The sequence below is a fragment of the Lepidochelys olivacea genome (genome assembly GCF_965140295.1).
Source record: "Lepidochelys olivacea isolate rLepOli2 genome assembly, chromosome: 3".
NCBI classification, from domain to species: domain Eukaryota; kingdom Metazoa; phylum Chordata; order Testudines; family Cheloniidae; genus Lepidochelys; species Lepidochelys olivacea.
In genome coordinates this window covers 173133496-173205584 of record NC_140413.1, presented here as the reverse complement: position 1 = coordinate 173205584, position 72089 = coordinate 173133496, and positions in this window count along the sequence as shown.

Here is a 72089-nt window from a genome sequence, read left to right as displayed (position 1 = left end):
TGACTTAAAAAAATAAACAAACCACCTTTCTGCTGCTTTTTTGGATGTATAAAGAACCCCCAAAGGGCAAAGCCTAGTTTTTAAAAAATAATCCTTTGCAAGTCACCTGTGAAGTATCAGCATGCATCTACCGCCCCATGGCCACTTTGAATGAGTAGTAGCCTGGAATACCACTCCCAGTCTGTGCAGAGCAGGTTGTGTGTGCAGAATGACGGGCAGACCAGCGCTCCCCCTGTTTTCAGAATGTGAGCGCACACACTGAAATTACTCAACATACTCACACCCTCTTTAACAGTCTCAATGATATTACTATTTATTATTACTCCTTTTTTGCTGTCTCATATCTTTCACACACATGTGCCAGCTGATATGGGAACTGTGACAGACCACACCCCACAGGCAAGGAAGAGGGTCACATGACATGCTCCCATTGAGAGCACTTTAAAGAAGCCGATAAGCTCTATCTCTCATTTAACTTGGCGTTTGGAAGATGTTTGTGGAAATTTCTGCAAAGGGGGTGACATCAGTTGTTGTCACAGCTGCTGAGAAAGTCTGCGAGACCATGCCTGTTGAGGGAGTGTGTGTAAACATATATTGTTAATAGATAAAATTTAAAACAAAAGGCAGTCCATATGCTGAAGGCTGGTATGTTTCACTGCTCAGGACGGATGCGTATCAATATAATCAAAACCTAATACAACACTACAGTAAGTTAATTTGAAAAAAAAAAAAAGAAAAAGATACTAGCTTTGGAGTGCTTAAATTTAATATGAAACAAGACTTCTCCCAGGGGAATTCCAAGCGTTTAGCATGTGGGGCATACTCCAGATGCTAGCTGTACATACCTAAAATAAACTATGCAAAATTCCATATTCAGAGCCAGACTCTGCCAACTCCGAAAGTAAACCCAGCTAGCTATCACAATCTTTTCACTTTGTCCCCCTCTCCCCTCCACCTGGACTAGGAAGGCAATAAATAATTCTGTTTGAAAGAGAATCTCAAAGCTCAGTATTTTTCCAATGTGAGATCTAAAGCATTTGTGTGTGTAACTCTCAAGAGCCTCTAAAGTGATAAGAAAAGGAGGACTTGTGGCACCTTAGAGACTAACCAATTTATTAGAGCATAAGCTTTCGTGAGCTACAGCTCACTTCATCAGATGCATATCGTGGAAACTGCAGCAGACTTTATATATACACAGAGAATATGAACCAATACCTCCTCCCACCCCACTGTCCTGCTGGTAATAGCTTATCTAGATATCTAGATATCTAGATAAGCTATTACCAGCAGGACAGTGGGGTGGGAGGAGGTATTGGTTCATATTCTCTGTGTATATATAAAGTCTGCTGCAGTTTCCACGATATGCATCTGATGAAGTGAGCTGTAGCTCACGAAAGCTTATGCTCTAATAAATTGGTTAGTCTCTAAGGTGCCACAAGTCCTCCTTTTCTTTTTGCGAATACAGACTAACACGGCTGTTACTCTGAAATCTAAAGTGATACACACTTTTGCATATACAGTAGTTACAAAGAATTCAGTAGGGAATTGGTCGTCTGCCTGTTGTAGGCATAGACAGGTTCCGACAAAAGGAATTAAAATGTAAAGAGTAGAGACAACAAAGGGTTAAAAAGATTAGTTCTAATATTTCAACCCTAGGTGACAATATCTCCGTACCCATAGCACCATTGTAATCTGCTGATTTGCTCTGACAATCCAGCTACTTCTAAATTGTAGGATGAGACTATGTTGATGAGAGAATATGTCCTTTATTAAACCACAAACTTCAGAGGGACTCTGTTAAAACTGAAGAGAACCCTTTGGGATTGCTGTTGAACTGGAAACATTTTAGATTGTGAATTTTTTCTTGACACCTTATGTATAATTTGAAGCTACCAAATCTGCTATACCAAGAATCCAGAAACATGACAATTGGAAGATGCACAAGTGTCAGTCTGACAACTAAACGGAGAATTACTTTGGGAAGGTCTTAACAAGTAGACAATAATGTTTGCCTTGTCTTGGGTTTTAGAGTCCGAATTAAAACTGTTTGGCTCACTAATAATTTTGTGAAAGTAATCTACTGGGGATGGGGGTGGGGGCAGGCAGAGGGAGAGGGGGGTTGGGGGGAGGGTTAATGCAACCTATGTGAATCATTCCTGAATCTTTCTGGGCTTTCCTATGTGAAAGTTTATTCATCCAGACTTCAGAATTTCTCTGCAATAAAACTTGCTGAACGACATACCACACAATGTTTAGGAATTTATTTAATACTAGTATTACTGTCAAAGCATAGAAGCCAAACTATACATACAGTCAGCTTGAAGAATGTGTAAGTAACGACACTACCCCAAGCAAATATATCAGGGTAGACTCTGCCCCACGATGGTTAGTTCTACACAATGCCTGAGATTACACTTCTGAACATATCCTGAATGCTGTGACAGAAGTATTTGTCACTCAAAGTATTTATAGTTCTAATGCTTTGGAAGACAGATAAATGCTTATTTTTACATGAAACAACAGCTTTGAGAGGGAGAGAGAGAGAGAGAGAGAGAATAATGGACCTGACAAACCACAGTTACTGTTGCCTAAATCACTCATTTCACCACGATGACTGTATCATATTTAGCCAATGACCATTTTGATTGTGACACTGCGTCCTGTATGTAGTCAAAACTCTCGTTGTATTGTCAAGGTTGTATAAGAAATTCCAGTTTATATTATATTATATCATATTTTATTATTCAGCAAGTAAAACAAAGATATAGAAAGAGATAACTTAAGGAATACACAAAAGGGGGCAGAGTTAGGGGTAAGCACTCAACCTTAACTTTTCAAATTTCCTGACTGTTGAGGATTTAATAAATCAACCTGAACATTGTAGAACACTATTTTGGCATGGAATTTCCTTTAAAAATTAAATTTAAAGAAAACCACTCGCAACACCAGCTTTTAGGATCCCAGGAATTTACTGAATCTGGAGTTTTTCAGCTTGACACATCTGGAATGCAATCATCCTTAATGGAGCCCTGAATACTACATTGATTGGAACTATATGAATACCAGAAAGAAAAAGAGCTTTCCAGGTCTTAACCATCTGAAACCTTAGCTGTCTCAAAATCTTCAATCATCTCAAACCTAAATGGTTCAGCAGCCCCAGTGTTCTAAGCTTTTAAGGTTGATTTAAAAATAAAAGTGGATAGTGCACTTGTTTGGGAAATCTCCCCATTTTGAATGCTCGTAACTTGACATGCTTATTTTCTCAATAAGGTCTACAAATCAAGCCAGCGCTGATGATTCTGCCATTGTGGAGTTACCATGTGCAAAAATGTTTGTTTGGAACATATGGGAGAGAATGGGGTGTTCTTCTGGCACACCTAACTGGCAAATAGTTGGAACGGATTGCACTCAAACTTTCAAGAACAATCACCGCAAGAATCACCTCTGGGTTGAGATAAAACACAAACATTTTCTCCCTAAAAATTAATTTAACACATTTTTGTGTAACTGAAACAGGGAGTTTAAACTGAAGTTGGAACTCTAACTACCAAGCATCTTTCTCCTCCTCTCACTAATGGGGCCAGACTGTCCCTGACCCATGCATGAGCGTGCAGGGGTCCAAAGATTTAGACAGGCACAAGATATTTACTTTGTGTTTGTTCAGGGCCTATTGTACAAAACTGTGGACAATAACAGTTCATGTGCTTGGGGAAGTGCAGCCAGTGGCCCCACAGGTAATGGGGAGCAGGCGCGGAGGTGGCCCTAATTCTTCCACAACAGTATGTAGAGGGCAGGGGAGTGGAATACACCATTTTAAAGGAGGGAGCAGTCTGCACACCTGGGACCTCTCAGGCCACAAACTTTCCCAGGTGCAGCTTGAACGCAGGACTGTGTGTAAATGATTTCATTTCTAGGCCACAATGATTCCTGTAGTTTAACCTCCATGTTAATGCCTGAATTCGTAATGGAAAGTCTTGGAAGATTATAAACTAATGTTTCACAAGTTGTATTCATGACTGAGTTTGCTTGAGATAGCAGTACCTCCACAAATACAGTGCTTGCAAAAATGTAACCACCCGCCAAAACACATCTTTTATCAGGAAGCTAGAATTGTAGACTAGGAACAGCCATAGCTTCACCCAGAGTTCATGTATGCCAGTATCTCTTGCTGAGTCAGTAATACACATATCGCTTCTTTAGTGTGCCTCATTCTGTCTTTCTCTCCTTCTCTGCCGTTAGTATTTCATTATAAAACAATCCAAGAACCTAATAATTGCAAAAGTAGGATCAGTCACTCAGTTGAGACAAGATGTTTGGGCTCCAGGCCTGGTGGTGTGAAGGGGTCTGTGCATTAATAGGAACTCTGCATTTTATCCATGGAGAAGGATAGTGACTGGGAGGGAGAGTATTGGTGGCTGGGATTGGAGGATAAAATGTTGGGAGTTTGAAATTTTGGGGTGGCTCTGCTATCCATTTGCATTTAATCTACTTTTGCAGTGTTGATTAGCTTTGCATTAAGGTCAAACTTAGAAAGAGGCACAATTAATGGTGAAAGAATGGAACTATGTTAGATAGACTGTATATTGATGTTAAGTCTGAACCTGGGGAACACCTATCTTCTTGTAGCTAAGACCAGATCTACACTACAAAGTTTTGTTGGCATAGCTGTGTCGGTCAAGATGTGCATAGACCATACCCCTGAGCTGACATGGTAAAACAGCCAGGGTAGACGGAGCAAGGCTGAGAGAAGAGTGCTTATGTCAACATGGCTAATATTGCCCAGGGAGGTGGTGTTAACATGCTGGCAGAAAAACTCCTTCTGTTGGCTTATGCTGCGTCTATACTAGGGAGCACTGCCATGGTAGCTGTACTGGCAAAGCAGCTGTAGAGTAGACAAGGTCTGAGGCACAAGCTTTCCTTGGGCCTAGTCTACATTGAAGATTTAGGTCAACATAGCCAGAGCACTCAGTGGCGTGAAAAATCCACCCCCCTGAGTGCTGTAGCCATGCTGATGTAACCCCTGGTTAGGGTAGATCAACAGAATAATGCTTCTGTCAACCTAGCTACCATTGCTTAGGGAGGTTCTGTTCCTATGGTGATGGAGAAACCCTTTCCATCGCTGTAGGCTGCGTCTGCACTAGGGGTTATGCTGGCCCAGCTATGACGCTGTAGATATGCCACTATGGTCCCCATAGTGTAGACATGGTCTGACCTAAAGATTTAAGCAGCAGGAGGTGGTTGGAGGACTGGAATATTTTTGAACGATGTTTCCAAGCTGTCGTGGTTGAATATTAATGATGATGAACAATAATACGTTGTGCATTTATAGCACCTTCCAACTGAGATCCCAATGTTTTGCAGACATGAATGAATGCAGTGCCTCATGATACCTTTGTGATGAGGCAGTATTGTTATTCTCATTTTACAGCAGGGAAAACTGATGCAGAGAGGTTAAGTGGGTTAAGCCCAAGGTCAACTGGGTTTATTGTAATTATTTTCTCCTCACTTGTTAATTTCTATTGTACTGTGCCACTGAGTGCTTCCCTATATTTCTTGACTCATTAGCATCATTATGAATATTACAAATTCAGTTAAGCTGAACTGATGGGAGAATACTGTATTGCAGTGACCCAATAATACTGGAAGGTGACTCATTATTCAGAGAGGAGCTCTGTACTGCAGAGAACTGATAAATGTAAGATCCCCTGTTTCTCTGTTCCTTTTGTAGTATCAGTAGCAACAGGCTGAGTAGATACCTGCCCTGATAACCCAGTCTTGCAGAAAACTGTCAACAATGGCCCCATCCTGCGCACTCCAGCTTCCCTGACATGGAGCATAAGAACAGCCATACGGGGTCAGACCAAAGGTCCATCTAGCCCAGTATCCTGTCTTCTGACAGTGGCCAATGCCAGGTGCTTCAGAGGGAATGATCAGAACAGGCAATCATTGAGTGATCTATCCCCTGTTGCTCATTCCCAGATTCTGGCAAACAGAGGCTAGGGACACTCAGAGTGTGGGATTGCATCTCTGATCATAGAGCCTGAGGCTCCTGGGGCTATTCCTACTGGTGAGTAAGAAAGATGCATTCATCTAAAGACAGCTGAATACAGTTTATAGCCACCCAATTCCTCCATCTTCCCACAAGCACAGCCTGGGGCTCTTCCCCAGCTGACCTGGCAGGTACAGTGCCTCTCTGATGCTGCAGTGGGGCACTGGCCTCTCTTTAGGGGACCACATCGCCTTACCACATCATCTTGGCAGTAGAGCTGATTGGAAATTTTTCCTCTAAATGTTTTTTGGATGAAAAATATCTTTTTGTTTAACTGGACACACTTTGAAAAAACATTGATTTTGGTAAAAATTCCCACAGAAACAAATATTTTGAAACAAAAAATGTTAACAAAGAATTGAGTGTTTGAGGATGCCACATTATTTACACTTTTTGGATTCAGAGTAACAGCCGTGTTAGTCTGTATTCGCAAAAAGAAAAGGAGTACTTGTGGCACCTTAGAGACTAACCAATTTATTTGAGCATAAGCTTTCGTGAGCTACAGCTCACTTCATCACTCACGAAAGCTTATGCTCAAATAAATTGGTTAGTCTCTAAGGTGCCACAAGTACTCCTTTACTTTTTGGATTATCATCAACTGAAATCCAGGGTAAGCCATTTTGACTAACATTGTATGAGAGGGAATGCTGGGAAAGATTGGCCTCCACAGCAAAGGGGGAAAGGGGACAATAAGAATTGGAGGCCTCAGCAAGACTGCCACATAGAGGCCTCTGAGGGTCTGCAGAGTGTAAAGAAATAAGAGGATGACATCAGCGTTGGTTCCTTGTGGGCAGTGGAGGACGCTTCTCATCAGAATCAGCTGGGAAAATGTAGAGCTCCAGCAGGAGGAAAAAATAGAGAAGCCTCCTTTAGAAATCTCGATCCTGCTATAAATGTTAAACCACAGGAGTTCCTAAAGAAACACAGCTTTTTTAGCCACTGTGTGTTTAACTCTTTCCTTCCTGGGTGACAGGTTTGCTCTCCCTTTCCTTGTTTAAGCCAGGGATGAGTGCATTTCTGGTACAGACGAGCGCTCATCATTGTCAATATAACATAAAAGGTGTTGAAATGTTTTAAAAATAGTTTTTAAACAAGTGTCCTCTAAACCAATTGAGAGCAAATCATAGAGACAGAAGAAGTTACAATCATGATTCATAGTTTTGTATGAAGAGAAGAAGGGTTATCCAGTGGTTGGGTTATTAACCTAGGATTTGGGAGACATGGATTCAGTTTCCTTCTCTGCCACAGACTTCCTGTGTGACTGTGGGCAAGTCACTTAGCCTTTCTGTGCCTCAGTTCCCCATTGGTAAAATGTTTGTTTTTAGCTAAAAGTTTCTATTTGCTACCCTTGTGCTGTATGACTTGTTCCTTGGGTGCATTACTCAGGACACTCTTCTGGTGCTATTTTCTTCATAATCTGGCCCAATGTGTGTGTGGCTGCCTTTCAAAGCAGACTGTACACTTTTGATAAAAGATGCAGCTGAAAAGAAAAACAATCATTACTTCTTGTATTTACAGAAAACTGCCAGCAGGATCTAAACTCATTAAAATAAGTCTGAAATTTCTTGGTGCACATGGCTCAGGGAGGGAAAATGATAACTGGTGTTAGAAAATGCTGTAGCTACAGTACGGCATGATACAAAATCATTTCCAAGTGTATCATAGATTAAATAGAATGGATTCCTTAGTACTGAACTGTAAAATTTTCCATTACCTTCTTCCTGCTCTCTTCTGAGACCTGCAATCCACTAGTTAAGAAATGAAATGGAGTTATGTTTACTTTGTGCAACACAAGTCAAGGCTAAATTTCATAGAATGATTTAATTTTAGTATTGAGATAAGAGAGGCTGACTCAGATTCTCTGAGGGACAATTTTATCAGTACAGTCAGTCATGCAACTCTTGTTACAGTGACACACAGGAGCAAAAGAAGCCTTATGTGCTAGCTGAGATGAGCATAATACATCCCAGCTGAGTCTGGGATTGCTTGCTGTGTCTGAACTGAACCCTTGGCTTATTGGCTACATTAACAAGACCTCCATATAGAGTTTGATCTTGTGTGCTTCTGAAGTCAGTGGCAGTGTGAGATGCTCAGCGCCTCTCAGGACTGGGCCCATGGGGGAAGGCCTTCACTTTGAATGATTCCACTCTAAATTAAATCAGATTTTGGCCCAGTGATTATTCCCTTTCTTTCTGAAGGGCTTATGTTTCACTGAGAGAAAGTAAATGCACGTTTGGAGAAACCCTGAGCTTTCGTAACGGGCAGCACATTTCTATCGATAGCAGATTAGCATCTTGCTGAAATTTGAGGATGTGTTGAAAATTCTATTCCAATGTCCCAAAGTTATTTTCCTGACTATTCCTTTCAGCATTATAATTTCTCACTTTGCATGCGCTTATCATATTTAATCATAGTTACAAATGTGTGAGCTGGTTCAGAGTGCAGAGTGTATGTCTTGGGCACCAGATCGAGTCAGAACTTGTTGTGAGTACGTGAGTATTCTCCTACTTCTTTTGCCTGTGGTGCTGACATGGTGAGTCATAAACCAAATGATAATATAAGCCAGCAGTTACTTAAATATAAGGGTGCCGGTTGAGTTGTACCAATGCACAGGAGTCTACCTATGCAGTAAAAAGAGAAGGAGTACTTGTGGCACCTTAGAGACTAACCAATTTATTTGAGCATAAGCTTCCGTGAGCTACAGCTCACTTCATTGGAAACAACTCACGAAAGCTTATGCTCAAATAAAGTTGTTAGTCTCTAAGGTGCCACAAGTCCTCCTTTTCTTTTTGCGGATACAGACTAACACGGCTGCTACTCTGAAATCTACCTATACAGTGTAGTTCTATCTGTGTTGGTCCCAGGATGTTATGGAGACACTGTGGGTGAGATAAGATCTTTAATTGGAACAACTTCTGTTGGGAGACAAGCTTTTGAGCCACACCGAGCTCTTCTTCAGGTCTGGGAAAGGTACTCCCAGAGTCACACCAAAATGCAAGGTAGATCAGATTGTTTAGCATAAGTAGTTAGCACATATTGTAAGGGACCATTCAAGGTAGAGTGGCCCATTAACACCTCTGCCCTCATAGGACAAAAAGAGGGGGTCAGTGGGTTACAGTTTGCTGTAATAAGCCATAAATACTGTGTCTCAGAGTGAATCGCTCTCAGTGAAGTCACATGGGATAATGATAAAAGGCAAAAGCACCCTATCACCTATGGGTGAATACTTTTCACAAAGCGATCACTCTATATGTGACCTATTGGTCCTCATCCTCAAAGGAAACCTGCACAACACTTTCAAAAGATGAGCCTGGGAACTTGACTTCATTACTCTGCTAACAAATTTATTTGAGCATAAGCTACGTATGAAGTGAACTGTAGCTCATGAAAGCTTATGCTCAAATAAATTGGTTAGTCTCTAAGGCACCACAAGTACTCCTTTTCTTTTTGCGAATACAGACTGACACGGTTGCTACTCTGAAACCTGTCATTACTCTGCTAGACACTAACAATCATGGACTGAACAGAGACACTGTACGTTAATTGAAAAAGCCATTAAAATCCTAGTCTTCTCTTTACAGAATAAAAACAAACATGTAGGTACTGGAAAGGTTCAGCTCAGGAAGTTTCTTCCTTCTCACTCCATGGGGGAGAAGAAGAGGGAATTCCCCCACTGGGCAGTGAATTTGTCTCCTTATACCAGAGCTACTGATGCCTAGTGTTTTCACACAGCTCCCCAAGATGTATAGCTCCTGAAGGAGCCATGGTGCGATTGGATACCTTACCCCACAACTACAGAAGCAGCTGAGTTGGGATAGACTTTGGATCAAATAGCCAAATGGATACCATAGGGCCTGGAGATAGGCATGCTCTGCAGAGCAGTGGCTCCCTGTTTATACCCCTAAATCCATGTGAAAACCAGTCCGTTGGTGTATCCATCAAAACGGGTTCTGTGAAATTGCCATTGGGAGAAGCACACTGTGAAGCTGGCACTGCCTTCCTTCCATGGCCTCCATCAGGATTCAATTGATCTAGTTCCCTTTTAATGTTTAATCAGCACTCAGGAGTCTGCTAGGTTGGGGAGAAGATGCAGAACTTTTAATGTTCTGAGCACTCTCTTTGAACTGAATATACACAGGCATCTGGAAACATCTCGTTTGCACTGAGCATCTTCAGAAACTTAACATAGGCTTTAGCATAGTCGTTAACATTTTGTCATCTCAGGGCTTGCCTACACTTAAAATGCTACTTTGGTGCAGCTGCACTTCAGTGAAGACCCTACCTTTGCCGGTGGGAGGGCTTCTCCGATGAGTGTAGGTACTCCACCTCCCCAGTAGGCAGTAGCTATGTCGATATGAGAAGTCCTTCTGTTCACATGGTGTGGTCTACACTGGGAGTTAGGGTGGTATAACTGGATTTTCCACACCCCTGAGTGACGTAGTTACACTGACATAATTTGCTAATAGAACGAGGAGTACTTGTGGCACCTTAGAGATTACATTAATTTGCTAATGTAGACCAAGCTTCACTAGCACAGCTACTTCCATACTACTGATGTGATACTTATCCCTATGTAAACTCCAGAGCTAGGAAGCTTTCTGGGAGCAGTTTAAGAAAGTACAGTGGAGCATATATATGCATGTACGGTATTGAAAATAAACCCGGCAGCAGGTAGGAACTCTCTCAATTTCCCCTTTTTACTTACAGGAGGAGCCAGAGAGCTCAATGTGTAACTTAAACTTGGCAGGAGGTGAGAACACCTCCTTAATTTTCCACTTTCACATGTAGGGGAAGCCAGAGAGCTTCCATACCCAGCAAATCTCCTCGTTCTGGAACTTACACTGACGCAGGAAGCATAGGAGAGAATATAACCCTAAGATATTTTTAAAAGCTATGTCAAGATTTGTTAGCCTAAAAATGGGCTTACTTTCGTTTGACGCTGGTGCCATCTGGGAAGTTTTTACCCTGCGGTGTCCAAATAATTTTTTCTGGAACACTATCTACAATGCTGCTCTGAGTAATAATACTAGTTTAAGAATGAAAAAAACAGAGCTGGGATTTGCAGCGAGCTTCACATTAAACAGACTAGTAGTTTTGTGACATGTGAGAGAGGGAATGAATGTATCAGTGTTTTTATTACTAGTCTGATTTCAAGTCTTGAATTTGGTTTTAAAAACAGCTGGATAGAAGCATAGCCAGTTTTTAAAAAATGAATGGTTATAGTATACGGGGACAACTGTCAAGGGAGGTCAATTTTTCAGCCCATTGCCTTGACAGAGTTTCTTCAAGCAGGGAATTGCACTGAATTGTTTCCTCATGCAACAGGTTGGAGAACCTGTATATTACATCTGCATGTATTACTTTTAGGCCTGGTCTTTGCTGGAGAAATAAAACCAATTAAAGCACCTAGGACATCTGTGAAACATTCTGCAAGCAACACTAAAATACCCTAAACAGCATATGAAGGGTCTGATCACTGATTAGAGCAGACTGCCTTTCAGCAGGTTTAATAACTGGTTAAACCTGAACCATTTCAGACTGAATCCGTTCAGTGCCAGTGTAACACAGACACTAAAATGATTCAACTAATCCTCCCACTATTTGCCCACTGTGCACTAATCCTGTGGACTCTTGCAGAATGCACGACTGCTGGGAATTGTGACACAAGTACTGAGAAGGCATTGCAAATGAAATGGTGTAGATGAGTACTAGTGTGGATGTAGGGTAAAACAAACCAACCAGCATGTATTGATGAATCGTGTTCATACAAGTTCAGTACGACAGATTCAGTTACAAACTGTGTCTCCTGTGTAGGCAAGATTCAGAGCGAGTGATAATGTATCTGGATCATTTATCTGAAAGCCCTCCCCCCCCCGCCCCCGTGGCTGTGGCTTTGCATCTTCCAATGTCGTTTTGCAGAACCATAAATAAAAATCAGGCAGATGTTTCCCACCTCTAGTTGCTGGTAATTACCTAACAAATAACTTTATGAAGGGGTGCATCATTCTTTATAGAGCTGGATTAATTTTGTGAATTCTCTGTCATACAATGTTTTGCATTATATTCACAGAAGTTAGTGCAGTGGGGATGGGTAAACTGGTTTGAATAAAATAGAACTGACCTGAAGTTGAAATTTCCTGAGATTTGTAAAGATTGTTATATTTTTCTATTATTGCATAGCTGCCCTACATTTCCAGGTTTCATACAGAAGTGAATTGAAAGAGCTAAGATGCTGTGGGAGGGGTTGTTCACAGGGTATTTCTGGTTTGACAGGAGACAGCTTGTTCCTATAAAATTTCTAATCTGATTTCCAAGTCAAAGGAGACTACATGCATTCAAGTAAACACCTTAACGTTTATAAGGCATTTATCAATGCCCTGTTTGTTTGCTTACTGCACAGCTGTCTCCACACCTTCTCCCAAGGGAAACCGCTGTTGTGTGTTCACACTGTCAGCTGCCTGCACAGTAGCGTGTTCATACTTGTGGCACTTGCAGCGGTATTCGGAGCGGTGCACTCTGGGCAGCTATCCCACAGAGCATCTCCTCCTCTTCTGCCGCTAAGAGTTGTGGGAAGGCGGAAGGGATCGTGGGGCATCCTGGGTCCTGTCCCAATGCCCCGTGATGCACTGCTTTGTATCTCAGCAGTCCCTGTGCTTCCATCCACATTTGGTGCCATCTTTCAACAGTCTGTGTACTACGTACTCTGCCTCTTCGGTCTGCAGGAACGGATCCCGCACTGTTGACCAGTGTGCTGCTCACGCTCACTAACACGTCATGAATGGAGGTGGAGTTATTCCTTAAACTACAAAGGCAAGAGGAGCGTGACATTGATCTCGCCACGCATAGTAGCTACAGCACGAGATTGCTTGTGGCATTCTTGGAGGTGCTGACCACAGGGGAATGATGTTTTTGGGCTCGGGAAATAAGCACTGAGTGGTGGGATCACATCGTCATGCACGTTTGGGATGACGAGCAGTGGCTGCAGATCTTTCGGATGAGGAAAGCCACATCATGGGTGTGACGTTGCACCCCACAAGACTTTAGGGAAATATGCTTATGAATGTATATATGACACAACTGGAATATATTTTATGCTACATACGCCATGTAACATATCTATGTAAAGGTTAGGATCGACTGAATATATTCATCCTATTTGTATGAATGTGTCATTTTTGTATTCAAAATTATGAATATTGACTGTATACTTGTTTGATTTTAAATAGCTTTAGTAAGGCATTTGGTCAGCTTCTTGAGAAAGGAATGTGCAAGTTAAGTGCCCAGTCAAGAAGCACTTAACGGACAATGGATCTTGGAAGGCTCCAATCCACATAAGAAATCTACATGAGGACTTTCAAGGTAGCATGTGAACCATGGCTACTACCTGTAAGTTCTGAGTCATGCATGGACATGTGACTTGCCCATGTGACTTCAAAACTCCATCTTATAGGTGGAATTCTACACAGGGGGAAGAAGGGGTATCCACCCACAAGATAAAGTCTATTTAAACCCCTGGGAGACCCCTCCATTTGGTCTTCAGCTGGCTCAAGAGATAGTCTCCCCATCCCAAAAGGATACCTGAAAAGAACTGGAACAAAGGACAGTAAACACAGGGGGTGTGAGAGATTGCTGGACCCAGACTAAGAGGAGACTAGTCTGTAAAAGGAAGCTTACTGAACTCCTCTGAGGGTGAGGTTTTATCTGTATTCAGTTTTCTTACCGTATTAGGTATAGACTTGCGGGTTTTATTTTATTTTACTTGGTAATTCACTTTGTTCTGTCTGTTACTACTTGGAACCACTTAAATCCTACTTTCTGTATTTAATAAAATCACTTTTTATTTATTATTTAACCCAGAGTATGTATTAATGGGGGGGGGGGGAAACAGCTGTGCATATCTCTCTATCAGTGTTATAGAGGGTGAACAATTTATGAGTTTACCCTGTATAAACTTTATAAACGGATTTATTTGGGGTTTGGACCCCATTGGGAGTTGGGCATCTGAGTGTTATAGACAGGAACACTTCTTAAGCTGTTTTCAATTAAGGCTACAGCTGTTAGGGAACGTGGTTCAGACCTGGATCTGGGTTTCCAGCAGGCTAGCGGGTCTGGCTCAAACCAGGCAGGGCACTGGAGTCCCAAGCAGCCAGGGCAGGAAAGCAGGGGCAGAAGTAGTCTTGGCACATCAGTTGGCAGGCCCAAGGGGATTTCTGTGATCCAACCCATCACAATGGAACTGTGCGATGAGCTCCCCCAGCCTTGTGGTGCAAGAACATGAGAATAAGAGCTGCCCTGCCATTGCAGAAGCGCATGGCGATTGCACTGTGGAAGCTGGCCATTCCAGACTGCTACCGATCGGTCACTAACCAGCATCATGTATCAGAGGGGTAGCCGTGTTAGTCTGGATCTGTAAAAGCAAAGCAGTCCTGTGGCACCGTACAGACTAACAGATGTATTGGAGCATAAGCTTTCATGGGTGAATACCCACTTCGTTGGATGCATAACCAGCATCATGACATGACACAGAAAGTCCTCCTTAGTTCTTCGTGGCTGCTTTCTAATTCTGCACAGCCGTTCAGCCAGCGATAACAAAGAGGGATGCTGGGCTCCCAAGGTCATCTCTGTGAAGCCAAAACGCAACATTTTACAGAAGCAGTATTGTTTGCAACACACAGAACACTGATTCAGTGATTTAAAACAGAGCCAGTATTCACATACCTGTCACTAACTGGCTGACCCCAGGCAAGCACACATGAGCCACAAGACCCCCAAAATGGTGAGCAGCTGCAGGGGCAGGGTAAATCAGTCTAAATCCCGGAGCCTCACTGTATACTGGGCACATGTCTCTTGGGGAAAGCCAGCGCTGTAGGGGGACCTGATAATCATTCCTGTCCCCACATTTTCCATAGGCTGTGTTCATTATGGAAGATATCTCGCTGCTGAGGGTGAGCAGGGAATCAAGGGAGGGTGTTCTCCAAGACTGTGGCTTCCACCCTGGCACTTATGTGGCTTGCTTGTGTGCAGCAATGGTCCTGCCCCATGATGGCAGAATGGCATGGGAAGGTTATCGTTAATTGGGCAAGAAACAAAGCAGCTCTGCCAAAGAAACTGAGGCAGCGGATTGCCCAGTATCTCCATGAGAGTTTCCTGGAGATCTCTGAGGCAGATTCCCATAAAATGAGGGAGTCAATCAACAGCCTGTTCCGCCACACAGACTAGGCATGTGGTGGTAAGTGCATCATACAGACACAAGCCTGCTTTCTGCAACCCTTCTGCCCCCAACAACTTGCTTCAGCGATTTCCCAAATCAAATCCACTTACCATGGACCTCCTCTCCTGTTTGTGCTTCACCAAGATCCAACAGCTGTGACTTGCTAGCTTCCTCCAGGATAGAAAAGAGCTCCTGGCTGCATGCATCTCTGACCTCTGAGTCATCCTCTGCCTCTAGGTCCCCTGCCCCTCCCCATCCTCGTACAAGATTTCCTCCTCCTGGCTCAGTCCACTCTTGACTGGCATGCGAGCCACAGAAGTATTCACAGTGACCTTCGCAGTGGAGGTGAGGTCGCCACCAAATATTGCGTCCAGCTCTTTGTAGAACTGGCAGCTCGTGGGCGCAGCACCGGAGCGGTGGTTTTGCCTCCTGTGCCTTGCGGTAGGCGTTCTGCAGCTCCTTCACTTTGACCCTGCACTGCAGTGTGTCCTGGTCATGGCCCCTTTCTGTCATGCGTCATGAATTCTGTCCATAGGTATCATAATTCCTATGGCTGGAGCGCAGCTGGGACTGGACAGCCTCCTCTCCCCAAATGCTGATGAGATCCAGCAGCTCGGCATTGATCCAAGCGGGGGATCACCTGGTGCATGGAGCAGGCGTGGCCACCTGGAAGGATGCACTGAGACCACTGCACGCGTGACCGAGCAAACAGGAAGGGGACTTTCAAAATTCCAAAGGAATTTACAGGGTGGGGAATGACGGTTGGTCACCTGAGGGCAGGGCAGTAGAGTTTAAACTGATGACCAGAGAGGCAAAAACAGGCATTGTGGGAAATCTTCCAGAGGCCAATCGCAGTGCTGTAATCGACCACGGTGTCTACACTGGCACCATGGCACTGTACCCCCAGCGCACAAAGCTGTAGGCCTCTCGTTGGGGTGGGTTTTTTTACAGCACTGCAACTGTGCAGTTTCTGCGCACTAAGTGGCTTGGCAGTGTGTACCCCTCGGGAGTTACAAGGCAGAAAGCTGCTTTACTTGCCAGTGTAGACAGGGCCATAGTTTAAAAGAGCTCAGAAGGGCAGCCAAGTGGATGAGAAAGATTTGAATGAAAGTTGATCTGGTTATTGATTACAGTATATATGGATGGTACCAGATAAACCAGAACACCACACAAAGTATGGAGTCCTCTCCTGTGAATATAAATGACATGAGAAAGAATGAGTCTTTATTAATATAATAGGATTGTGTTGTGTTTAACAGGTGTCTCCTGCAGTATTCTATCACACCTCTGGCAAGATTAGCTACCAACATATATCCTGGGGAGAGATAAAAGGATGCTGCCTTAGGTCTCAATTCCACTTATAAATATTCTTTTTTTGTAAAGTAGCAGTAGTAATTATTATTGATTTGTTTATATAGTGCCAAAGGTGTAGTAGGTGTCTTGCAGACAAAGGTCTAAATTCAGCCTTGAGTCTAAGGGATAATAAAATGGTGTACTTATGACTTGCTCTGGCTCCTCAGTGTATGCCAGTATAGACTTGCTTAAGGCTTAACCAGCATCCACTGAGTCATTGGAAAGACTTCCATTGACTTTAGTGAAATCTGGATCGGAAACCTTTGCCCATACTCTGCTCTCAGTCATAGGCAGGGGGTAGCTAGCGCTAGAAGGGGTTCAGCATCTCCAAATCAATCCCTGCCAGGTAAAGCCACTTCCCTGCTGGCACATCAGCTCCCGCTCCCAATCCCAGATTCCCTGTGGCTGAGCCTGTATGGGGAGCAGAATGGAAGCAGTGACTAGGAGAAGCAGGACCTCGTGTGCCAGGTTGCAATGCACTCAAATGTGGCCTGGCTGCCTCTTTGTTACTTCAGCAGTGAAGGGGCTCTGCCATAATGACACCCAGCTCTGGTTACTGCCTTCCCATTAGCGGAGGTGTACCCTGACTCACCCATGGCCAGGGCGGGGGTGGCAGGCTGGTCACAATCTGTTGGCTGTGAGCTAGGAGCCAATGGGAAGACAGTAATGAGAGCTGGGTGGCATGAGGCGGAGCCCTCTCCCCTGTGATGGAGGGGTGGCTGGGCCAAAGAGTGGCATTGAGAGCTGGTGCATGGAAAGTCCTCATTCTAGCTCTGTCACATGCCACCCAGATCTGATGACTTTCTCTGCATTGATGGGGGTGTGCCCTGCCTCCACCCACTGCTGGGGGGTCCCAGCCAGAACCTGATTGTTTCTTTGGAATTGAGAGCCAATTAGTCAACGGGGAGCAGTAACTGGAGGTGGGTAGTGTCAGAGAGGGTCTGAGCCTGTATTATTGGGGAAGCAGAGCCCCATGGAGTGTATGAAGCAGCAGCAGCTTTACTAAAAGATTGCACCCCTCAGCGACTTGGCTAAACCTTTAAAAAAAAATATTTTTTTGGCCGGGGGAGGGGGAGGGGCTGTGATCCTCGTCACTTTAAGGATTGTGGCTGGTGCTCAGATTTGGGTGGGACATGGCCCAACTATGGCAATGCCCCAGCTCCCCAGCTGAGCCCAGTTGCCTATGCGCTCAGTAACACCATTTTTAATACTGAAGTAAACCCAGAGTTTCAGCAGGGTTGTTTTGGATTTACACTAATACATGGGAGTGGAATCTAGGCCCCTTACACTAAATTCTAGTATATTTTTTTCAGCAAATAGTAATTTTTCAAAAAAAAAAATGCATTTTTCAGGGCACAAAATTCAAGCTGAATTTGGTGAATAGTTTTGGGGGGAAAAGATCCTGGAAAAATATTTTGGAATGTCAAAATATTTTGTTTCAACAGTTTAGAAATGAACTGTTTTGACATTTTGTTGTGAAACAACATTTTGTACATTAAATATGTATTCAAATCAATATTTTGTTTTAAAAAATTCAGTTTGAACTGGAAAATGAAACAGTTTGTTTAAGCTCACTGAAATTTGTTCAGTGTTTTGTTTTGGTAAGAAACTGAAAAAAATAAATAAATCAGTTTTGATTTGAAACTAACCAGTTGGGTTTTTTTTAGGATCTATCCAAACTGAAAAATCAATTATTTGCTCAGCTCTAATTTACATCCACTTACAAAAGTATAATGTGCACTACCTTTTGTGTCACAGCTAAATTTGTCCCGTGGTCCCTACCATTAAGACCTAGAGTAGCAAACAGTGAATATTATATAGGTCTTGCCATACGCTCCCTTAGGTTATGTATTCATTAGGGCTGTCAAGCGATTAAAAAAATTAATCATGATTAATCGCACTGTTAAACAATAATAGAATACCATTTATTTAAGTATTTTTGGATGTTTTCTACATTTTCAAATATATTGATTTCAATTACATCACAGAATACAAAGTGTACAGTGCTCACTTTATATTTATTTTTGATTACAAATATTTGCACTGTAAAAACCAGAAGAAATAGTATATTTTAATTCACCTAATGCAAGTACTGTAGTACAATCTCTTTATAATGAAAGTTAAACTTACTAATGTAGCATTCTGTACAAAAAATAACTGCATTCAAAAATAAAACAATGTAAAACTTTAGAACCTACAAGTCCACTCAGTCCTATTTCAGCTAATTGCTCAGACAAACAAGTTTGGTTACAATTTGCAGGAGATAATGCTGTCCACGTCTTATTTACAATGTCACCTGAAAGTGAGAACAGGAGTTCGCATGGCACTGTTGTAGCTGACATCACAAGATATTTATGTGCCAGATGCGCTAAATATTCATATGTCCCTTCATGCTTCAACCACCATTCAAGAAGACATGTGTCCATGCTAATGACTGGTTCTGCTTCATAACGATCCAAAGCAGAGCTGACTGACGCATGTTCATTTTCATCATCTGAGTCAGAAGGTTGCTTTTCTAGTTTGGTGGTTCAGGTTCTGTAGTTTCCTCATCAGAGTGTTGCTCTTTTAAGACATCTGGAAGCATTTTCCACACCTCATCCCTCTCAGATTTTGGAAGGCACTTCAGATTCTTAAACCTTGGGTCGAGTGCTGTATCTATCCTTAGAAATCTCACATTGGTACTTTCTTTGTGTTTTGTCAAATCTGCAGTGAAAGTGTTCTTAAAATGAACATGTTCTGGGTCATCATCTGAGACTGCTATAACATGAAATATATGGCTGAATGCAGGTAAAACAGAATAGGGGACATACAATTCTCCCCCAAGGAGTTCAGTTCCAAATTTAATTAATGCATTATTTTTTTAACAAGCATCATCAGCATGGAAGCACGTCCTCTGGAATGGTGGGTGAAGGGGCATATGAATGTTTTGTATATCTGGCACATAAATACCTTGCAATGCTGGCTACAAAAGTGCCATGTTCTCACTTTGAGGTGGCATTGTAAATAAGAAGCAGTCAGCAGTATCTCCCGTAAATGTAAACAAACTTGTTTGTTTTAGCAATTGGCTGACCAAGAAGTAGGACTGAGTGGACTTGTAGGCTCTAAAGTTTTACATTGTTTTGTTTTTGAGTGCAGTTATGTAACAAAAAAATCTACATTTGTAAGTTAAGTTTTCATGATAAAGAGATTGCACTACAGTATTTGTATGAGATGAACTGAAAAATACTATTTCTTTTGTTTATCATTTTTACAGTGCAAATATTTGTAATACAAAATAATAATATAAAGTGAGCACTGTACACTTTGTATTCTGTGTTGTAATAGAAATCAATATATTTGAAAATGTAGAAAAACATCCAAAATATTTAATACATTTCAATTGGTATTCTATTAACAGTGTGATTAATTGCAATTAATTTTTGTAATCACAGTTAATTTTTTTGAGTTAATTGGGTGAGTTAACTGTGATTAATGGACAGCCCTAGTATTCATATTAGTGTTCCTAGACTATGCAACAAGCTGTTTGGATGTGAGCCCCTGTGAGAGCTATTATAGCTGAGAAACTGAGCTGATTAAACTATTTAGCAGGGTAGGTTTGCCTGGAAAACATGCTAACAAGTTTAAGGAGCTGATGCACAAAAAAGCTACTCTTGTGAGTAAAGTTATTCTTGTACAGAATTGTTTATAAAATCAGGCCCTAAATTACTAGCTTCATGTCTTTGTAGATTGAAGGAATTATATAAACTGCTGGGAATTTCTTCTAACAATACTTCTTGCAGTCCACTCCAAATAAACTCTTCAGCCTACATGTATTTCATTCCACCCTTGGGATGACAGCTCAGTGTGCAATGATCCAGATTAATGTTCTACAACCAGCTAAACTAGTAAGAAGGCAAATCTGTGTCTGCATATTCCAGAAAATTCTGTATGGAGTTACAATTTGGCAGATTACACATACACTACAGGCACTGCCATTGGGTTTTGTACAGTTTTAAAATATAAAATTGCTTGTGGGCTAAAGCATTCTCAGACTCAAGAAACCCCGCAAATGTCATCTCATTTTACAAGGGACCCTGAGTTAGTGCTCACACTGTTACAAGACTCAACGTAGGCATGGCCATTTATTTATTTATTTTTCCAGACTGAAGTATCTGTTGACCGCTTTCACGGCTCCCTTGCTGGACCCTGATCTTCTGTCAAAGGTTTTATATGGCCCCCATTACGATAATATGTACATGCCTCACAAACATTTAATGTATTTGTCCTCTCAGCACCCCTCTGAGGTGGGGATATACTATTATCCCAATCTAAAAAAATACACAGTTGAGGCAGAGAGAAACTGTGACTGGCCCACACAGGGAGTCAGGGTCCATGTGAGGACTTGAGTCTCCTAAGGCCTAGGCTAGTGCTGGACCATCCCTTTTCTCTTACAAAGTAGTTCCAGGTGCACATGAAAGAGGCTCATTGCAGGATCAGGGTCTATAGTCTATAGGGTCTATATCTATAATGTTCAATGCATTGCTCATGTTCTTTGATTTTATGCTGTATTCTAAAACTTTTGGAAAATGGAGTTTCATTGTGAAGATGCTGTGAAGCAGTTCTGTGTGTCTGTTTACAGATCTGAATTCAGCTGTGAACAGAAAGCTGCTGCTGTTTAAACATTTTTGAGGAGGATTCTACAAAGAAAATCCCTTTTAATTTATGGTTGTTACCTTTAGTCAGCATTCAGCTTCCCTAAAATGGCAGCATAAGAAAGTTTGTTGATTATTCCTTCTGCTAAACTGTGTAAACATAATGCTTCAAGAGCAGTTTGTTTGTCCAGATATTATTGGGATGTATATATTTTTATTACAAAGATTCTTGGATACTTACTAGTAACCTACATTTTCCCATCTGCATGCTGCATGCTTATTTCTGACTGAGAAATTATATCAGATCATTGTGTATATTTTTATCCACTCCATGTTAGTTTGGATTGAAAAGTGCTTTTTGATACTTTTGAGTATAATAAACTACCTAAATGACAGAAATCTAAAAAGGCTCCTTTAGTTTGAAATCACAAAGCTTTTATTTTTAAGTTGAATGGTAGATCTTGGAAAGCTAGCTTTGGTTTGTCCTGAAACTTTCCCACTTTTTCATGTAAATAAAAGGAAACCAGAGACATTTTTGGGCTACCTTTCCATGTTTTCTGAGCAAAAGTGTCTTCTGAATACCTCTTTCGAGTACCAGCAAAGACAGGACTCTGCTAACTAGAATCTTTATCGTACTACAATTGAAGTTGTCAAAGGTTGAATAAGTTTTCATTGTCTGCATTTCTGCTCTGAAGCAGACTGAGAGAAATGAGTGTTAAGTAAACTCAATGACAGCCTTGCTAACGTCAGCATTCCAGGCTTCTACATGCTCATGCCTGCAACATAACTTCAGATTGTGACACCTCAGGCAAAGGCTTCTAAATTAACACACATCCAGCTGTCAGGGTTTTTATTTTCTTCTTCATGTTAACTGTTGAAAAGAAGGCCTAGCGAAAGGGTGGGCTCAAGTAATTTTTATTACATTGTTTATTCTTTCTGTAACATAGATGTACCTTATTGATGGTGAGATAGGAAATTAATACAGCAATAAAACTTTAAATTTAACAAATCAAATGTGTCTTCAGTTGCTTTTGTCTTGTGCCTCCAGGCATCTGCAAAAGATATTCAGTGGTACCTAGAGGCTCTGTGCTAGTGAAGTGCTGAGTACCTCTGTCCTAAAAGCACTGAGCACCCTTCAGCTGATTGAGGTCAGTGGAAGAGGAGTTGGCTGGGTACTTTGCCGGATTGGGTCCTCTGCACTTGTAGCTGACTGCTCTAAATTTTAAAAAGAAAACAGATGTTTATTACTTTAAACATAATTTTCTTTTACAAATATGCTGCTGTGATGTGTTACAGATCCAGGAAATCTCAGTCTTTGATACCGGAAACTTTTAGAGGGCTGAAGCCCAGTTACCCTAGTTGATGAAAACAACAAGCATCCTAACTCCCAACTTCAAATGGAGGTTGCATATTGAGCAATTTTGAGTTCATAAAGAACAAGTGCCAACTTCAGAGCTTTTTTTTTTGCTTGCACAAGAGAATGAACTACATGAAATAGGGCCCTGTTCCTGGAAACACCCTTGTTTATACAAGAAAGTTTTACCAGTTATGTCAACATAGTTATACCAGTATAACCCTCTGTGTAGACACTCTTATTCCAGTATAAAAGTGGCTTTTTTTTGTTTAAATCCCTTCCAAGTAACATAAACTAAATTGAATAAAAACACTCTTATACCAGCATGAGTGTCCCAGTGGGGAATTATATTGGTGTAACTATGGTGATTAAAATTTATACCAGAGGTTATATTGTAAAATGTTTCCTGTATAGACAAGGCCTTAGGCACAAGTGTAACTTTAAGTGCATGAACAGAATGTTGACTTTAATGTAACTCGTCATATGAGGAAAGATAAATACGTGTGTAAGTGTCCGTAGGAACTAGATTGGTCCCGGTCCCTCCTATATGGATGTGAATCTTGTGTGGTGAAAAGGAATACACATTGAGGTGTTTTCTCTCCCCTACTGCTGTGTGAAAGACTTACACAAACAAAAGGGGGAACAGATGATCTGACTATATAGGGGAACTAGGTTAAACTGACTATGTATAAAGTGCTGGTAAATCCATAAACAGCCTGAAAAAATTTCTCTAATCTATTTCATTTAAGGTCATCTTAAGAGTCACCTGTAAAAAGAAGATCTGTCCTCCTTGCTCCTAGCTCTCTGTGACTATGTGTACACTGAGGATTTTCTTAAATTCTCCGAGCATTGCCTTTGCATTGGGGTAGTTCCACTAGGGCTAGCATTGGTGCAGAGATATGGGGGATTTTAACTGCTGTGTCTTCTAGGTTTGCTAAGAGTTAGGTTACGTAACACGGTGGTAAAAATGCTTGTGAGTGATCAGTACATACGTTCCTGCCATTGCTAGACCCAGTGGAGCTGCACCAGTGCAGGGCAATTCACAGAGCTAGAAAGAGCAATCAAAGATGTTACACAGGAACGTTAGGGTTAGGGGGCCCTGTCTGCCCAACAACAAAAAACCCTGTGTGCTGAGCAGTCACGCAACAGTCTAGGCCTCTGGTAGAGGTGGGTCACTGTTAGCTGCTGCAGTGTAATTGCATATTCACCAGGTGGGCTGAGGACACAAAACATTGTTTGAGCCAACCATGGCACTCAGGGTATGTGTGCAATGGAAGGTGTGATTGGAGCATGTTTAGACATACCTGATCTAGCTTTGATCTAGCTAGATCAGAGCTAGCTTGAGTAATTATAGCAGTGTAGCCATGGCAGTAAGGGCAGTGGCATGAGCTAGCTGTTCCACTATGTACCTGGGAGGCCTGCTGCTGTGGCTACACTGCTATTATTACTTGAGCTAGCTTTGATCAAAGCTAGCTCTGGTATGTCTACACATGCTGCACTCACACCTCCTGATTGCAGTGTAAACATACCCTAAGTAGGTACAAACTCTGATAACAGCTGTAGTGTGGACAGGCACTGTGCAAACCTCCTTATAGGTCTGCCAGTGCCCCTCAATCATGACCTACAACACGAGTACTACTGAAGCCGGGGGCCCCTCCTGAGTGATCAAAATCAATCATGCTAAACTCTTTGGTGGTGGCTTTTTGGTATTGACAAATGTGGGCTAGAGTAATCTTGCAGTATTGATTTTCAAGGGTGATCTACTTTAGCATTTGAATTCAGGATTCCAAGTGTTTATGGGTAGTGCTGCCAATCTTGGACCATCAATCCTCTTGCAAAATTTGAAAACCAAATACACAGTTTGGCTTAAATTTTCAGAAGTGTCAAGTGATTTGGGATACTTCAATTTTAAGGTGCTTAATTTAAGATTTCTTAAAGAGGCCTGATTTTCAGAAAGAGCTGTGTACCCACCTGTTGACAATCAGGTCCCTTTTAGGTATTTCAGGTCAGGCACCCAAAAACTTCAGGCATGCAAGATCACAAGTCACTTTTGAAAACACAGGCCCTTTTAAACCCTTTTCCGCTCCCACTTGCTTCAAATACATAGAATATCTATCATTAGTTTTGGTTTCTATTTTAATTCACCCTGTTTATATTTGAGTACTAGCTATTTTAAGGCTCAGGGAGGTTTGTTCAAACCTGTTTTTCAGTTATTTAAACTGGATTGCCTTCCATGCACCTTGATCAAAGTTAATAACAAAATCATAAAATCCCACAAGCCACACAGTAGAGAATAGCTGTAGCTCACGAAAGCTTATGCTCTAATAAATTGGTTAGTCTCTAAGGTGCCACAAGTCCTCCTTTTCTTTTTGCGAATACAGACTAACACGGCTGCTACTCTGAAACAAATAATTAAGCTAACCTTTTACCCGGACTTTCCTTTAAGATAATTTTGAAAGACAGCAGCAAACATCTCAGCTACCTGATTAAGTGAGAGAATATTCAAAGTAACCTTATTGTAATGCAGTGTCCTTTTCAAATGAGTAGAAAATCAGGAAGTGACTAGTACAAACACCCACACTAGATAAGTTCATTACCCTGGATTTTCTGGTGTGTTGACATCAGTGAAATAGTTAACAATGTTGGCATTTAAATGGTCACAATTAGGCTTCAAAGTTAACACCCCATCCCACTGAGATAAATGCGAGTAGTTTACATTTCTTAGTGCTATTGTTTCAGTCTGGCTTACTACAGATTCTAAAATAAGACAACAGCACATCTATTTACATTCTGCTTCCGCAGACCCAGATGTGTTAAAAGCTTCATTGTTTTAAATGGAAGCTTAGATTTTGGAAAATACAACAAAATCCATGGGGTGTCTGTAGGAAGAAGACTCTAAATCTTTGTGAATTACAGAGCCCCACCCCATGCCCTTGCCTGCAACTCTCTATTGTCTCAGCTCAAGGCAATAAAGCCCTGGGGGGAACAACATTTCATACATGCAACAACCTCAAAGCAAGTTCTTAACTTATAATTTTTCTAAATATGGGGAAGTTCAGATTTTTCCTCTCTTCATAGATAACAGGAGAGACTATAGATGAAGGGTGAACTTATGGTTCCACTGAAGTCAATGGCTAAACTCCCACTGACTTCAAAGGGGCTAGCCACGGTTTCACCTGAAAATGTTTGGGTCCAGATGCTGCTCTCTGTGGCTCACATGAGTAGAATCAGTGAAATCACTTCTCCTGTACGTAAGTTAAGAAGAAATCTAACCATTGAAAGGTAAGTCTTAAAATATTTCCTTGCTGTTTTATTTAACAAGACAGGCGGGCCAAAGCCTGCCTTTATTTACATGTGGTGCAATCCCATGACTGACTTTAGTAGGATTGCAGGGGCAGGAATGGATTGAAGTGAAGCCAGAATTTGTCAGTAAATGTGGTGGAAGATCTCTATTTCCACAACCCCCGAGTAGTTCATTGCTCGCTCTGCCCAACCTGAGGGTTTCTGCTGAGTGGTGAGCTGCACTCAACAGCAGTCAGAGGCCGAGCTCCATGTAAGCTTCTGTGTGAAAACTTCCCACTGCATATGCTCAGCCAGTGCACGTCCCCAGCTGTCCTGGCCAGCTCCTTTCTCAGCCAACTTCCCCCACTTTTACAGCTGTTCTGGCCCATGTGGACCCCTTGAAAGATGGTAAGCAGCAGCATGTTGTGCCACTGAAACCCCCCCTCTTTGGACTTCCTGTTACATAGAGCCTGGAACCATGGGTTATGTTGGTGGAAGATAGTATGTCCGGCTCTGAACCTAGTCCAGTTCTTTCACTGCTTGTAGAGATGGCAAGATGTTCATTGATGGCTCTTGTTGGACCTTCACATTCATTTTAACAAGACTAGTTCTATAAATGAGCCCTTTTAGAAGCAGGACAAATCCCATGTCTTGTCCAAAGCATCTTTTTTTATACAAAAGCAAGTCTACAGGCCCAGGAGATATTCCAAAACCTTTACTATAGTAAGACTCAATTCTTCTTTGTCCAAATGAAATGAGATGTTTGTGTTTTAACACGGTGCCTCATGTTTTTCTTCAGAGGTTACGCTCATATAAAGGAATGGAAACTTCACTCATTTCAACTCAAAGGAACAGATTCCCAGCTTGTGTAAATCTGAAGTCAGTGGAACTAAATCTGTTTATACCAGCTGAAGGTCTGTCCAATAGAGTTTCCTTGTCATGTTTTTGACAGTGTGGGAGGCTGATCTCTATTTCTTCTGAAGAAACAGTAGGTTCATTGGGCAAAGTCTGCACATCCCAGAGATCATCCTGTGGTAAGGGCCATTGTGCAACGGTCCATGTTTCTACATTGACACCCAGTGTCTATGTCTCTCTGTTGCTCCTTGACTGCACAGTTCCTGCTGGAGCAGTGACACCAGGGGCTACATTTACTGACAGTGTCTCCAGCTCCACGACTGGAGGGTTTTCATGACATGGAGAGCGAACCTGCACAATTTACTGTTGACATCTTGCTCCTGTGTTTGCCTTCCGGTTTTGTGGGGGGAGTTGGTGAAATGTGGTGGGCCTCCTTTCCCTCTCACTGCCTCCTGCAGCGTCTCTGTGGTGGGGATTCTGTGGGACTAAGGAGAAGGTGTGGAACATGTCATGAAGCTGGCTCTTTCCCTGACTGCTGTGCTGCTGCACCTCCACTGGCTTGATCTGTGGTGTTCAGCTCTTCTCTGGCTACAGAAAGTAGAAGGGAGCTGGGGGCAGGCTTTTTGTGAGTTTGCCCGCAGCAACTAGCTGTATGTAAAACAGGAACATTTAATCATCATATATCACCTTTTAAATAATACCATGAAAACAAGTGTATCTGCAAACCACAGTAAGTCACTGGAAAAACCCTCTGTGGTTTGTGTTGGTCCCTGTTATATGGGTTTTACGGGGATGTGTCATATTTCTGCTTGTCCGGAGGGCCAAGGAATAATATCAAGCTTGGTGGTAGGTAATCCAGGATCATGTCAGGCTGGAGGTTTCACCGCTTTCCCTCTCCAGGGACAGTCCCAGTTATAGGTGCAGTAGACAAATGCCAACTACAGGCAGGTGGTTTTCCAAGAGGAAATATCAATTGTGTTGCCAGAAATCATGATTTTTGTTCTGTGACTCATAATATTTGAGATTTTAAAAGGGGATTGATGAATTTTCTGATTTCTGACTTACAAGTGAAGTTTTGCCTTATCCAAAATGGCTGCCATCTCCCATTCCTGAAGGGAGGGACTGAAACCACAGTCTGCCCCTGGCAAGCTGACCAACATCTCCCATTGTTTCCAGTGGAGCTGAAACTAGACTGTCCTAAGGGACAATGGTGGCCCTTTCATCACCATGTGAGAGACAGGCAAGGGACAGAAGTATGCCAAGGCCCCAGGAGTGGAATCATAGAGGCAGCAGGGAAGGGAAATTTGTTGGGAAACTGGACAAGACACTATGAAGAGACAGGAATGTGGGGGAACAGGAAGCAATCTGGGTGGGGGGGAGTACAGGGGAAAAGGGGGTCTCTTCAAGGAGTCCAGCAAACCCCAGGGGCAAGCCCGGTAGGGAGAGACTGACTTGGCCACCTGGCCATAAGGACTCCAGTAAATTTGCTACCCAGCCACCACTGAAGTAAGGTGGTGCACTGCCACTGACCTTCTTGCCTTTTTTTTTTTAAACTCTGGGTGGGGCTTATGCTCTCTCTGAGTCTGAACTTTTGCTGTTCCCCCACCTCTAAACAAAGTAAGCAGGCCTTCAAGGGTCGGGCCCACTGCAAGGGCTAAAAGGCCTTGGTCTGAACTGGGCTGAGCCCCTGGTGGTAACTGGGAGTGGCAAGGGGGCCTTAACCCAGCTAGGGAGATGCCCCAGAGAGACTCTTTTTGCACAAAGAAAAGGAGTACTATTGGCACCTTAGAGACTAACAAATTAGAGACTAATTAAGGTGCCACTAGTACTCCTTTTCTTTTTGCCAATACAGACTAACACGGCTGCTACTCTGAAACCTGTCTTTTTGCACAGACAAAATAAGGATGATGTAAATAGGATGATGAGAGTAAATAAGGATGATGATACCAGCTGTCAGTGCTAGCATCACAGTTTATGCTGGGATAACAGAGGGAGCCTTAAAACAGTCACTACTTTTTAACAAGGGAAAATATTTCTCCATCTCCCCATGTCTGTCTGTGATGTACATTTAATATAAAGCTTAATCATTAGAGGCATTGCAGCAAAGGTTAGATGAGTATAATAAAAATAATTCTCTGCAGTGTGGTTTGGGTGGCCCAGAAGGGTCCTTCTAACACCAGCACTTAAGATTTTTTTGATCAATTTTTGTCTCTTACCCATAACCAATCTCAGCTTTCTCTCAGGCTTTTAAATTAAAGGTGACTTGCAGAATAAAAAAAAATTGGTTGGGCCTTTGTGTTAATTTATGGCATATCAGTAAGGGTTGAAAGATTATTGTTCTGCTTGATTTTTTTTTTCCATTAGAAATGCAGGATTTACCTAACCTGTCTTTCCTGGTAGACCCTGTAGGTGACTAGAGAACTAGTAGGACTATGATGTCACATGGACCGGGAAAGTCAAAAGGGAGTTTTACTTGAACTATTTAAATTATTTATTGTTTTCTTAATGTCTTTATTTATTCAAACAGGTAATTATAGGCCTGTCATCCTGACATTGATCCAGGGCAAGATAATGGAGAGTCTTATATGGTTTTGATTAATAAAGAATTAAAGCAGAGTAATGTAATTCATTCAAATAAACATGGGTTGATGGAAAAGAGATCCTGTCAAATTAATTTGATATCTTTTTTGATGAGATTAAAGATTTGGTTGATACGGGTAGTTGTGTTGACTTAATACACTTAGGTTTCTCTAAGGCCTTTGACTTGGTACCGTACAACATTTTGATTTAAAAGGGAGAACGATATAAAATGAATGCAGCACACGTTACATTGATTAAAAACTGACAGGTCATCAAGCAGGGGTGTTTCCTGTGGGGTCTCACAGGGATTGGTTCTTGGCCTTTTTTGCTGTTCAACATTTTTATGAATGACATAAAATCATTACTGATCAGGTCTGCAGATGACACAATTGGGAGTGGTAAGTAATGAAGAGGACAGGTCAACTGATTCAGAGTGATCTGGATCGCTTGGTAAACTGGGTGCAAGCAAACAATATGCTGATGCAGTCTGGGGAGGCATAACAAGGGAATCTTGAGTAGGAGCAGAGAGTTATTTTACCTCTTTATTTAGCACTGGTGCTACCGCTGCTGAAATATTGTGTCCAGTTCTGGTGCCCACAATTCAAGAATGATGTTGCTAATTGGAGAATAGTCTAGAAGTATCTACTTGAGGAGCAAAGATTTAATAATGGGCTTTTCAGTCTAGCAGAGACGGGTATAACATCATCCAATGGCTGAAAGATGAAGCTGGACAAATCGACTGGAAATAAAGCGTAATTTTTTAATGGTGAGAGTAATTTACCATTAGAGCAATTTACCAAGGTCGTGGTGGATTCTCCATCATTGACCATTTTAAAATCAAGATAGGATTTTTTTTTGCCCAAAAAGATATGTACCAGGAATTATTCTGGGAAAGTTCTGTAGCCTGTGTTATACAGGAGGTCAGACAAGATGATCAAAATGGTCCCTTCTGGTGTTGCAACCTATGAATCTATGAAAAAACACTGGAAGAGCAGTGGGCAGGAAAGCTCATTTTGTGCAGTACTCAGCATAACTAACCCTTTAATAAACAGCTGAGAAAGCTCCCACTCAAGCTCTCTAGCAAGACTTAGTACTTCTGATGATGCTAGGATAAAAAACAAGCAGGGGGAAAAAAATCTTTGGGGCCTTCTCTATACATCCTGAAGAATCAAACAAGGGTGCAAGTCCATTTTTTTTTCATGCTGTCACAGCCAATTTTGTGATCAGTGAAGATTTTGCTTAAGCGACTGTTTTTGAAGTCACTATTACTGTAGAAAGGGCCAAATCCTTTTCTTGATCATACCATGAAATCCCATTAGATTCCTTGGGATTGCCTAAGTTGGTGCAGTATTGGCCTTCTGGGACAAATTCTTCTCTCATACTGATTTTCTGCCGGTACAACTGTATTGAGTTCAGTACAGTGAAATCTGATTTACTCGGTATGAGATGAGAATCGGGCTCTCCCATGGTAGCATTGTCACTACCCACCCTGGAGAACAGGCCCATGGACAGTTGAGAATATGGGAGGCATTACAGTTGCTTAGAGTCACCTTTCCCTCTTGTTCCCCACCCCCACTCCGTTTCTTGCCTTGGATAAGTGGGGCAGAGTGGGATCATAATGGATTTGCACTGTGTGAAAAGAAAAAGAGGAAACCCAAGAGCAGTATTTATTTTGAAAGCTGCTCTTATGGGTTTATTTAAACCTCCCATTTAAAAACATCACCTCAAAATGAAAATATTGATAATACATACTTGGGGAAAAAAAGCAATTAAAATGTAATGGAACCCCTACAGTGTGCAGTAAGAACACTCAATACCAAAGCCAGAGGAAAGGTGTGTTGTTTAAACAAATAATGGGCTAGAGAAGAGAATCAAAGATACATTTGTTGGATTCATTTACACTTTATGATTCTCTGGTCCCTTTCTCCAAGGATCTCAAAGCACTGTGCAAATGTTAATTAAGACTCACAAACCCTATTTGAAGTAGGTAGATATTCTGTTACTCTTTTAAAATATGGCTAAGGTGACTTCTCCAACGTCACAGTCAACAGCAGAGCTAGAAATAGAGCCTAGTTGACCAGTCCCCTATACTAACCATCAGACTGCACTGCCTTCCTGTATGATGAATGTATTATGGCACGCTCACCTTTTAGTAAGCAAACCATAGAATCATAGAAGATCAGGGTTGGAAGAGACCTCAGGAGGTCATCTAGTCCAATCCCCTGCTCAAAGCAGGACCAACCCCAACTAATCATCCCAGCCAGGGCTTTGTCAAGCTGCGCCTTAAAGCCCTCTAAGGATGGAGATTCCACCACCTCCCTAGGTAACCCATTCCAGTGCTTCACCACCCTCCTAGCGAAATAGTTTTTCACTCCAATGTGGAGTGTCTTTTTATAGGCCAAGAGGGTGTGTGGATGGGGAAAATAGTTTTTCACAGCAATATAAGAGCTTGAAAACACCTGCATGCACTAGAATGCATATAGGAAGAGGGGTAACTATTCTTTTTTTCCCCCTATGCAGTTTTGTATATGGTGGTCTTTTTTCTTTTCAATCCATATGAGAAAACAACTAACTGTTTTTATTGAATGGCAAAAACATGAAACAGCCAACAGTACATGATGTGAATGAGTTAGGAACCAGAAATCCCACCATTTGAACAGTGGAGAGTAAGTGCAACTTGAAGGTGAAAATCATGATGTACAGGGCTCTGGTGCCCTACCTTCAGGTACCTCCCTCATATATTAGATGAAAGTGATATTGATAGCCGAGTAATTCCCTGGGAAATATAAACCACTCGAAGCTTACAATGTCATGATTAGAGCTGGGCAGGAATTTTCTGTTGGAATGATTTTTTGATGGAAAATGCAGTTTTCTTAACAGTGAAATTTTCTGTGGGGAAAATCTTGATTTTGTAAAGTTTTTGGGTTTTCCAGTGGGTTTTGTACTGGCAGCCATTTTTTTTTGTTTTGGATTGGTTCAATTGATATATTTCAGTTTGTTGGACTGACCAAAAATGTTTAGTTTCCAGTCAGTTTAGTATTAAATTGTATTTCCCTATTATGGTGCATTGCCTCATGGGAGTTGTAGTTTGGAGTGCCTGGTGTCCACATCACTTACGATGCAACCCAGTCTCTTCTGTGACTGAACAGCATTGTGCACCATGGGAATTGCTCTCCCACAGGGGGAAATAGAGGTATCAGACCTGAATTATAGCTCCTATGATGCAATGTGCCAGGATAGGGAAATTCAGCTTAACGTTGAACTAACATGAAATGAAATGTTTCATGTCAGTTCAAGAAAATAACATGAAACATTTTGATTTGAGAATATTAAAATGTTTCATTTTGACAGAAAATGCAAAACAATCCACTTTGCCATTTCCGAACTGAAATGTTTTATTCTGTGAAAAATGTTGATTTTTCAACTTTGTCCCAATTCAAGCATAGTACATATAAATTCATGCATAAAGGGAGAGGAAATAAACAGCACAGATACAAAATAGATTAATTAGCTTATAAGCTCTTTGGCATAGGGACCATCTTTTTATTCTGTGTTTGTATAGTGCCTAGCACAAGGGGATCCTGGTCCGAGAGTAGGGTTTCTAAGTGCTGCCACAATATAAATAACAAATAACTTGTTATAATCACAGAGGCAGATAGAGCCAAACAGTGCCCATCACATGACATTGGGTTTATTTACATGTCGTAATACTGTCTTTTCATGTAATTAAACACAATAGTTGCCTCTGAAAAGGATGGAACAAGTGACTAGATTTACTCACTGGTGGAACATAGGCCAAGATTTTCAAAAGTGATTAATTATTTTAGGCGGTCAAACTTGAGACACCCCAAGGGAGAATGATTTTTTAAAAGAAGTTCTTAGCAGCCACCCTCTGAAAAATTGAGCCCTGTTAAGGTGCCTGTTTGGCCATTCAGAAATGGAGGCATTCAAAATCACTAGTCATTTTGAAAATCTGGGCCTCAGTGATGGAAAGAGTGCCAGGTGCTGCGATGCAAGCTATCTTCAGCCCTTTTCCACTGGGGCCTTGAGCTGGTTAGTTAGGGTGGATCCAGATCAGAATGGAGTAGGGCCAGGCAAGCAGGAGATGCACTGATACAGTGCCTCTGTTGGATGTTCTTTCAGGTAGGGTTCTGGAGTAGACTCAATGGGGTTTAAAAAATGTCTTTCTCTGGTGAAGGGCAGTGGTGATATCAACACCTGCTATTCTCCAAGATGAATCTCCAGCAAACTGTACCCCACGTGGCCACAATGTGGGTGAATCTGGCCCAGAATAGGGAAGAAGAGAGGGGAGAACATAGATTTCTGTCTTTAAAAAGTGAGCTGCAATATGAACAAGGGAACCACAAGCACAGTCAGTTTAGAATTAACTTCACTGTCAGATCTTCAAGTGCTCACGCACAGATACATTATTTGGGTTGCAGAGAAATGTTTCCTTAAAAAATATTGAAGTTAAAAGAATAATCATGGAGAGATTTCTGTTGATGTTAGCTTTTGCAGGAGCTTATTTTTAGGGCCAGATGTGATCTGACAAGGTCCCTTTAAAGAACTAACTTTGGATTCAAGGAGAAAAAATAAAGTAGAAGTTGTGAAGACTTAATTGTTAAGGGCTAAAGAATAGCTAAAAAACAGACTGCACAGCCTTCCCTCTTAGCTGGAGGAAAAGACACTTAATAGTTTCAAAGAATGGGTGGATGGGGCCTAAGGAGGCAGCAGGGGAGATAAAAAGGAATCCTGTAAAATGAAGGGATTAACAATATCTCCTAGTAAACAGTTTATGAAAGATCCTGTATCATATAGGCACTAAGAAAATATGATGATGAGCATGGTGTAAGAGCCTAGGCAGGTAGGCCAAACACCAGCAACAGCTGGGAAGAAGAGACGGATGCATCAGTGAAATTGCAGGTATTACGGAGGTGATAACTTTCTGGTTTCCCCGGGGGTGCTCGACCCCCACTTCGGCCCAGGCCTTGCCCCCACCCCACCACTTCCCCAAGACCCCCTCGTCCCACCTCTTCCTGCCCCTTCTCCGTCCCACCCTGCCTCTTTCTGCCCTGTTCTGCCCCCTCCCCTGAATGAGCCCCGCCCTCTGTCCACCTCTTCCTGCCCCCACTCCTCCCCCTCTCCCTCACCCCAGCACCTCCTGTACGCTGCTGAACAGCTGATCACTGGCAGGTGGGAGGAGCTGATTGGCGGTGCCCACTGGGAGATGGGAAGTGCTGGGGGGGCGGGGAGGAGCTACTCTTTTTTTCCCATGGGTGCTCCAGCTCTGGAGCTGGTGCCTATGGCAGGTAATCCAGCACGTGGGCTATGTCACTTGTTCCTAAAAGGTGCCCTCTGCACAGTGTTCTCTAAGGAGGCACCTCTATGCAGTGATGAGCTGCCAAAATCTTAACAACGGGTTCCCTCCTCACCCCACGAGGGGGTCGTTGCCCACCCCCGCCCCCTGAGACTCCTGCCTCATCCAACCCCCCGCATTCCTTGAGGCCCCCCCTGTACCCCTGCCCCATCCACCCTCCTCCCCTGTCCCCTGACTGCCCCCAGAACCGGGCAGGAGGGTCTCGTGGGCCACCATAGTGGGTGTCCACCCCACCCCTAAGAGCCAGAGGAACCTGCCGGGGGGCGAAGTGGGGAGTCCCGGAGGTGCTTACCTGGAGCAGCTCCCAGGAAGCATCAAAAGTGGTGGGGAGCGGTACCCCTGCGTGCCCCCCCCCCCGAGTTGCCTGCTGCGGCACGGGCGGCCCTCCTCATGCCCTCCCCTGCCCCAGCTCACCTCCACCTACCTGGGCCTGAGTGGGAAGCCGCGGCCTGCTTCTCAGCCTGCCCCAGCTTCCCACGTGAACAGCTGATTCGCGGGAAGCCTGGGGGGGCCGAGAAGCAGAGCGGGGCGGCGCATTCAGGGGAGGAGGCGGAAGCGGAGGCGGAGCGGAGGTGAGCTGGGGCCGGGGGTGGGGTGGGGAGCTGCCGGTGGGTGCTCTGCACCCACCAAATTTTCCCCTGGGGTGCTCCAGGGCTGGCGCACCCATGGAATTGGCACCTAAGGTGCCACTTTTGGCCGGTTAAATTTAGAAGCCCTTTTAGAGCTGGTTGTCCCTCGTGGAACAACCAGTTCTAAAAGGGCTTCTAAATTTAACAGCCAGTTCTAGCGGACCAGTGCGAATTGGCTACAGCTCACCACTGCCTCTATGTCTCTGAAGTTCCAATCTATGCTACAGGGGTAAATTTTTTTCTGACTCCAGGTATGCTGATTGGAGTGAGCTTGAAGACACTAATGCTTGATGAAGAATAATGATACTCAAGTATTTTATAATCCGTTTCCCCCAAAATCACTGGTATTGATAGGCCAGTGATTCTGCTAATATCAATTGAGGAAAGGAATTCCAAATATTCATAACCCTGTGGTGGTGGGGGACTAGTCCCTAGAAATATTTAATTTACAGTTGCGAAGAAGTTTCCAGGAGCATTACATATTTTCATGTTGATCATATTTCATATGATCCATCCATATCCAAATCCTTATGTCTCCTAAGAAAATTCTTTTCCCAACCCAATATAACAAAAATCAAGTGAGGCGTCTGAGTTTTCTGGCAAACGATCACAAATATCAGTAAAATTCTGTTTTGGTCTAATCAAGGAAGACTTAGAGAGGACTTTCCCAGTTTCCTTTTTATGGAACAGTGAATCTCTTTGTGAAAGATCTGACACTGTTCTCAACTGTTAAACAGGGAGTATTAGGTGGGGAAAATAGAAGCATAAATCTGAGCCTGATTTTCATCATGAAACAGATTTAATCTAAGTTGTTCTGTGCAGCTCATAATCCCTCCTTTCAAGTTTGCCCTTTCCCCATGGATCAGCAGCAACCCCATCCCTGATGCATCAAATCCAGAAATTTGCTGAGACTGTCACTATCCCTGGCAGCATCACGCAATGGAGATCATACTTATTTGACTGTAATAAATAGCAATCTATTCTCAGGGTCTGTGTGTACAGAGGATATACCAGTGTAGCCACACTACTATCTTGGTCCCAAACCCACAGCGTACATGTATTGCACCAGTACAAAATGGGGCCTTAACATTGTTAGAGGGCTTATTCCTTCACCCACTTATTTCCCTGGTCCTTCTCACATGAACAGAGAGCAACAATACCTGAAGTCCAAAGGTGCAAACAATTCAATGTTTATTGGGGTGAACTTCCAGCAGGCCTGATTCCAGTTTCTTTCCTTAGTATCCTCCTTCCCAGCTCTGACACACAGAGCCTTACACCTGTGTCCCTGTTCCCATTCCTACCCTTAGCCAAACATGATTCCAACTTCCTTACTCCCATTCCCTGTTCCCATTTCCCCCTTTAGCAAAACATGATTCCAATTTTCTTACCCCCATTCCCTGTTCCCATCTCACACACCCACATGCCCACCCACACCCACACCCAGTCACTTCCTCATTGACTACAGATTATATAGTAAAACTTGAGTTCTGCTTACCTATACCTTAACCAATCATTTTCCTGAAATTTAACTAACCAATCCTAACATATTGTAACATGATTATGTAACCAATTATATCCCACCACCTTAATTAGTTTACACCCAGCAAAATTAATTATACAGCAGACAGGAACAATCACAGAACCAGACAGATTATACAGACAAACAATAGCAAAGTGGGAACTATAATGACAAGACAATACAGAAGTGAGGATTTCACATCCCAGCTATTGATATGTGAGTTCTTGCCAGACAGGATGCTATCAAACTAAGTTTCCTTTTACATTTTCTAAGCACTTCCCTTTCTCCGGAGGTGATAGGAACTATCAGGACAGGATTGTATTCCTAACAGCCGAATAGCACCTTATTTCAGTGTGACTAGTTTGGAATGTGAGGATGTGACTGTTTGCTTCCCAGCTTATGGCTGCCTCTGCTGCTTAGCCAAAGGCCTTAGCCTAAGAACAGGGCCTCAGACTGTCACAGTAAGAGAAGGCCCTTACACCAGCAGACAGTGATTTTGATTCTTTCTTTTATACCTCTATCACTAGCCAAGTGATAAGAATACACCTAAATTCTTAGAGTATAGGCCTTTACAGACAGGCCTGAATATCTATATCCTAACAAACATGTCTAGTTTTACCTCAGTGTCAAGCTGGGGTAAGTTTTTTCCTTTTATGAGGATTTTTTGTTTTTGCATCAGGGCCCTGATCCAGCTCCATTGAAGTCAATGGGAGCCTTTCCACTGGCTACCGGGAAGGGTGAGAATGGGCCCCAGGAATCTTTGCTAGCTTTTCTGAAGCAGATGTACCATCCACCATTCTTTTGCTGGTGTACTCTGGTAAAACAGCTGTATCTTTTTAATGGCTGCTGTTCTTTTGCAAGGGGGTTCTGATGTTTCAGATGCTTCCCTATGGCCTCAACGACATTAAACTCTTCCTGTCACTACACTGTCCTCCGTACATCTCCACTGATGCTAGCAACGTTGGCCGAGGGCTACTAGAGATAGGCTGCCATGTCATTTAGATCTGCTGAATTAACACTGGAGTGGTTAAAGTGCCATCACTTTGTCTGTGTTACTACTTCCACTGTTAGTACCCTGGCAAAGCTGCACAGTGGTGGTGGTGCAATGATGGGACAGTCTAAGAACAATGCTAATGTAGATACAGTGGTATCTAGTGGTATCATTTATGGCTCTTACGAGCCTTAGCCATGCTAGGGAGGGAGAGGGAGTGCATTCGCTAAGGTCAGAGCCTTCAGATGTTATGCCAGATGCTCTTAACCTTTTCTATGTCACGATCCCATGTTACAACAGGAGAAATTTTCAGGACCACGACCAATACGTCCAGGGTCATCTTCAGTCTAGCCATAAAGAAAGGGAGGTTGGTAAGAACCCCCTTGGACCTGTTTGTGACCTCCAGGTTGAGAATCCATCTTTGATGTCTTTGGAAATCCTCTAGAAATTTGGGGAAGTGCTGGGAGGAACATTCCTTACTGTCAGAGTAAATACATAGTGTTCTCCCCAGCACAGCCATTTGAGCACATGGGAGGACGTGGGGGAGATGTAACCCCATCTTCCTCCCACCCAGAAACAACTCTGAATTTAGTAATTGTGTTGGCAGCCCTAGCTAGCCTCTGCCCCTTTGTACCCCCCAGAACTTGGAATCTGATTGTGTCTTCCCTGCATGGGTACTACTGGGGAGAAAGGCCCCCTTTTTCTCCCATTTATCTCACCCATGCAAGCAGAGGCATGATTTAGGCCTGGGCACCTCAGCTGTCCCCTCACTAAAATGCCCACCTATTGTTTTCAGCCCACATTTTCTTCAATTCCCAAGCAGAAGTTGTTTTGGAATTTTTAAATGATAAACCACAGACATCAGTGTCTAACCCCATAGGAAATATTATTTTTGTTAAAGAAATTTAAACACAATGTCACTCTTTTCTCTTCTGCTGTTCTTTTTATGTACCCCTCAGTTTGGATTTTGAATTCTACACCTTAGCTGGTAAGCTGCTTGCTGCTGTACATCAGTAATATTATGTTGTAGAAGAAATGCATCTTCCAGGAGAAATGCCCTACTCACTGCCTTCTCTCTAGAAAAATGCATATGTAGATGGAATTCTGTTCTGGCAGTTAGGAGACTACTTTGTGTTGTGGGAGAGCAAACATTTTTTGTTTCTCCCCCTTAAAAGCTAATACTTGTGAAAGGAACAAGCTTGATGGTCCTAGAGACTATTGTCTTCATAGAACAGTCACAACACAGACAATTTTCAGCTTATGCTCTAATAAATTGGTTAGTCTCTAAGGTGCCACAAGTACTCCTTTTCTTTTTGCGAACACAGACAATGACAGGGTTAATTTAACTACACAGCTTTGCCAATTAAGGGAGTGACTCTGATGGTGAGAGGAAGATTCAGCCCAGCCCTCTGTCCTTGGCCTCTCTGCTGTCTCAACCAGTTTTGTTGGTAGTTTTTGCAACGGCCACTAGAAATTGGAGTAGGAACTCATCCACCAAATGACCAACAAAGATTAAAGGAAAGCCAGTGCTATAACAGCTCCCCCAAAGTTAGGCTGGAACAAGTTGGAAGTCTGTGTGTGGTATATATATTGTATTGATTTTTTTTCATTAGAATTTTTCTTTTTTTCTCCACTGTGCTCTATTCCCCTACTACTCCCACTGCCAACAGTTTCCCTGTATTTACGTTTCTTTTTTCAGTCTCTAAAGTAGAATAAAAATCTGAACATATTTGAGTCTGAGGTGAACTTTGAACCCACATATTTGAAATTAGACCAAGTAAATGTGCCCATCTGTAGTTACTGAGGACATCAAGAGTTCCGTGAGCGGCCTTTCTGTGTAGTAAGTGCCAGAGCCCATTAAAATTAACTTGTTCTCTTCCCTAATCATTCATAGCTCCAGCATGCTTTTAGAGCTGTGATCTACTATAATATCATAAGGTTCTAGTTACCCAGCAGTACCCATATAGAACTATAAACTTACTGGGTGCAATTCTGGCCCCGTTTTAAGTCAATGGGAAAACTCACATTGACTTCTGAGGGGCCAGGAGTTCACTCTTAGGTCTTTTTCCATTTATAATTTCTATTAGGACAACTGGGTCATCACCCTCCAATGCAAGATTACTCTCTTCTCAACTCTGTAGAAACAGAGAAGACAGAGGAATACACCTTATTGGATGATACCTTCACAAGTCCAAGGTCAAGAGTCCATCACCCAGAATAGGGACAGCTATCATTGTCCACAAGTTCCTTACCAGCTCAGGGCTCAATTCATTAAGATATTTAGGTGCATGCCTATCTTTCAGCATATGTTTAAAGTTAGGCACATGCTTAAGAACCTTGCTTGATTTGGGGCCTTAGTCACAAGAAATGTCATATCTGGGTGTCTAAATTGTGGTCACTTCATTAACCTAATTTCTTTCCTATCCTAGTAAGGTAACTCCGCTAGAAAACTCTGTAAGCTCTCCATAACCAGACATGCCAATTGTAATCTTTCCAATATATGAAGTCAATGGAGCTGCAGCTGGTTAAAGGGCTATGCAGGGTAAAAACTGGTATTAGTGGCTAATAAAGGCTAATTCTTTTGCAAGCAGAATTAGCTCGCTTCACTAGCTTGTTATGACTTGAAGTGTCTGGCCATTGAACTGTGCATTTGGCTCATTTGTTGCTCTCAAAGAGATCACACCCTGACTGACAGCTGTAGTGGACTGAAAAAAGTAACCTAAATGAGTGAGAACAAGAGGGCTTCTGCTTGTGTGACTTTAGGATAGTAACAATCCCTACAAACCATGTTCATAAGCAAACTTGACAAAGACTGTGTGTGATATGGCTACTGGTTCAGGGCACGGATTTTTCTTTAACTGACTGGTTTATAATACAAAACATTCCATACTCCCCTTGTTTCTGCCTCCTAGTCAGGTTATAGTGACACAGAAGATGTGAAAAGCTTAGTTGTAGCAACCCTAAATAATCAGTAGAATTCTAATGAAAACTCAATTTCCAGCTAGCTGAAATCTTGCCATGATGCTGTAAAGTGTTTAGACTTTAACACCAGGAATAGCGTCATTGCACTTACTGGCTAGCTCTGTGTTCACATATTTATTTTTGTTCACTAATGTTTTGGGGTAAACACCACATCAAAATACTTTTATTATCCAAGTTCCTGTTCCTGAACAATGCAGCTGTACCTATTCTAAACTGGGCCATAATGTTTCATCAAAGGAGATCATTTCCTTCTTTTATCTCAGATCAGTTTACACAGAGCAGTTATCCTAACTTCTTTAATCCTAGCCATCATAAAACCCTGTTACACATTCCTCCCTGCGTCATTCCTTGACCTAGCATGTGCCTAGAGACATGTTAACATATGTATATATATTTCTTTGAATAAGCCCACTTTGTTATTGTTCTCTGTTTCCAAACTTTCAGGATTGTGTGAGCATAAGCTTGACAAGGCACCAATGAAAAAAGTTGGTGTGTGATACACATTCCCTCATGAGCTTTGGCTAATGCACCTCAATCCTGAGCTACTGTTAATGCCCTTGCTGGTTTTGTCTTATGACTTTTTGAGGGGAGATTGTGTGGAATTGTGATGTGGGTATTTAGGGTCAGGGATGTTTATTTTTTTCACCAGGGTAATTGTTTTCACATGTGACTTAAAGCAGAATTTCAAGACAGGTAACCAAGAATGAAAAGCTAGTGCCTTAACCCGTTGTGCCAACTTCTAGACTCTTGAGTTTTACTCTTCAGTTCACAGTTTGCAGGGGTCATGGAATATTTGTGCGTCTAAGTTCTGGGTCCCATGCTCCTCCTCATGTCCAGGAGTTTAGGGGGAGTCTTTGACCAATGAATGGGGGAGTTCTAACTCTGCAGCATGCATCTCACACTCTTTCCCCTTCTTTTTCTTCTTTCTTTATCCTCCCACACCCTCAGGTGCATAGGACATCCACCAGTTTCTGCCTTTTATTTTGGTTTTGCACTGGTCTGTTCAGGCTTTCGAGTGTCATGTTGATTGATTTAGTGTCTTTATTAATCTATGTAATGATTCTCTAGGTCACCCTCTTTTTCTCTTTGCGGCGAGTCTTCACTTTATCACTTGACATGGAAGACATGTTGGTGACATCCTTCAAGCGTGTCCTAAATAGGTCCATCGTTGTTCAGTGCTGTAAGCTCTACTTAGAATTTCTAATATTGTTGTAATAAACACTTTCCAATGGACTCTGAAAGTCTTCCACAGGCATTTACTTTGAAATGAGTTGATCTTCTTATAAATTGCTGTTATGGATTTGCATGACTCTGCTCAGATATTGCTGATCATGCTACTTTTCAATTTTCTAATTTTTTTTCTAGTTTGTGAAAATTATTTGCTGCTTTTGATATTTGTTGCTTGACTTCTAGCATGGTGTCACCATCTCACTCGTCCGGTAGGTAATATGATGTACTTGTTTCTCTGTCTACTCTGATGGTTGCTTTTGGAACATTGATAGCCAGGTATTTTGTGTGTCCCATTGTTGATGAACAAGCCAACTTGTTTTGCTGTATCTGGCAAAAGCAAAAAAAATTTTTTTTTTTTTTTGGAACAAAAGGGCTTCTGTGAAGTTTCTTCTCCATAAAGCTTGCAGAGGATGAAACTGAAAAAGTGAGAATCCAGCTGAGTTCTCCTAGATTCTCCCTATTATCCCCAAACCTGTGAAAAAAAGAAGTGCAAGTTGCAAACTGAAATATAAATCTCTTAATATTTACTCAAAATTTATTTAAAATGTGTAAAGTTACAGCTGACCAAACTCTACAGTGTAGACTCAGTCCCATTTTGTATTTAAATACCTGGATTTAAAGTTTTACACTATTGACCTAGTCACCTCGATGTGGGAATAGCCTGCCCTGGAGAGAAGAAACACTGGCATTGAAAACAACAACAAAGTCCAGGAGAATAGTGACAAAGGCTAGTCCTAAATCTTCTCATGTTTAAAAATAATGAGGGCCAAATTCACAGTCCATTTTGGTCAATTTCACAGTCACAGGATTTTAAAAATAATAAATTTCATGATTTCAGCTATTTAAATATGAAATTTCATGGTGTTCTAATTGTAAGGGTCCTGACCCAAAAAGGTGGTGTGTGTGTGTGTGTGTGTGTCACAAGGTTATTGTAGTGGGGGTTGGGGTACTGCTGCCCTTACTTCTGCGCTGCTGCTGGTGATGGCGCTGCCCTCAGAGCTGGGCAGCCAGAGTGCGGCGGCTGCTGGCCGGGAGCCCAGCTCTGAAGGCAGAGCCGCTGCCAGCAGCAGTGCAGAAGTAAGGATGGCCTGGTCTGGTATTTCAACACTTACTTCTACGCTGCTGCCTGCAGAGCTGGGCCCTCAGTCAGCAGCCACCACTCTCCGGCTGCCCAGCTCTGAAGGCAGCAGCACAGAAATAAGGGTGGCCTGGTATGGTATTGCCAACCTTCTGCGTTATTGCTGGCGGGGCGCTGCCTTCAGAGCTGGGTGCCCAGCCAACAGCTTCTGCTCTCCAGCCACCCAGCTCTGAAGGCAGCGCAGAAGTAAGGCTGGGGATACCACACCCCCCCTAAAATAATCTTGCAACCCCCCTGCAACTCCCTTTTGGGTCAGGACCCCCAATTTGAGAACCGCTGGTCTCCCCCATGACATCTGTATTGTATGGGGTAAAAGCACACAAAAAACCAGATTTCATGGGGGCAGACTAGATTTCATGGTCTGTTACGCGTTTTTCATGGCCGGGAATTTGGTAGGGCCCTAAAAATAAATTTAAAAAATTACTGTGAAAGGTTTGGCCCAGTACTCCAACCACTGAATGTTCAGTGGCAGTTGGTGCTAATGAACTCCAATGCAGTCAGTAAGATTCCTACCTAGATGCAGTTACTGTTACATTCGTGGCAAGATATCAAGGTGCTGAATTTCTCAGGGCCCAGACTGCAGCGAGTTGTGAACCTCTGGTCTTAATTAGAAGTACTAGCAGCAAAGACCTTCGGGACCTGATTTGTCTCAGAACTGGAATATTCCCTTAGGATGCACCAGTAGATACACTGCTTCCCATCTGAAAGTCAGAAAAGGCAATCTCCATAACTGTGTGGAAATAGCTACTAATATTGACTCTTCCATGGTGTACAGTGTAGGCTGGCCCAGTTCCCTACCACTGGTCCCATAGGCTCTACTGACTTCTCTCCCATCATCACCACAACCTCCTCAACTTCCTCTCATCATCTCATAAATCTTCTTGGGCCCAATCCTGGGTGTTGAGGGCACATAATATTTCTCAAGGCTCTATTCATCCATTCCTCCCTTGTCACCTGGTTCCTATTGTGAGATGTATTTTAACATTATTCCCATCCCCTTTACTTCTTCTCTTCCATCTTCAACTCCAGAAATTCACCTCGATACATGACCTCTTTATCTTCTGCTCTTTCCATCTCCTCATGCCCTCCTCTCTCCCTATGCCATGTCACCACCCTCTGCCTCAGTGATCCCTGCTCTTTTCATTATCCCCAATTCAAAGGCTGGGCAATGTCCCAACCTTTGGTGCTCCCATACCATCCCTCCCTTCTCCTCCTACAGCTCCTCCTTTGAAGCCCCTGCATCCTTCTGTTTTCTCTCCATCTCCTTTGAAGAATTTGCCAACCCCAGAAAAATCAGTATGCAGCGATGATGGTGCTAAGCTACTAGTGGATACAGGTCTAAAGCATTTTAACTGCTGTGCCTTCAAATCGTCTCTGAGCCCATTTCTGTGACATGGTGATAAGAATACTGAGCCTTGTCAACACTGCTTGCTGACACTCTTCCTACCCGTAGTGCAGCTGCATGCTTTGTGGCTATTGCCATAATACAGATACTAATTTGTCTCTAGCATAGACAAGGTCTGGGTGCCTACTGCCTCTTTGTCTCTCCCTCCTGGTTCTTCCCTGATTTGAATGCTTGATGCAAATCCCAGGATGATGTGCACTTAATTTTATTGTCTGGGCCTGAGTCAGCAACAATACTTCAGACACAAGTCATTTAACTGTGCTGGTATTTAAGGCCTCACCTGCTTTCCTATAAAGAAACTCTATACTGCAGTTTAATCAAATAGCTTGTATGTCAGAAACAGGGTATGATTATTGCATATTAATCCCATTCTATACTCCTTTTACCTGCTGTAATAGTCACTGAATCAAACTTAGCCACTTCCACTTCTTTTTCTGATGCCTGTGATAGATTCAATACGAAAATAATTCTTTATGTTCTTTTCGGGAAACCATTAGTTTGTGTTTTTTTCCATTCTCTCTTCTTCTTTAGGAATAACAACTGTCTGGCACCCGCTATGTCATTTTTAAGCTATTAGTGACTTTGTGATGGAGAGGCAGTTGTCAATCAAAGCTGGTTCAAAAGAAACCTCAAAACCTAGCAGGCCATATGTCATTATGAGGAATCATCACCAAGTGTGATGGGTTTGGACCCTTTGGGGTGTCACCTGATGTGCTGGGATGCCACTGAGTCAGCCTGTTCTGCTAGCCTGGGTCTCCTTTCCCTGGCCTTGCTGGGTTAGGCTCACAAGCCTCTTCCAACCAAGCACACAGACAGGGCCACACCCAGCTACACAGAGAGACAGAGATCCGCTCTGGAAAGATTCAGCCTTAGGAGCTTGCCCCAACACCCTGGTGCCCACTTCCTTAAAGGGGTACAAACCCAAAGGTTGTTTTATGAAAGTTACCCCCTCCCTTAATGTGGAGGGAGATATGCACAACTTCTTCCCCTCCCCCCTACCCAATTTGAAATTGCATAAACTGGGTTTTATTATAAATAAGAAATAAGTTTATTAACTATCAAAGGTGGATTTTAAGTGAATATAAGAGATAACAGACAGAACAAAGCAGATTACTGAGCAAATAAAACAAAGTATGCCAGCTAGGCTCAGTATACTTAAGAAATAGGTTACAAAATGTAATTTCTTATCCTAAACGTTATTTTAGGCAGGTTGCAAAGTTTCTATGGTTTAGAGTTCCAGTTATATTTCTTTTCAGACTGGACCCCTGTATCAGTCTGAACTGCCCCCCTGCCTTCACTTCAGGTGGCTTTAGCAGTCTTTCTTCTTGGGCAGACAGGCCATGGAGAGGCGGAGTCCCATTTGCCTTCCTCCCTGCCCTTAATTAGGATTTACATACTAAGGCAGGAATCCTTTGTTTCCCAAATGTGACCCCCCTTCCTTTCCAGTGGAAGGTTACAAGAAGTCCCAGGTAATGTTTAATATCAGGTGACAAGACCACCTGACTCTCTAGTATCACAGCATCCATGAGTCAGTGGGAGTATGGAGCATCCGCAGGAAGGCCAAGCCTTTTTATACTCCATTGTCCTTGCTGATGGGCCATCCACCCTGTCTGACTTTTCCATTGTTGTACCTGAAGTGTTAGCAGTGGGCGTCACCCAAAGTAGCATAGTTGAAATATAGATACATAGTCAATATTTCTAACTTCAGATACAGAAATAATACAGGCATACAAATTTGATAACCACATTCAGTAAATTATAACCTTGCCAATGATACCTTACAAGACCCATCTTGCATAAAGTACTTCTCAGTTAAATCATATTCATATCATAAGCATATTTTCATAAAGAATATGGAGTGAAACGTCACACCAGAACATCAGTGTACTTTGCATGGGCAAAAATACCTCCTATCCTTGACAGTTTAGTGATTGTTTCACACTATAGTTCTTATGTGAATTTCTTAAAGGATATACAAGAAAATGATGTGTCAAATTCTTCTCTTAATTGCACCTTTGTGGCTCTGATGGTAGAATTTGGCCCCATGTTGGATTATCTCAATTAATCTGATTTTTAATCAAGAGAGAAATTGGTGGGTACCTTTTCTGCTCCTTAGAAATTGCTGTTCTAGACTAAAATTAAAATTTGATTTGAAGTTAAGTGAATCACTGTTGTGAGAAGCTGATTTCAAAATGCTTTAGTCTCCCTCTAGCATTTGCATTTGGTATGGTTGAACTTTGTTACCCATTGTTTTATTGTCTTTCTTTGAATTTATTTTCATAGGGGACAGTGAGGGATTATTAATCCTAATGGGCCCTTTCCTATTTTTTGTTGAGATTGCAATTGTATGTTGTAACCTCTACATTCAGGGAATAAGTGGTTGAAGAGAAAGCTGTGGATGTCTAATAGCTATAACAAAAAGCCAGCATAACTTGTATTGTTGTAATACCAATGTGTCTTCCAACATTTGCTGCTACTTCTGTAAAAAGAAAAGGAGTACTTGTGGCACCTTAGAGACTAACCAATTTATTTGAGCATAAACTTTTGTGAGCTACAGCTCACTTCATCGGATGCATACTGTGGAAACTGCAGAAGACATTATATACACAGAGACCATGAAACAATACCTCCTCCCACCCCACTCTCCTGCTGGTAATAGCTTATCTAAAGTGATCACTCTCTTTCCAATGTGTATGATAATCAAGTTGGGCCATTTCCAGCACAAACCCAGGTTTTCTCACCCTCCGCCCCCCCCCCCAAACTCACTCTCCTGCTGGTAATAGCCCATCCAAAGTGACCACTCTCTTTACAATGTGTATGATAATCAAGGTGGGCCATTTCCAGCACAAATCCAGGTTTTCTCACCCCCCCCCCCCCTTTCCAAAAACCACACACACAAACTCACTCTCCTGCTGGTAATAGCTTATCCAAAGTGACCACTCTCCCTACAATGTGCATGATAATCAAGGTGGGCCATTTCCAGCACAAATCCAGGTTTTCTCACCTCTCCCCCCCCCCCACACAAACTCACTCTCCTGCTGGCAATAGCTCATCCAAACTGACCACTCTCCTTACAATGTGTATGATAATCAAGGTGGGCCATTTCCAGCATAAATCCAAGTTTAACCAGAATGTCTGGGGGGGGGGGGGGGTGTAGGAAAAAACAAGGGGAAATAGGCTACCTTGCATAATGACTTAGCCACTCCCAGTCTCTATTTAAGCCTAAATTAATAGTATCCAATTTGCAAATGAATTCCAATTCAGCAGTTTCTCGCTGGAGTCTGGCCACACAACAGAACCACTAACCCAGGAACCTGTCCTTGCAACAAAGCCCGTTGACAACTGTGCCCACATATCTATTCAGGGGACACCATCACAGGGCCTAATAACATCAGCCACACTATCAGAGGCTCGTTCACCTGCACATCCACCAATGTGATATATGTCATCATGTGCCAGCAATGCCCCTCTGCCATGTACATTGGTCAATCTGGACAGTCTCTACGTAAAAGAATAAATGGACACAAATCAGATGTCAAGAATTATAACATTCATAAACCAGTCGGAGAACACTTCAATCTCTCTGTTCACGCAATTACAGACATGAAGGTCGCTATCTGAAAACAAAAAAACTTCAAATCCAGACTCCAGCTGGAAATGGCCCACCTTGATTATCATGCACATTGTAAGGAGAGTGGTCACTTTGGATAAGCTATTACCAGCAGGAGAGTGAGTTTGTGTGTGTGGTTTTTGGAAAGGGGGGGGGGTGAGAAAACCTGGATTTGTGCTGGAAATGGCCCAACTTGATTATCATACACATTGTAAAGAGAGGTTTCAGAGTAACAGCCGTGTTAGTCTGTATTTGCAAAAAGAAAAGGAGTACTTGTGGCACCTTAGAGACTAACCAATTTATTTGAGCATAAGCTTTCGTGAGCTACAGCTCACTTCATCGGATGCATACTGTGGAAACTGCAGAAGACATTATATACACAGAGACCATGAAACCATACCTCCTCCCACCCCACTCTCCTGCTGGTAATAGCTTATCTAAAGTGATCACTCTCCTTCCAATGTGTATGATAATCAAGTTGGGCCATTTCCAGCACAAATCCAGGTTTTCTCACCCTCCGCCCCTCCACACACAAACTCACTCTCCTGCTGGTAATAGCCCATCCAAAGTGACCACTCTCTTTACAATGTGTATGATAATCAAGGTGGGCCATTTCCAGCACAAATCCTGGTTTTCTCACCCCCCCCACACACACAAACTCACTCTCCTGCTGGTAATAGCTCATCCAAACTGACCACTCTCCTTACAATGTGTATGATAATCAAGGTGGGCCATTGTAAAGAGAGTGGTCACTTTGGATGGGCTATTACCAGTAGGAGAGTGAGTTTGTGTGTGTGGGGGGGGGAGAAAACCTGGATTTGTGCTGGAAATGGCCCAACTTGATTATCATACACATTGGAAGGAGAGTGATCACTTTAAATAAGCTTATTTTGTAAGAGCTAATTTTTCAAAGGATCTTCTTTAAAAAAGTGCCATTGAAAATTGCGGCAAACCTCTGCCTGCAAAAATTGCATATGTCTTACCACAAACAAGCAGGTTTCCCATGTGAATAACTGAATATAAAAATGCCTGTATGCTGCAATGTGGGTTATTGTGCGTGCAAATGGATATGCCTTAAAGTCTGATAGGAATGTTTTCATAAGCCCCTTTGAGAATATGTCTCTAGCCCATTCAGTGAAAACATCTGTCTCTTCTTAAAGCTGTTATGTCAGTGGATCTTCCAGGTTCCTCCATTGTAATATTGGCCCTTTAATGCCCTATTCACCTCTGAAAGTTTTAATTTTGGGCAGAGTACCTCCTGTGCTCATGAAATTAAAGAAATCAGGCATTTGTTTGTTTTCACAACATGTATTTTGGACAAGTAATACCTTTCCCTAAATAACCCTTTTGCAGAAATTATGGGTCACTGTCTCACTGATGTGAAGTGCTTTTTATGCTTTACACATGAAACACACAAGCCATTTACCTCCAAGCCTTGGCATTTAGGAAGTGTGACCTAGTGGATATCTCACTGGACTGGGACTCAGGGCTTCTCTACACTACAGAGGCACAGCTATGGCACTGCAGCTATGCCACAGTGCTGTGGGCACTTAAGAAAGGGGTTTTTCCATTGCTGTAATTAATCCATCCCTTAGAGAGGTGACAGCTAGGTCAACGGAAGACTTCTTCCATGCACCTACTGTGTCTATACCGGGCCTGAATTATGTCTCTCACCTTGGTCAATCTGTCTACACTTACATTTTATAGCGCTCTAACTTGCTGGCTCAGGGGGGTGAAAAATCCCCCCCCTCAGGGCAGCAAGTCTGAGCTCTTTAAAGAGCTAGTGTAGACAGGCTCCGAGCACTGGGAGCTAATCACCTCATGGAGGTGGATTACTAGGAGCGCTGGGAGAGCTCTCTCCCAGTGCTTGCACGCGACCACACTCGCACTTCAAAACAGTGCCGCGGGAGCACTCCTACGACAGCGCTTTGAAGTTTCCAGTGTAGCCATGCCCTAGGTTTTAGGGATGGACCAGGCCTCAGAAGCCCTGGGTTCTGTTTCAGGACCTGCAGATAGCCTGCTGGGTGACCCTGGACCATGAGTGACCATGTGAAAAATGGGGGGATAATGATAGCAGGAAATTTTGAGATCTATGGATGAAAGGCGCTAGATGTTAAGTATTACATTGTTGTTACTACCAGAAAATAGAGTGATAGAACTCTCTCCCCACACATCCATGCACTGATGAAGGACCAAATACTACTAAATTAGCAGAGGGTATAATGAAGGAATGCTGGTCAGAGACTTGTCTTTAATTCCTGTCCCCAGTCATATGACATGGGTACAGGTTACAAAGGTTATGTCTTTGCCACAGGGCAGGACTCAGGAACTACTAACTTCGAAGACAAAGGTGGAAAGAAACAAAAATTATTAAGAATTTTATAGAGATCTGTTGTAAAAATATCTTGGAATTTTTCAGTGGAAAAAGAAATGTATTTCCTGGAAACTACTTCAACGCAATTTTGTCTAACTTCTGCTTTTCCAGACAGCTCCCCTTTTGCCAAAGACGCTGAAATTTATCAGAGGGCACATGCCAGAAAGCTGCTTCATAGTTGCATATACTCCGTATATTACAAAGGGACTATCAGAATTCTTGAAAGAAGAAGAATCAGTTTGTCTTCCTGATTTCTGTGGGATTGAGGGACTAAGGAAACCTGAATTCACTTTAAATTTTATCTGTGTCTGTCTACAGTGTCTATTTGCTCTAGCCTTACAAAATTTGCATGTAGCAATTGAAAGGGATCCGATGAAACTTGCATTTAACCTGTTACCCTTTAAATTAGGCCTATGCAATATGTATCAATTGATTGAAATCTAGCTTGATTAAACATGAGTGCTTGTTTCCAATTAGGCTTTGTCCTCCATTTTTGTGGTAAGACAGTGAAGACTGCAGAGTGGAGAGTGACAGCACCCTACTGCATTCACATTTCTTCATAAACAACTCAAACAGTTATGAGGGTTATAAATAAAACTGCTTACAGATAGTGTCACTTCCTCCTTGCAGGTTTCTGAGGTTGAGGTGAAGAAATCTCTTCTTCCATTGTTTGGCATAGCGGAGGACTCTCCATAAGAGAGAGAGGTCTAAGTACAGGGTGGGGAGCCAGGAATTCTTGGAGTTCTAGTCCCAGCTCTGACACTGATTTCTTCCATGGCCTAGGATAAATCTCTTAACCTCTGTGTGCTTTAGTGTCTCCATTGATAAAATGGGGATAACCTGTGCCTACCTTACAGGGGTGTTTTGAGGATTAATGTTTGCACAGTGCTTTAAACATCTGGGGTGGGAATTTTCAAAAGCGCTCAACACTGACCTAAGTCTGCTCCCATTGATGTCAGAGGGAGTTTTACAATTGACTTCAGTAGGTGCAGAGAGAGGCCAAAGCTGAGGTTGAAAATCCCATGCATAAAGTATTCGTATGAGTGAGTGAGAGATCCTGAGTCTGTTCTCATTTGTACTAGCATTGCCCTGCTAGTTTATTTATTTTATTAATTTACTTAAATTTACAGTGTCTCTAGTCTCCCTGATACTAGGGAGACCAGAGACCTTAATGGATCATAACTGTTTAAATTCCACCTGGAGACCAATAGGCAGCCAGTGCAGGTTGCAGCGCACTGGTGTCATGCTCCCAGAGAGATGTCCCACTCAATAACTGAGCCTCTCTGTTCTGCACCTTCTCGAAATGGTTTTAGTCAGATGAAGAGTGCACTGCATTAGCCTAATCTTGAGGAACAAAAGCATGGGTAACAGTGACCACGTCTGCATCCGAAAGGGAGGTTTGCAACCTCTTAGTGAGATGGAGATGGTAACATCCTGAGTGGGATACTGCTGCAATATGGTCACAAAACAGCAGCTGGGGTCCAACAGCAGCCCTAGACTGTGGGGGCTTGGTAACTAATGGTGGATACACTCCTTTAATCAAAGGAGCTTATATTACTTGCACCATCTCCTCTGCTGCTTCCTCCAACTCATCGCCATCACCTCAGTCTTATCAAGTTGAGGTTTAGCCAGCTGTTTCTCAGCGATGCCCCCAATCTCACCTAGACACTGGGTAAAGCACTGAACTGCACTGTCTGAGTACAATGACAGTTGGGTGTCATCAGCATACTGAATACAGCATGCTTCCTTCCCACCCCTCCTAATTGCCCCATATATCCTTTGCTCAGGAGGCGGAATAGGGGGACCCCACACTTGAGAGCTCTTCGGGAAGAGGAGCCCACAATTACCCATTGCAACCTCTGTGAGAGCAGAGGACAAAGCTACTGAAGAGCAGCCCTGAGGGTCTACTATTGCCTATGTCTGCAGCACCACGCTCTAGCTGGGGGGCTAGTTATGTCACAAATACAAAAAGGAACACCACATTACAGCAGGAAAATCTACATGCTAAGGTAGGTGTTACAGCAACAGAGAAGTTTTCTCTGGAGGGCTAAACCTCTGGCTCCCATTTCCTGAAAGCAATGACTACTGCTTCCTCTGTTACCAAGTGGCCTGTATGTAATGTGTATGCTCAGGCCATTATTGTGCTTTGGTGCTGCCGCCTTGGATAAGGTTGACTGAGGGACCACAAGGAATCCTTACAGTTTCAAGAAAACTTTCAGCCTGGAGTGTTGAGATTTTGCCAGTATTCTTCTCTGAATCTCAGCCCTCTGCTTCAGAAAACAATCCCCCAAGTAGGGCACAGTGTTTAAAGGCTTTGTATTTTTTCTGTAACCAAGCCGATATTCTGGTTTCAAAACTGCTGCAGTCACTGAGGAGTGTTACACTGATACAGGTTGGGGGGTGTTGTGTATGTGTGTGTACATACTGGCTCCAGTGGCTTTGCAGAATTAGTTAGACTTCCTTTATTTACAAAAAGAAATTACAGCCCATGCGTTAAAAGTGATAGTATTTTAGTGAAAAGGCAAACTTTGTAATCCACGCATGGTGATAGAAAACAGCGTGATACACTTGTCACATTGGGTTGGCACAAGGAAATGTCTCTAGAACATATTGGTGCAGAGGTATGTGCAAAGCTTACCTTGTTCACAGCTCAGCCAATGGAGAGAAAATGGGACCTGGACTGAAAACTGCTGTGGCTGCCAGTTCTGAGGTTTGTGTGAGCTCATCTACTCACTGGCCATTACATTACTAATATGACATAACTGTTAATTGTCACCACAAGGGATGAATGGCCAGCTAGAAGCAGGTCTCTTGTTATTTGAACTGGCTAAATTACTTCTGGTGGTTGGAAGTGATTTGATAAAATGGTCAAAAACATTTTTGATTGTTAGGCATCCTGGGACTTCTAGTACTGTTAACTATTTACAAAGCACAAGCGATTACTTGGTAACTGTAAGGATAGATATCAAATTATTAGCACGAGTGACTCTGCAAGTGGGATGATGTAATGTGAGCATGGGAGTGACCCTGTTAATGCATGTGTTAAGCCACTCAGCATATTCAGTGTGAACTAGATGTTTCTAGAAGCCTGAGCAAACACAATCTGAGCAGACTGCTCATACAGTTAATAAAAAGTACTCTGCTTTTGTAGCCCACTGTTCAGTTACACATCACCTTCTGTGTCTGAGCCAGAAAACTACAGCTACCAGTTAGGGGACTACCTAAAAGTGCAGGTAGGCACCTAATGGGATTTTCAAAAGCGCCTAGGTGTCTAAATTCCATTAATTTCAATGGGAATTAGGGGACTAAGCACTGTTGAAAATCCTACTAATCTCCTAGCTGCATCTTTAGAGACCTACATAACTTTAAAAATCTGGCCTTTTAGTCCTTCAGCTCAGCTTGTGGAGGTCATAGGTTCAGTTCCCGGTGATGACTAAAATGACTTTGCCTGACTCTCTGCAATGTTTGGTACATACCTATAACCAAAGGGAAATTTCCTTAAGAGGAATAGGGAACAGAAGCATCTGGGTCTTTTTCTTAGTTTTGCCTCCCATCTCTGTTCCTTGTTGCAATCTGGTGCCAAGTTCTTCTTCTGGTGCCTGAGGTTTTACCTCTGCCTCACTGTGTCTTTGTCCTTGATGCGTGTTGCTTTGCTGTCAGATCAGATTCTAGTTTCACTTTGAGTGCCCTGAATGTGTTAATGCAAGAACCAAGATGAATATCAAGATATTGTTAAAAGAAAAGCACTGGACATTTCTATAGGACTTTTCATCCATAGTTCTCCAAATGCTTTACAACTATGGGCAGATATAGCTATCCCTATTTTACATATGTGCTAACTGAGGCACAGCGAGTTTAAGTGACTTGCTCAAACTCACCATGAGTGTCCCAGAGGGAGCTGGGCTTTTAAGGAGTTGAAGTCGCAGCTCTGGCCTGTCTGTGGTTTTCCTGCAATTCAGATCATATAACCAAGAGAGCAAGGCCTGCTGGGAAGTATAAGAGGCATCTTGGTCCCAGCAGGGAAAGAGCTGGCAGGAACAAACCTTTTCTGGAAGACTTCTTCTGTAGCTTCCCATTACAAAAACCCCACCCAGGACCCTGCTGTAGCCTGTGTCTAGGCCCTTCCTGGGCTCTACCACGCCTCCCTTTCAGCTGTCCTTTCCCAGACCCCAGTTCCTGTGCTCCCATCTTTCTAACCCTGCCTCCCAGGTTGCCAGCTACTTAGCCTTCCCAGGGGGAGCTGACTAGTCTCCTGACTGAAATTGGAGAATTGCTGGGTCTAACAGACAGGGTTCTAATCTCAGCTTTGTCATAGACTTCCTATCTATCCTTCCCAAGCTGCTGTCTCCAGCCTGATGCGCCTGTTCTCTGCAGCCTTTGGCTTCTATTGGAGCCCAGTCTACTCTAACCTCTGGCATTATTTCCCTTTCCTGTACTTCAGAGGTTTTGGAGTCCTCTGCTAGCTGGATGTTGCACTGGGGGTTAACACAGGGCTCACCAGTGAGATAGCAGGTGGTTCATATTAGTCAGCAGTCCTGTCACAAAAAGGGGCAAACTGTCTGGGGAGAAAGTAACAGAAGTTATGGGAAGTTTGCAAAATAAGACCCACTGTATGACCAGAGTTGAGCAAACTGAGCATGTTCACTCTACAGAAAAAGAAGAGACCATGGGGACCATGATACTAACTACAGCTACCTAAAGGGAAGTTATAAAGAGGATAGAGATCAAATATTCTCATTAGTTATGGCAGAAGAAAGAAAAAAGAATGGTATTAAGCCGTGTCAGGGAAAAATTTAGATTAAATGTTAGGGGAGAGTTTATTGCTACATGAACACTTAGGCAATGGAATAAGCTGCCAAGGGAGATTTTTGGAATCTTCATCACTGAAAATATTTAAGGCTAGATTAGACGTTCCTGTATCAGGGAAGGGATACTGAAACCAATCCAGCCACAAAGTAAGGGGAGAGACTAGATGAGCCACCAGAGTTCCCTGCCAAGTTCCAACCCAAATGATTCTGTGATTGTTAGAATGGAAAAACCAGGAATTTTCACTTGCCAAAGCTTTCACTATATACTGTAATCATAAAGGCAGGCTTTCATTCGACATTTTAAAGCTTATTGTTAATAGATTTTTTTAAAGTTACTTATCTGATTTGTAAAATTCTTAGCAGCTTCCATCCATGTAGAATATTTTAAATTGTTCTAGAACTAAAAATACAAACTATTGGAAGAGATAAAAATAATATGAAAACCATCCCAAAGGAAAATAATAAAAAATTATAAATACTCTGAAAATGAAAACCCCCTTTACCTAACAAAATATATTTCCCCAAGTGTGCCCCAGACTACTTCAGATCATTTATATTAGACCTGAGGAAAACTGTGACATAGAGACACTTTTTTTTTGCATGCCTCGAGTTAGAGATTAGTAATGGTATACACAGCCTTTCTCCTGTATATTACAGGTTCAAATACAGGCCAAGATGGATGTTTCTCACTCACCATCATCTTTACAAAATGAGTTGGCTGATTGTAGTTCAGTTCCTAGAGGATAAGTGGCATCATCCTAGCTGGTACTATTCTGGTTATTTCACTGGAGTGACATGGCAGATTTGGGCCTGTGGGGAGAGGGTCAGTGGAAAGGACTGGGGTCCAGATTTTTAATGGTGTTTAGGTGTGGAAAGATGCAGCAAGGTACTTCTGGCCAAATTTTTAAAGGTGACTAGTGTGATTTTTTTAAAAGCACCTAGACATCTAAATCCCAATGAGGTAAATGGGAGTTAGGCAACTAGGTGGCTATCTGCATCTTTAGGAACCTAAATACCTTTAAAAATCTGTCCCTGAGTCATCTGAAAAGTTTGCATGAAACTCCAACCCACTTCTAGTACTGACCAAGTCTCAATAGTCTTCTCTCTTTCATGTTTATATCAATGCATATTGTGGAGGTGGAGATGAATGAAATAGCTTTCTGAAAATCTAAGTACATTATATCCACCGGAACACCCTTATCCACATGCTTGTTGATTCCCTCAAAGAATTCTAGTAGATTGGAGAGGTATGATTTCCCCTTACAAAAACCATGTTGACTCTTCTCCAACAAATGGTGTTCATGTGATGATATGTGTCTGATAATTCTGTTCTTTACTATAGTTTCAATCAATTTGCCTGGTACTGAAATTGGACTTACTGGCCTGTAATTGCTGGGATCTCCTCTGGAGCCTTTTTTAAAAATTGGCATCACATTAGCTATCCTCCAGTCATCTGGTACAGAAGCTGATTTAAATGATTTAAAACTGTGTGTTGTTAACACATTAGTACAATGTGTTGAAATCCTAGGCAAGTTGTAGCTTTAACACACGTTAAAATGATGATAAACACTAGGCTACCCCAGCTAGTATCTTGTGACGCTTTCCATGGGTACTCAGGGTTGTGAGGCTCCTCACCACCACCTATTCTTAGAGGGAAGAAGGCTTCCCTGATGCTTGCTGCAGCTCAGCTCCCTGAAACTAACAGCCTCTGGCCACAGACAAGCACTGATTTGTCTCTGCAGACCTCACCCCATCTTGTACAGGCTAGTGACAGATACGCACCAACACCCAAGAACTTCTGCCAGCACCCCTCTCTGTAGTATCCAGCCTCTGTCACTAGACACTCATAGAAATAACCAGGTAAAGTGTTTTTGAAGACACAATGTACACAGAGCTTGAGTGGTACAACTCAGGATAAGGCCCTTTATAACAACACAGCACTGGAATCTACTTACAGTGAAAACAAATTATGTTTACTTACAAAGATTAACAGAGATAGTGAGCAAAGATAATAAGAACAACAGGTTAGATGTAAAACAAAAGGGATAACTCACTTCTCAGAGTGTAAAGTTAACTGTAACAGGCTAAAATCCTTGTCTAAAGCAATTTCTCACCCAAAGCAACCTCCCAGCAGTGGAGTAACCTGCAGTGCCAGATCCAGCTTTTTTATGAATGCAAACTGTGCTGTCTTTTTTGCTTGTTTAGTGAAGGATAAGAAAGGGGCCTTTTTCCATCCTCGTTAATCTGCTAAGCCTCTGAAATGCTCCATTTTGAAGTGCACCCCCAGATGAGACTCTTCTCCCCCATTGCTTGTTCTCCAGTGTGCTCCCCCGGTTGGTTTCACACCCCACCCCCCCGCCGTCAACCTGTTTTTCCTGTTGACTTCACATGCAAATGGAGCTTCCACTGTGTTGGCTTGATTTACACATGATAGAGATATACATTGCATCTCCTGTCTGACAAAAACCTGTTTGTCAACTCTGCCTGGTTACACCGTTTAAAACGTATTTGGTGGGCACACATAACTCTTTGCACACCAACCACACATTCATCTCGCAGTGCTTATTATGACCAGTATAAGGTAAGCTTTCATTTGATAACTTACGAGATACTTTTTGGAAAAGTACAATGAAAGCAGTGTGTCGGATGTAATGAATTTGGCAGCCTGATAGGAGTTGCTGACACAGAATGGTGAACCTGTTGCCATTTGGCACCATCGGACCTCTATGTCACATACCTGCTAAAACTAAAATTGCCTTCTCTATATTAGGATTTTAACAGTGTTAGCTCACCCACATTAACATATTTTTTCCTAATATAGTCATAATCCATGTGTTTGTATAGTGTCTAGCAGAATGGAGCTCCACTCTTAAATGTGGCTTCTAGATGCTACTATAATGCAAAAAAGAATTATAAAAAAGTGAGGAGGTTACATAAGGTGGAAAACAAACTCTGCAAAGGACTACATTTGGCATGGGCCTTGTGCTGACTTGGCTTTAATTTCCTCAACCCAGATACATTGCCCCAAAATAGGAAAGCCAGATGTCATCTGTACATGGGGTTCAAAAGAGTCGATAATGGAGGAAGAATGGTAGCTAAAAATCTAGAGGGGAAAACACCACAGTAGACAGGTGGGTAAAATGAGAAAAGTTAACAAGAAGTTACGATGCATGACAAGGGTAATGAAGTGTGCTCGCCTCAAGTGAAAATGTGAGTATTGTAAGAGGAATGTCAAATGTATTTGGGAGCCTTTTTCAAGGGTCTGTCAAAGCTTCTTTACAGCAAGGTTTCAGAGTAGCAGCCGTGTTAGTCTGTGTCCGCAAAAAGAAAAGGAGTACTTGTGGCACCTTAGAGACTAACCAATTTATTTGAGCATAAGCTTTCGTGAGCTACAGCTCACTTCATCGGATGCAGTGAGCTGTAGCTCACGAAAGCTTATGCTCAAATAAATTTGTTAGTCTCTAAGGTGCCACAAGTACTCCTTTTCTTTTTACAGCAAGGCTCTTTCTCTCTCCTCCTCAGTGGAAGTTCTGTTAGCGTTAGCTTCAGAAAATTGCCTGAATTACTTGGTGTATGTAGTGTTGTTGTAGCTGTGTTGGTCCTAGGATCTTAGAGAGACAAGCTGAGTGAGGTAATATCTTTTACTGGACCAACGTATGAGAGAAACAAGCTTTCGAGCTGACACCAAGAAGACCTGAAGAAGAGCTCTGTGTAAGTTTGAAAGCTTGTCTCTCTCACCAACAGAGGTTGGTCCAGTAAAAGATATTACCTCACCCACCGTGTCTTTCTGAATTACTTGTTGGTGGATATACTTTCATATGTTCAGAGGTAGGGGAACTATTCCAAACAAAAATTCAACCCTAGACAAGTGTAACATACAAATAGAACAACTGGCAAATTCTTACTAATCTTCAAAAGGAGCCAAGATCAGCAGCCACCAGCACTGACTTACTGGTTTATTATAAAAAGCCCTCATTATATGATAGCCTGACTTCCCTGTCATCAGTACCACAGTGTCCTATTTATGCTACTTAAAACTTACAGGTCCATTTCACAGCATGTATCTGTGTGTGCACATGAAAGCGTGTCAACATAGCAACAGTCATGTCTGGATAAACGTGAGCTGCTGACACTGACAATGAGTCTATTCGAGAGGAAATGGTACATTCTTCCTGTCATGGTGGTTTCCTTTAGCTGAAAAAAAAAAGAGGTCTCTGTCACTTTCAGAAACAAACTCTTTGGTTTTTAAAGTCAAATACCTTCCTGCATTGTATTTGACATACATATTTATGAACTTCAGGGAATGTGGCTTTTCCCAGAGCTGTGCAGCAGGGACACTGGCAGAGGGGGACGGGAGGAAAGGCAATGCGGAGCCAGAGCCTGGTCTGATGATGGTTGGGAGGGCAGTCTGAGAAAGGATGTGCTGGATGACTGGCATTCCTACTGGGGCAAGAGAGACCCTGCATTGTCTGTGGTGGTTGTGGTAATGGTGAGATGTATCTGTGGGTGGAGGAGCAGAATGACAGCTTAACTTTTCATTTCCTTGTTTCTGAGGCCATGTGTTAGGTATGTTATTTGCAGTCCAGTCTTAACTGATATACAAAGTACACTTTTTGTGTGGGGATATATGTTATATACACCCAGATATATAGTACTTTAATATCTTTAGTAAAAAATTATGCTAGATTTTTGAACCTCTAATATTAACTCCATTTTAATTTTCCTATCCACTTGATGAATCTCCACTAAAAATAAAAAGGGAGAGTCTGTTATATGGAGAGACTAATGGACTGACCATAAGAATGGGTGCCAGGAATCACAAATGTTGCTGGTTGTGTCTCTGTTAGTAATAGTACATCCCCTGGAAATCAAAGGACTGCCAGATTCTAAGCAAACACATTTTTAGAAAGAATCTTTAAAATTAAATTCCAGCTTTTCCCTCAGAAACATTTACACAATGTATTTTATAACTTGAAAGCTTTCACTTGCATGATAAATTAGCTGTCACCGCTCAAGAAAGAGATCTTGGAGTCATTGTGGATAGTTCCCCGAAAACATTCACTCAATGTGCAGCGGCAGTCAAAAAAAAGCTAAAATAATGTTGGGAATCATTCAGAAAGGGATAGATAATAAAGGAGAAAATATCTTATTCTGTATCAAATATCCCCTGTATAAATCTGCCTGCAGAGCTTGTTGCCCCATCTCAAAAAAAATATATTGGAATTGGAAAAGGTGCAGAAAAGGGCAACAAAAATGATTAGGGGTATGGAACAGCTTCATATGAAGAAAGATTAATAAGACTTGGACTTTTCAGCTTGGAAAGGAGACAGCTAAGGGGGGATATGCTAGAGGTCTATAAAATCATGAATGGTGTGGAGAAAGTAAATAAGGAAGTGTTATTTACTCCTTCTCATAACATAAGAACTAGGGGTCACCATATGAAATTAATAGGCAGCAGGTTTAAAACAAACAAAAGGAAGTATTTCTTCACACAACACAGTCAATCTGTGGAACTCTTTGATAGAGGATGTTGTGAAGGTCAAAACGATAACAGGGTTCAAAAAAGAACTAGATGAGGATACGTCCATCAATGGCTATTAGCCAGGATGGGATGGGATGCAAAACCATGCCCTGAAGTGTCCCTAGCCTCTATGTGCCAGAAGCTGGGAGTGGATGAGAGGGGATAGATCACTTGATGATTGCCTGTTCTGTTCATTCCCTCTGAAGCACCTGGCATTGGCCGCTGTCGCAAGACAGGATACTGGGCTAGATGGACCATTCGTCTGACCCAGTATGACCATCTTATGTTTTCTCAGTGAAGACAAACCCCAAAATTACATATTGCAAATGCAGTCTCTTAGCATGATTTTTAAGACCCTTGCAAAGAGACCCCAAGGTTCACTCTTTTATTAAAGGATAAACCAGACAATATAGGTCCCCTTGAAATGGTGATCCTTGTGGGTAAAGTAGGAGTGTGCAGGAATATTCTACAGTGTATTCCTCTTATAGCATCAGTAAAACAAATCTGTGTTTGCTTTCTTCAGAATTAACAGTCCCTCCGGAGATAGAACAAAACTTTCTTTCCCCTTTGATTTTTGGTGGTTTTCTAAAGAGTTTGTGAGGGGTAGGGAATTCACCTTGAAAATGGATGATCTGTGTGCAAAGTTTAGGTATTTGAGTAAAGTGATTTATTTTTTTAAAATCTTTGGGAATATAAAAGGCTGGAACCAAAATTTAAAAGTATGGGCTTGTCTAGATTCGGAAACTTTTCATCCATATTGGTGCAAACACCTTATATAGACATACTGTACCAGAACAAAATGGGGCTTAAAGGGAGCTCTCACCCATAACATAGCCTTTTCAAAACTTAAACCTTAGTCACTGGAAATCCCCATTTATTTTTTCATTAATCTGGTTATTTTTATATTGTCTCTCCTTATTTCGAAGCCATTGCTTTACTTTCTGATGAAAAGCCAGGGTTGCTGGCACTGTTCTAATAATACAGGGGGAGCAGCACTAATTAGCAGGAGAGAGAGAAGCAGGGTTTCTGCTGCCGTGCCCTGTGGGAAGGGGAAATGTATCCCGCTCTAGCCACTTCCCCTAATATGGAACCAGAATACCAGTCAGAAGATTCTGAAATACTAGTACTTGCACCAGTGGTCGGGAACCACTGTTTTAAAGACATAACCCTGTTAAGGTGCTATGAAAACAGAATGCATAAGATGTTGCTGCCTGTTTCAGTTCAACTTAGGGTATGTGACATTTAGATGAAAAAGACAAATAGTGCAAGAAAGAGGTGCCATATCGTATCAGCTGCACTGTCTTTGTTCCCCAGTGAAAACCGCAAATTAGCTTTGGTTTAATGAGCATGTCCTGATGACATCAATAGATGTACACCTTTACATGATTGGGATAGGAGAGCAACCAGTGTAATCTTAGCAGGGGATATTAATTAGGTAGTTGTATTTTTTGCAGGCTGGAGTTGTGATTTTTGTTTTTGCTGGTCTACTAGTTTCCTCCAAAGCTGCGGCCTTTTTCAAACAACAACATTCTGAGAAAACCCTGATGTTTAAAAATCTTGCATCAATCTACAAACTCTGTTGTTAAGCAACAGTCTTAATTAGGAAGCTGACATTTAATGGGAGTGAGATGTAAATCGGCACATCACTGATTTTAATCACTGTGGATGCGTGGTTTTCTTTTCAGCCTAATGAAGTATTTGAAATTGGAGATCACAGCACTTTTGGATTAATGTCAATGTTCATCTCACACATTTCCAAGGTGGCTAAGATGTGGCTAATAATAATACCATGTGTTGTCCTTTTCTCTCTCAGCATGGGGTACAAAAGTAGTTTGGCCATAAAGTGATGTATTATTTACATGGTGTCAAGAAGACAGCCGGTGGGATGGCAGAGAGCCAGATTAAATCACCTCTGATTTTATATGCAGGATGTTTAGTAATAATGCCGTGTCATGCTTGATGACACTGGAAGCTGGCAAACCAGCAAATAGCACTATATGCCAAGTTCATTTTTATAGCCTTGTTTTTTATATTTGGTGATGAAAGAATCAGGCTGAACACAGAGGACAATGTGTAATGTAACCCTTTCAGTACTTCCAAGCAAAGCAAACGTGCCCAGAACATGGGCACTTGTTGATTAGGAGGAAGCATAGGCTAGAGCACTGGTTCTTAACCAGGGGTATGCCTACCCCTAGGGGTACACGGAGGTCTTCCAGGAGATACATTAACTCGTCTAGATATTTGCCTACTTTTACAACAGGCTACATAAAAAGCATTAGCGAAGTCAGTACAAACTAAAATTTCACACAGTCAATGATTTGTTTATTTTGTTTTGTATGCTATTCACTAAAATGTAAGTACAATATTTATATTCCAATTGATTTATTTTATAATTATATAGTAACATGAGAAAATAAAAAAATTTTCAGTAACAGTGCGCTGTGACACTTTTTCATTTTTATGTCAGATTTTGCAAGCACGTAGTTTTTAAGTGAGGTGAAACTTGGGGGTACGCGAGAGAAATCAGACTCCTGAAAGGGGTACAGTAGTCTAGAAAGCTTGAGAACTGTTGGGCTAGAGCACTGTTCTCAGTACAGTATTCTTGACTCTGTCACTAATCTATTGTGTGACTTTGGACAAGTCATTTCACCTCCCTGCCCTTTGTCTGTCTTGGCTTTCTTTAGAGTGTAAACTCTTTGGCACAGAGACTCTCTCTCACTATGTTTATACAGTGCCTAGCACAATGGGACTACAATCTCAGTTGAGGCGTCTCTGTGTTCCTATAATACAAATAACACACAACCATTAATTGGAATGATTGCCTCGCTAAAATTGCTGTGTCAGAGTATGGGAGCTAAAAAGGGGTTAAGAGGAGTATCCAAAATACTGGGCTTGGATTCATTTTTCCATGTCACCATAATACCCTTCTTATGAAACTAGAGCTATGCACTCTCATAAAAAGCTTTGCTTTTTTGTTTTAAAGGATAATGCAGCCATTGGAATCTGTGCATAGTTCTTTCAAGTTAATGCTTAGTTCAACTTTCTACTTCCATTTCCTGGTAGAAAATGTTTTATATGAAAGCAACTGCAACCTTTCAGAAGGGTTCATTTACTATTCTGTTTGGTGTCAACTTTCAAAAAAAATGCAGTCTGTGTTCGGAATATTACAGTTTCTGTTTTAAATATTGTGTTAAAAAAGTCACGTGTCATAAGTCAGAAGTAAAATATTATGCCAGAAGTCTCTCTGCATGAATTCAGCTTGTAAGTGAGTGGTTTATCTCCAAAAGCGAAGATTTGGGCTTGATCCATCCAGGAGTCTGCGGGTAACAAATAACACATTGAACCCTTGGCTACAGGAAAATGTTAAGTGGACGTTTGATAGATGACTAAACTCTTACAGCTTCTGAAGCACAAGAGAGCATCATACAGACATTATAAAATATAGTGCACCTCTGCTGAAGATGTTTTAATAGCAATATAGTCCAAAGGTCTGGACTAAGCTTTCATTCTGCTTTCAGTTTATCAACTACTTCTGCATTGTTGAATTTTTTGTTTCGCATTGTCTAAAATTACGAAGAATTTTTTCTTAGTAGATTAGTTTGTATGTGGCAGTGGTGGGTAAGGCATGAAGAGGGTGCAAATCTGCTGCAACCTCTCACGACACAAGTTAGACGGGTATGCATAAGGGAGGGCCCTGTGTAGGCTACTGCACCCAGTGGGCTGGAGTAGCTTCCACATTCTAGGGTAGAGAATTCACAGCCCTGGCCTCTCCCCAACTGTAAGCCTGTCTACACAGGCAGGGGACTTAATTTGTCCTATACTGTATTCATGCAGGCTGGTTCTTTGGAACATGTGGGGTAAGGAGTCCAGGCCTATAAAGAAGTTACTCAAATTGTTTAGTCGGATCTCATCAGAGAAACTGTTTTGTTTTTTTCCCCTCTCCACATCATAATGGTACCAAGAGATGTGTGCGAAATGTAAAAATATTAGTTGCTTTCTTGATATTGTTTAGTATTATTGTTTATTTAGTAAGTGTTGATGTTACACAGTTCCATACATAGGCGCCGGTGCCTACTGGCGCTGGTGGGTGCTCGACCCCCCTCTCCCCCGGCCCCGCCCTAACTCCACTCCTGCCCCACCCCTCCCGCCCCCATTCCAACCCTTCCCCAAATCCCCGCCCTGGCCCCGCCTCCTCCCCGAGCGTGCCACATTCCGCTCCTCCCCCCTCCCTCTTGGAGCTTGCTACAGCTGTTTGGCGGCAGCAAGCGCTGGGAGGTAGGCGGAGGAGCGGGGATGTGGCGTGCTCTGGGGAGGAGGCGGAGGTGGAGGAGGAGGTGAGGGAGCTTGGCTGCCGGTGGGTGCAGAGCACCCACTAATTTTTCCCCGCGGGTGCTCCAGCCCCAGAGCACCCATGGAGTCGGCGCCTATAGTTCCATGAGCCTGACCCTCACAGGGAATCAGCATCCCTCACACGAATACGGCTCGCAGGACTGGGCCTGCTCACTGCCCTGCAGATCAGCAATGAACGAGACAATAGAGTCTGATCCTGTGCGCTGCGGAGCACACACAGCTCCCGGCGAAGGGCTCAGCACCTGGCAGGATCAAGATCCGGAGCTCAGGCTGTGGAGCTGGTGCGGGGGTGTCACAAGCAGTTTTAAGCAGCTAAGGTGGCCACCTGGCCGGCTGGTTTGGTTACTGCCTTGCTGATTGCCAGTTGCAAAGGGCTGTTTTTTTTCTGTTTCACAAAAAAAAAAAACACCCCAACCCTGGCACATTGCAACTAGCAACAATAAGCTGTGTGCATGCGTGGTGGTCCCAGTGGCTGTGCAGCAATCTTTTAACTATAGCATGCAGGTCACAGGGCTGGGAGCTTTGCCAGTGCAGCTCCGGGGTCCTGCTCTGCTGCTGGTCTGAGGGGTCAGGCTGGTGGTGGAGGGTGGCAGCTGAGACTGGGGAAGAGGAGCGTCCGGTGGCTGGGGGCATGTGTACTATAGGGAGTAAATCTGTGGTCCCTCACTTTAAATGGCACTCTACGGTCACTGCTTCAGAGAGTGGGACTTCCAAGAATCTCAGTAACAAAGTCTTGTGGAAATTGGATGAACTACAACATTCTAAATCTATCATTCATAATTATAATGTAATTATTTATATTCCATTAGTGTCTACTTGCCCCAATTGAGACTGGGGCCCCATTGTACTGGGCCCGATCCATACACCCATAGCATTGTATGAGACAGTCCCTTTTGCTAAAACCTTGCTTTTCTCCCACTGTTTGTCTTGTCAATTTAGGTTGTAAGATTTATTTGAGGTGGCCGAAGAGGGCCAATTATTTTTCATTTCCTAAAGTGTACATTTTTCAGTTTCAAAAAATTTCTACCCAAATTAAAAATTTTCCATGGAAGTGTTCATTTGATCAAATCCACATTTTTTACTGATTTTTTTAGCCACTCTATTATTTATACCCACTTTCTCGATAGGGAATGGAGGCATAAAGAGACTTGCTCAGGGTCACACAGAGAGTCTATGATACAGTTGTGAATGAACCTAGGTCTCTTGGGTGCCAGGCCAGTGTCTTAACCACAAGACCATCCTCCTTCACAAACAAGGTATTGATAGTTTTCCGAATATCTCCACCCATTCTTTTATTCTGTCTGTCTTTGAGGACCCCAACTCTGAGATAGTTGAGCATTAGTAAAGATAACATCATTAATATTTATTACATATATTATTCATCTGCATATGTAATGCATTTTCAGGGTCTTGAAGCTGCAAAGTGCTATAAAAGTGCTATCTATCATTATATCTACAAATGTGATTTGTGGCATCCTAGGAATTACTCACACAGAACTGTTTGTTTTGCAGTTTTGATTCCTTTTTTGTGCACGTGCAGGAGTACTTGTGAACGCATCCTTCTGGGAATGATTTTATTGTGAGAAGAAGCCTTCCACTCTACTGGGAGAGAGGGCAGAATGAAAATCATGGAATGCGTAAGAAGAAAGTGCTGAAGTCATTGTTTGACAGCACTGTGGGTCCACTAGAGATGGAAACCAGAATAGGGATTTTTACATCCAAATTTGATATGTTCCTAAAGATCCAAATGATGAGAAGCAAATGTACAAAAGTTCACAAAAGAAATGGCTGCTTAAAATAAGTAAATAAATAAATTGAAAAGGGCCCAACCAACCAAAAACAAAAAAACCACCACCAAGCCCCCCCCCAGCTAAAAATGATTGTTGCTGTTAGGACAAATAGAGCCATAGAAAAGGATGTAAGTATGTACTGTTATAATCCAAAGCATCAAAATGTGAAGATTTACAGGCATGCTTAATATATTTTTGATCTCACATGTTGGTCAATAAGTTAATTTTGTAAAATGTTGTCACTTTTGATTGGCGTTATACTCATTCATTAACTACGAGTAATAGTTGTGATTAGCCATGGGAACAAGCTACCAAGGGAAGTGGTGGATTCTTTATCACTTGAGGTCTTCAGACCAAGACTGGCTGCCTTTCTGGAAGATATGCTTTAATCAAACACAAGTTACTGCACTGAGTGTAGGGGTAACTGTCAGGAATCAGGGCCTGCAGCAGGCTGCCTGATTAGCCGCACAACCTGATTGGCTGCAGAAGTCAGCAGCCTGGCTCTTAAGCCAGCCAGCCAGTCAGCAGCAGCAGCTTCCTGGCTTCTCAATGTTCATGCCCACCATTGAGCCTGCTGCCGTGTTATCTTGTTCCTGCTGCTCCGGCCTGGCACCCAGCCTTGCCTCTGCACTGCCCCTGCCTTGGACCTTTCCTTATCTGCAGGGCCGGCTCTAGGCACCAGCCTAGCAAGCAGATGCCTGGGGCAGCAAACTGGAAAGGGCAGCACTGCGGCAGCTTTCGGTGGCACGCCGGCGGCAGCTTCTCCACTTCCCTCTTCGGCAGCATGTGTGCAGCAGCCCCTCCTCCCGGTTCCTGTTCGGCAGCACGCCTGCGGAGCTCCTCCACTTCCCTCTTCGGCAGCATTTTCCTTCTCCAGTTGGGACGGCCAAAAAGGTAGAGCCGGCCCTGCTTACCTGCTATTGCGCTCACTCCAGTTCTTGACCTCTGGTTTGACCCTCGGCTCTGGTTCCTGACTGGCTCTGGTTCCGCACACTGATTCGACCCTTGGCTCAGGTACTCAGTTTCAGCCTTCCAGTTTTATGCTTGGCCTTGGCTCCTGATGACTGACTACGGCTCTGACCCCAGCCACCGGCCACAAGGTCTGCTGCCTGTGCTGGCCATAAGGCTAGACTGTCCTCATCCTGGTTGACTGACAGGAACTGGGTGAAATTCTATGGCCTATGTTATATAATAGGTTTGAATAGATGATCAGATGCTCCCTTCTTACCTTAAACTCTATGAATCTATGACCTGGGCAGATTCTAATGAAGTGGTAATCTTGTTTTACGACTGTTCTTCATATTGAGAAAGCATGACTGAAAAAAGATATTCAAGCTGGATGCTGAAAAGATAGTTGCTCCTGTCTATCCTTAAATCTTTTACATGTTTTCTTCTCTCTCTCTCTTTTTTTTTTTTTTAAACCATTCTGTCACATTGGCTTCATCAACAAAAGTCTTTTTCTCACATTGAGGCTATAGTCAAGTACAAGTACTCAGACAATACTTTTGATTTAAGGAATATCTGCAGGCCTCAGTCTGTGCTGACTTGGCTGAAACATACCTGTTTTTAAAAGTCACATAACTTAAAAAAAAATAACCGAACAAACAAAAGTCCCCCTGCCCCAAACATTCCACCACGCTTCCTCTAAAAATAAGGAAAGGTCAAGAATTTGAATGGATCTAGAGACCAGACTATGGTCTCACCCACAGTCATGGTCCTTCAAGTTCATTGTTGAGCCACAATAGAAGGGGAGTGTGGGGAAGCTTGTGCTACCTGCATGTTCTGTTTGTTTTGTGGACACATAGAGAATTTAGGCTTTCAATATTTTCACAAAGGAAAGTTTGAGGTTAAACTGCTCCATTACCCTTACTACTGCTATATTGTGAAGTATGGGCTCTGGGTCAGACTCCATATGCATTGGTATAATAAGGCAATAACAAGAGTTCTGTGGCAGTCTTAACTCAGACTCCTCTTGATTTCGTGCACTTGTGACATGGCTATTGCTATTTTTTCTATTCTTTTTTTTCGTCTTCAAAAGTGTAAAGTACAAAATAGCCCTTGGATATACAGGCAATATGCAACTACATGTCACCAGTTTCATGTGTGCTAGAAATCAATAACTAAACCATTGTGCCTGTTTCTCCTAGTCTTTGCAATGATTTTACACGTCTAACTCTATAAAGGTGTATGTGGACTTCGGCTAAAGGCCAAGTATGCCCTAATCCTGAGTTTAGCAGAGAACCAGGGCATTCTGGGGGATTTAGTCTAGAGGGGCTGATTGGAAATGGAGTCCAGTAATGATATGACTGTGAGCTGGGACTAATATAGAGCAAGTTCTTGCTCAACAAGTAGACCAGGAATGAGGTCCTCTTGATCAACGTGTGGGTTGGGAGGCAAGCATCTCAGGAGAGGCTATGGAAATGGTTCTGGGAAGAAACAGGAATCCCAGGGAGGTTTAAATTGTGTGAGGCATTGTCCATGAGATGGAAGGCTTGGGTGGAACCCTGCAAAGGGGCGTAGGAGGAGGCATACAGTTAATCAGGTTGCAGAAAGATCCTGGTGTGTGAGTGATGCAAGAGGCCATGGGCAAAGGCTTGGTTGGGATGGTAGTGTAGCATTAGCATTTTGTTTGTGGGCCCATGACCAGGGTTTCCTGAGACCAGGATAAGGCCAGATAGAGAGAGTGAACTAGAAAGTCAGGGGAAGACAATGGTAGAAACTGTTTAGCCTGTGGAGGGCAAACTACTATCATTACTGAGCATCCCTGTGTGTGAGGTGAAAGCTGTACCCCTGGGTGGAATGAAGGACTACTGAGGAAACCCTGAGGAAACAGTAGTGCTGAAATATTGTCTTGTTTGGCTTTTTACATTGCCCTGGAAATGAGGGACTTTATGGTTTGGCTGAATGGCCAAACTACTGTACCAGAAGAGAAACTGAGGCACAAATTACCTTACTTTTAGAAGGAGACAGCCTCCAGAGTGAAATGCAAGGAGGCACCAATGAGGAAGCTGAGGCAGCGATGCCAGAAACTTAAGAACCTGTTACAGATTCCATTGTCTTAATGGATTTATTCCTGATTCTCACAGTATGAGAAGAAAATCAGAGTCCAGAGATCTGAGAACAGGTGTGATTTTAGGCAGTGAAAATGGGAGATGCCTCTGCTTTTGATTCGAAGAGTAGCCCTTCTCTTTCTCTGTTTTCCAAGTAAGGAGTGTAATACAATATGCACAAATTTCCCAAGTACATTTTGTTCCCCTTCTGATTATTAAAATACCAAAGTTTTGTGTAATAAAAACCTCAGCTCTGCAGTTGGGGTATACTTTAAAAACCTGTTTTTAAAAAATTCCCATGGTTCTAAGACTTAGTTATGTTTCTGAAGACACTAAGAATGGGCACAACTTCAGAATTAGTTCCAAGTCCATACTGCACAAGGTCTCTCTGTAGGACTATTCTTAGCATATCCATGCAAATGAGCAAATACAGCATGTGCATATGTTTCTAGGAATCTACTATTCTAATGCATTATTTGACTAAGATTATTGTATTGAAACCAGTAGGAAAACATTTCCCATGGCAAACATATTACAGACTGTTCACAGAAATGACATCAACCTAAGTTAAAGTAACCCTGGGAAATGTTTGCCTATCATTTAATGTTAAGTAATACATCCTTTAAAGTATGATGGCATGTTATTAGAGCTGGACTAAATCTGGAATTTTGGACCTGAAATCTTTTGAATTAAAATGGTGTGTGTGTGTGTGTGTTCATATTGTACTCTCTAGATCAAAACCCAAACTAGAATTTTGGTTTTAGATTGGATTCAGAACCAGAAGAGATTTATCAGAGCAGAATAGCTGATGTTGCAAGGTTTCAGTCCAAAATGGGGACAATTTTGTGGGAAAAGCGGATTTAATGAGATTTCCATTGTGTTCCAAATGTCATGAGTTGCTGGCACAGTTGAATCTGAACCCCAGCTGAGAGCCAGTGAATCTAGACAAAGAATGAAAAAGCGGAAAAAGCAGAAAAAGCTATCTCTTTTTTTCTACCTCTGTCCCAGCACAGGACACGGATCTGACGTGGACTATGTAATTCAGACTACACTTTTTTACCCCATCCTTTTTTGCTGAGCAGTGGCAGATAAACTAGGGTCCATGCAGTAACCACATATTATACTGTCTCTGGGGGAGAGAGAGGACCTCATTGCTCCTGCCAGAGAGTTGAGGACATGCCCATTTTCTCCCCTTCAGTGCTCCACTCTTGAGGCCATATCTTGTGGGTGCAATCCTTCTGAGCAGGGGGAATGTAACTGGACTCTCTACAGAGCCATCAGCACCACTCCTTGGTCTCCAGAGGGAATGCTTCATGATACCTCCTTGTCTCACCTCTTGGCTGAGCACCTGACTCTTGCAACGCTCCTTGTCCAGGGAGGTAGAGGCATGGGTTTGATTTTCTCTTGTTTATACCAGTTTAAGGGCCCAATCCAGCTCCCACAGAAGTCAATAGGGAAAGCTCCCCTGGCACTAAATGAAGAATAACACTGTCGAAGTCTCTGGCTTTGCAAAGATTTAAAGCTGCTGTCAGTGAGAGGAGAATCCAGTATATTACTGTAGTAAAAATTTTTTGCAGTACATTATATGGCTTGTTCCTACATCTTATTACATACAGAGAAGCAGCCCGTGGTGTGCTACAGTAACAATATTTATTACCACGGACAAGTGTTCTAAGTGGCATGTTAGACCTTAATAATGTGGCAGGGAACCCGGATGTATGCAGTTCATTCCCCTGCAGTCCAGTCCAATCCATAGAGCATTCTCTCTGTAATGTACTGCTTTTGATACTAAATTCAATTTATTTTGTAATGTCCCAAATCCTAAATTCTGTTGTGCCACCAATATTTTTGCACTGACATGAGTAAATGCATTGTAGGAGCTGTGGGGGGAGATCTGAGTAAGCAGCTGCTGGGACTATGTCTCTCATGGTGCTGGCGTTGGTGTTTGGAATCCCAGAGGCTGCTATGGCTCTTGATACTGGGAAGGAATGCACCTCTTA